This window comes from Pinus tabuliformis, chromosome 6, assembly GCF_031772625.1.
Source record: "Pinus tabuliformis cultivar Carrire ecotype Pingquan chromosome 6, CPIR1, whole genome shotgun sequence".
NCBI classification, from domain to species: Eukaryota; Viridiplantae; Streptophyta; class Pinopsida; order Pinales; family Pinaceae; genus Pinus; species Pinus tabuliformis.
In genome coordinates this window covers 138,382,642-138,454,730 of record NC_142292.1, presented here as the reverse complement: position 1 = coordinate 138,454,730, position 72,089 = coordinate 138,382,642, and positions in this window count along the sequence as shown.

Genomic DNA, 72,089 nt, shown 5'->3' with positions numbered 1-72,089 from the left:
GCATATCCCTTCACTGATGGGTTCTCTGGGTACCATTAGATCAAAATAGAACCGGAGGATAGAAGTAAGACAACCTTCGCGACTACGTGGGGATTTTTTTAGTACATTGTATTGTCATTTAGATTGAATAATGCGCTTGTGATTTTTTTGCGCATAGTCATTGCAGCGTTCAAGGAATTTATTCGTAAGTTCTTGGAACAGTACTTTGATGACTGAATTGTGTTTGGGCTGGTGAAATTCCATGTGGAAAGTTTGCGCCTGATGCTAGATACCCGTCGAAGATACCAGATTGTGCTCAATCTATAGAAATGCCTATTTTGTGTTCCTTTTGGGACCCTGTTGGTTCATGAGATTTGTAGACAGGGACTGATGGTAGATCCCGTGAATATCGTGGTGATACTTAACTTGGAAGCACCGAGGAGTGTGAAACAATTGCGTGCTACCCTAGGAAATAGTGGATATTATAGAAAGTTTATCAAAGGCTATGCCTAGATCACAATGCCTATGGAGAAGTTGTTGAACAAGGATGTCACATTCTGCTGGAACAAGGACTATAAGAAAATCTTGGATGTATTGAAATAAAATATGATCACCACGCTAATTATAGTCTTCCTAGATTGGAAGAAGAAGGATACGAATGGCATGGGGATGGCGTGAACAAGCTTTCAGGGGCGCAGACAAGGCCGAGGTGGAGGAGGACCTGGCAGAGGTTGGGGACAGCTAATCTGCTACAATTGCGAGGGACCAGGACACTATGCCTGGGATTGCACTAACCCAATGTGTCCATTGTGCAAATATTGCACTCTGTTTGATAATGAAACGAAGGACTGTTCTACACTGATAGCAAGGATACGCAACAAAGGGGCACTACCACCTCAGCTGACTCACAACCTGCAAATGATGAGGTTTGAACCTCGTGAAGAGGATCTGAATGTGAATATAGTTCTCTAAAGTGGAATTGCAATAGGAGATGTTAATGGGAAATAGCCTGAAGACAACACATGGGTTCAAAAATCTCCAGTAAAGGAGGCTATATTTGATTTGGAGCATGCATGCGAAATGTTCATTGAAGCAAAGAAGAGCTTCGTTGAGGGCTCCACTTGAGGGAGCAAGGATAAGCCTAATCATGAAATGGACCATTCTATGCTTACAACCTTCCTAGAGACCTGCATGATGTTGCTTCCCAATAACAAGGCTGTGAAGGGGTTACAGGAGCTATTAAACAAATGTGCCGGAAACACTCCGGGTGAATTGCACATGGTACAAAAGATTACTAAGCATAAAACAAGGACAGGATGAGAGATGAGACTGATTGCACAGATAGGAGAGTATGAAATGGACCAGGTTATTTTGGATCTAGGGTTAGATGTGAACATCCTACCAAAAAATAATTGGGAACGGATGGGAAGACCCATGCTGTAGTGGCCTTCGATTTAGTTAAGGATGGCAAATCAGCAAAAGATCATCCCCATGGGGCGACTGCAATGGGTGACTGTAGTTATTGAAGGAGTAAGTGGGCTGGATGAATTTGAGGTAATAGAAATTATGGATGACAACAACCCCTACTCTGCGCTCCTTGGAATTGATTGGGCTACTCATATGGACAGGGTAATCAACCTATAGAAGCAAAAGATGATATTTGAAAATAAATCACTATGTATAATAGTACCCCTAGATTCTGTTGAAGGATCACGCTATACTGAACCAGTATGCGATTATGAGAGCAATGATGATTTGGACTGTATCTATAACATAACAACGTGAGACCAAGATTGGGTGAATCCAACAGTGGATGGATGAATTAGATGGGATCGTGGGAGTTCCTGTACCTTAGACCCTAATGAAGAATTACAGCGTTGGCTGAACCGATTACACGAAGTAACCACACTGAGTTATAACATGATGATCTAGTTGCTATGTTGTGTGTCATTAGAGGTAAGAAATCTGCCCACTTATGATGGCCTGAATGATGTAGATATCTTTTTGGATGCATTTGACAGGGAGGTACCAGAAAAGCGATGCTTCCAAGCTTTGTACTGGGCAATGCACGTTATACCTGCAAGGTGGTGGGGTACGCACAAGGGTAGCTTTGATGATTGGCGTGAATGTAGGGGGATGATGAGAACACACTTTGGGAAGTCGAAGGTAGGAATTACAGACAAATATGATGCAAAGGATGATCCATGCACGCACTTGGCAAAATGGGCCCATGCTTATGGAGTGAAGAGACAACCTAAATGGGTGCACTTGTTCTGTCACACCCTGGATGTCATCCCAGTGAAACGGTAATTAGAAACAGAGCTCCACCATGGTACAAGTGAATGGGATATTCTACATGAAGGATTAATAATGACATTCAGCTTTGAAGACGGGTTTGACTGTATTAACGAGGCACTACAAGAAGTAAAAGCTGCAATCTTTAGGATACTGCAGGATCATTTGGACTTGACTCAACTCGATTGGACTACTCAACTGAGTCACGCGCTAGAATGCTATAACGTAACCACTGAAGAAGAAGATGAGGATTCATGAAAGATTAACATCCCTGAAAGCAAATGTCACCGCGAAGCTGAGGGATCGCAGATTGAGAATGCAAATATGACCACGCCACTAAAAACGAAACAGGTAAATATTGGTATGGAGGTAGAACCCAAATTCATGAAGATTGGAGATTACTGGGATGACATGATGGTGGATAAGGTCATTGAAGTGCTCCATGAATACCAGGATTTGTTCCCTACCAAGTTTACAGATATAAAATGTACAATAGGACACTCGGGTGTTATGAAGATCACGTTGAAGCCCGACGTGAATCCAGTTAAGCAAAGACCTTACCATCTCAATCTAAAGGATAAGGAGAAGGTCATCTTAGATCTAGAAAATATGCTCACAGCAGGAATCATTGAGCTCATAGAAGAATCTGATTGGGTAAACCCAATGGTGGTACAAGAAAAGAAGCAGAAGAATGAAATAAGGATATGCGTAGATCTCAGGAAGTTGAATGAAGCTTGTGTACATGATCCTTTCCTGACTCCATTCATTAATGAAGTGTTGGAAAATGTAGGTGGCTAGGAAGCATATTCCTTCACTGATTGGTTCTCTGGGTACCATAAGATCAAAATAGTGCTGGAGGATAGAAGTAAGACAACCTTCGTGACTAAGTGGGGATGTTTTTAGTACACTGTATTGTCATTCGGATTGAATAATGCGCTTGCAATTTTTCACGCATAGTCATTGCGACATTCAAGGAATTTATTCATAAGTTCCTGGAACTGTACTTTGATCACTGGACTATGTTTGGGCTGGTGAAATGCCATGTGGAAAGTTTGCGCTTGATGCTAGATACCTGTCAAAGATACTAGATTGTGCTCAATCTAAAGAAATGCCTATTTTTTTTTCCTTTTGGGTCATGTGGTTTGTTGACAGGGACTGATGGTAGATCTCGTGAAGATCTTTGTGATACTTAACTTGGAAGCGCCAAGGAGTGTGAAACAACTGCGTGCTAACCTAGGAAATATTGGATATTATAGAAAGTTTATCAAAGGCTATTCCTAGATCACCGCGCCTATGGAGAAGTTGTTGAAACAAGATGTCATATTCTGCTGAAACGAGGACTTTAAGAAAAGCTTGGATATATTGAAATAAAAGATGGTCACCACGCTGATTATAGGCTTCCCGGATTGGAAGAAGGAGTTTCACGTACATGTTGATGTGGCATGTATAGCACTGGAGGCAGTACTGACACAGGACGATGAAGGAGACATTGACCATCTTATCGCGTTCACAAGCAGAAGGTTCTCCAAGGAGGAGAAGAACTATTCCACCACCGAGAGCGAAGGGTTAGCCATTGTATACGCACTCTAGAAGTTTAGACACTATTTTTTGGGTGGCCATTTTAAGATGTATACAGATCATTCCCTATTGAAATACTTGGTTAATAAGCCTGTGTTGGGGGGGGATAATCTACAGGTGGTTGTTACTGTTCCAGGAGTATGATTTTGAAGTTATTGTGAAACTGTGACGACTAAACACGGGACTGGACCATCTGTCGCACATCGAAATAGGGGAAGAGCCCACTAATTTGGAGGAGGGATTGTCTCATGTGCAACTATTTGCATTGCGCTTCATGGATGGTCATATGGAAGATGTCATACACTGCCTAACAATAGGAACTGCCTCGGAAGGATACATCGTCCAGCAGAAGGAGTTACTGGTGCGAGCGACAGATTTTTCTATCATTGTTGGGAATTTGTACAAAATTGGGTTTGAGGAAATAGTGCGACGATATGTACTCGAGTTTGAAAGGAGTAGTATCCTCATGGATGCTCATGGGGGTGCCATGGGAGGACATTATACAGGGAGAGCGACCACACAGAACATTCTACGTGTAGGGTTGTGGTGGCCAACCCTCCATCAGGATTCAAAATCTTGCTGCAAAGCGTGTGATGTGTGTCAAAGGACTAGTAGGCCATCATGGAGGGATGAGCTACCTCTGAATCCACAGATGACGTTACAACCCTTTGAAAAAGGGGTGATAGAATTTGTGGGACCCATTCATCCCCTAGGGAGGAAAATATGAGTGTGGTACATTATCACCACGACAGAGTATTTGACTCGATGGGTAGAGGCACAGCCTGTGAAGGATTGCACAGGCATGACTACTGTAAAGTTCCTCTTTGAACACGTACTGATGCGATTTGGGTGTCCAAAGATTTTGATGAGTGATCATGTATGCACTTTTTGAATGACATGATCAGCATGCTGACAGAGGAATTTTAGGTATATCACTAGAAGAGCATGCCTTATCACCCACAGGCTAACGGGATGGTGGAAGCATTCAATAGAGTGTTGGAGAATACGTTGACCAAGGTTTGCAATGCTCAGTGAAGTGATTACGGCCTATGCATACCCGCAGTACTATGGGCCTATCGGACGACATGCAAGAATTTGACTAGACAAACACCCTTTAGGTGTGTCTATGGTGTTGAAGCGGTGATGCCCATGGAATACATTGTGCCTAGTCTGCCCATAGCAAAATTCACGATTATGACTGATCGTGGAGTCCTAGAAGATAGGCTCATGCAACTGGCTGAGCTTGAGGAAGAGAGATCTCTAGCTGGATTTCACCAACAGGTCCAGAAGTAGCGCAAAAAAGCATGGCATGATCGATGCATTAAGTTGCGCACCTTTAAGGTAGGTAATACTCATGGGTATGACAGATCGTGGAGACCTCGAATAGAGGCTCGTGTCGCTGGGTGAGCTTGAGGAAGAGAGATTTCTAGCTAGATTTCACCAACAAGTCTAGAAGAAACACAAAAATGCATGGCATGATCGGCACATTAAGTTGCACACCTTTAAGGAAAATGACCTAGTTTTGTTATATGATAGCAAGTTTGATAAATTTCCAAGGAAATTCAGAATTCATTGGTTAGGGCCTTATGTCATTAAGGAGATTACTGATGGAAGAGTTGTTCAGTTTCTTAAAATGAATGGAGATCCCTTCCTAGGAAAGGTGGATGGCAGTCGATTGAATCCATACACCAATGGTTTGGCCATGTGACTATATGAAGGTAGCAGAGTCATAGCACTCCAGGCAGCTAAAATGAGGCGCAAGACTATAAAATACACTACCCGAGTTGGGGAGATGCGCGATTGGAGGATTGTATGAAGCAGGGAAGTGTCGCAGGGTTCACGGTAGCGCAAAGGGAGCTACGCTACCTAGGTAGAAATTGTGCAGATTGGCTGGAAAGTGTCCGTTAAAGTCACTGTTTAGGATTTGACGATATAAATGCGACCAAAGGGAGTGGGCGGCCAGAATTTAAGATGAAATTTATGGGTTAGATCCTTGAAAATCTACCACCAATCTAGAATTAATTAACTGAGTGTGGGGGGAACAGTCGGATTTGAATTCAAAATAACCTTTAAATTACAGGTGGTTGTTAGGTAGTAGAAGCCCCACGTAATGGTCATGGGGTACAAAGCCCGAAATTTTGGGTAAAGATAAGGTAAAGACTCCACGGGATAAGCGGAGCGTGATTTGTAATAAGTTGAATTCAAAGTGTAGTCCACCCAAAAATAATGTAAAGAAATGTAAGTTCAGTCAGCCTGCCCATGGATCATGGTCCGTGGAAATGTATAAATATAGCAAGGCTCTATGGGTAGAGGTAGCTAGTTTGTGGTATGATTTGGATTTGAAATGTAATGGGTTTTTGAGGAGAAAAGTATTGAAGCGTCTATAAGTCTGAGTTAAGGGATTGGGTAGTAGATAGAGGCTCTGCAGCTGTGTGTGCAAGGGCTTGGAAGAGTACACAACTGTGTGCGCAGACCCCTGCAGCTGAGTGCGCAGGGTGGATCTGGATGTAGTGGTGAAGAAAGTGAATAAAGATAAGTTGCTTCTGAAATTCTGTGTTAAATCTGTATTATCGCGGATCTGGCTATTGTATGGTTAATATAACTATTTGAATCTATGCACATATGCTTATGTTATGAATATATGTGAATCTGCATCTATTCCAAGTGCACGAAATGGTTAATTCTGATAAATGTTTGCTTAAATACCCTTCTAAGTAGATCTGATTCATAATACATCATTAAGTAATTAATCTTAAGAAGTAGTCCGGGTCCGAATCTGCGCGGAAGCAAAGTAGCGCAAGACTTCAGAATGACGTGTGAAGCCTCTAGACCACATCTAGACATCCAAAGGGTACGAAAACCTGGTTCCAGCACCCTCCCCTGCTACCTCAGGTGAGACCTCAATCTGTGCTCCACAGGCTATTGCCGAAAGGGCTGGTAGCTGCGGGATTTGTTTGGATAAATAATTCTTCTGAACCTAGGTCAAGCTCATATAAGCCAACAAATGGTTCTGTTGCCGGGAAGTCGAGAACTCACACCAAAGGTGCGAGCACTTGACTAGCAGTAGAAACTATAGTCTCGGCACCCCAAGTAGTTGAAAGAAGGCGTGGGACTATAAAAAAGTCTGCAGAAAGCCAGCACAGCAAAAGGATTCTTTACCAAGTAAGATAGTCCACAAGATTGCAGCTGCGCCCCAAGGATTGCGCTCCCAGGGGGAAAAGTAAAAAAATGACCGTTAGCAACATTAGTCCTGACAAGAAGGACAAGCTATGTCAGAGAGGAGTGGGCGGCAAGACATTAAGATGAGAGGTCCGGACTAGATATGCAAAGATCTGCCGACTCGATGCCACTAATAAACTGGAAAAGGGGGGAAGGAATTTTTTCAAAGCTCATAAGTTGTGGCCGGTACTGGAATATTGGTGCTTCAAACTAGAAAAGAGCAGTGCGTACTCGGCTACCAGGCACCCCATGAGTACTATGGCCAAAACTTTCACACGATTCGCAGAGGAAATGCAACTGAATTAGGAAGAGCCCGAGGATGTGACTCAAGTTCATGAAGTTCCTATGTCTCTACGCACACCGTGACCCAGGAAGAACAAATAGACGGTAGGAGCAGTCTGAGCCTCACCAAGATTCAACAAATGGTCGACAGTTAACAAAGGCAAAGCAGTCAGTACTGAACTTGTTGAGGATGATGACGATCTGCAAGCCTTGATTGATCAGATCGACGCATAGGCTGAGGAAGAAGATGTTGCATTCCAACTTCCATCACTACCTTCATATAGTTCTTCATGGATTGGGATGACCAAGATACCCAAGGACGTGGACACTACAAAGACTATGCTCTAGAGCCCGCTTTTTCCAGACGACATAAGGTTCGAAGGGTTATCGATGGGGCATGTCCCAACAGCTACCAAAATCCAGCGCATGGTAAGTGGATTTCGTACGACCTAAGAAGAGACCGCAAGAGCTGAGGGGGAACTAGCATTACAAATTGTAGAGCTTCACCTCAAGGCATGACCATCCACACCTCCAGCAGAACAAGAATAGTGCCACAATGAAATTCAAGGCAGAGTAGAAACAATGACGAGTGTTGTTCACAAATGCTCAGGACTATTATGTCAACCTCTGGGGATACTCACATCCCTCTAGGAGGACGCAACAATATAGCAAGTGGAAACCTAGGCGCGCAAGTTGTAGTAGGCCTATGACACCGCTCATGGGGCTGCACAGATGGTCACTATCACACAGCGGTTGGCCAAAATTCAGGAGGGCCAGGCTCAAAAGGCCCAAGTTGACATGGTGCAGCAACAAGAGGTAGTGCTTAAAGAATGTATCCAGTCCTGACCTGATGAAGCATTTAGCATCTCTACAACTATTGAAGGAAAGTCATCACATATGCAGGCAATGTGTGATAACGAACAAGCCACTGCAACTGATAGAGATGCATCAGCGGCTCACTTGGAGAAGGTACACAGGGTCACAGCCAAATTTATTGCAAGGATAGTCGATATGCAGAATTTACTGACAAACCTCTGTGTGAAGATTCCCACACCAGCCAAATGACTCAGGATGAGTCATGATGATTGTGTTGGGGGACTATTGAGTAGCAAAAGCCCCGCGCAACGGTCATGGGGTACAAAGCCTGAAATTTTAGGTAAAGATAAGGTAAAGACTCCGCGGGATGCACGGAGCGCGATTTGTAATAAGTTGAAGTCAAAGGGTAGTCCACCCAAAAATAATGTAAAGAAATGTAAGTTGAGTTGGCCCGCTCATGGATTGTGGTCCATGGAAATGTATAAATAGAGAGAGGCTCTATGGGTAGAGTTAGCTAGTTTGTGGTATGATTTGGATCTGAAATGTAATGGGTTTTTGAGGAGGAAAGTCTTGAAGACTTTGTAAGTCTGAATCGAGGGATTAGGTAGTAGATGGAGGCTTTGCAGCTATGTGCGCAGGGGCTTGGTAGAGTCCACAGTTGTGTGCGCGGACCCTTGTAGCTGAGTGCGTAGGGCGGATCTGGATGTAGTGGTCAAGAAAGTCAATAGAGATAAGTTGCTTTTGAAATTTTGTGTTAAATCTGTATTATCACGAATTTGGCTATTGTATGGTTAATATAACTATTTGAATCTATGCCCATATACTTATGTTATGAATATATGTGAATCTGCGTCTATTCCAAGTGCACGAACTGGTTAATTATGATAAATGTTTGCATAAAGACCCTTTTAAGTAGATCTGATTCATAAGACATCATTAAGTAATTCATCTTAAGAAGTAGTCTAGGTCCGGATCTACATAGAAGTAGAGTAGCATAAGACTACAGAACGACACATGAAGCCTCCAAACCATATCTAGACATCTCAGGGGTGCAGAAACCTGGTTCTAGCACCCTCCCCTACTACCTCAGGTGAGACCTTAGTCTGTGCTCTGCGGGCTGTTGCTGAAAGGGCCGGTAGCTACAGGATTTGTTTGGCTAAATAATTCTTCTGAACCTGGGTAGGCCCATATAAGCCAACAGTGGCTGTCCAGCGAAAAATGCTTGGCATTTTGAGAATTGAGTTGTTGAGCTCTCAAGCATACATGAACCTAGAATTATTCGAGGCTTTGGTAGTGAGTTCAGTGTTTGAGAACTTTCCAGAGATGACAAGAGCATTGTTGAGTAGCTTTATGTCAACACCTGCAACAGCTATGGACATCGAAGCAGTGAAAACAGAGGATTCGGTGCCATAAATTGCTATGGAGGCAAAAGAAGTTGCTCCAGAGATTCCCGAAGTATTAGCAGAAGTGTCCAAATCACCAAGGATGTAGAGACCAAAGCCCACCAGAACCAAAGAGAGCGTGAAGGATAAGAAGGGAAAGCAGCCTGCAATATCGATGCGTGCATTGTCGAAAAGAAACCCACCAAAGGACAAGCCCACCGCACAGGAAAAGGGCAAAGCCATCAATCTAGAGATGGAGGAGGAAGAAATCAAAGAGATCTCGATGCATGATGAGGATGTGGGGATAGACGTGGAGGAAGTTGAAGTCCATGGTGCTGACCGTATCACTCGATTTCCTGAGTACGTCCCTCAGCACAAGGGCAAGACGAAGGTGCCAAAAGATATCGATGAGAGCAAGGTCCCCATGCAAACCTCTCTGCTACTAGATGAGATTGTCTTTGAAGGACCATGCTTGGGGCAGGTTCCTCTGCTAAAACTTGAAGACTAGGACTTGGCTGACCATGAGAAGTTCCCACACTTGGCGACTGAGCAACTGATGCACCTTATTATGGACACAACCATCGAAATGACCACATTGGAGCCATGGAGGTGGCTCAGAAGAGTAGAAAAGGCAGGTTTTCTCAACCTACTATGGCTACCACACTACAACTGCACTCCATTACAGTATTGGTCATCAAGAAGCTAATATGCTTGGTGCATGATGGGTGTCTGCGGCTGGAGGAGCCAATATCCATCACTGACAGATTGATCCATAGGATCAGATGGTTTCCCTACAAAGGAGAAAATCCAGCCATGATGTTTGGTAAAAAGGGTGGTGAGCAGGCCCTTATGGAGGCCATGATGGAGAAGTTTAAGCTGGTGAATAATTTGCACAGATATGCCATATCAATCATCAGTGACCCTACTATAAAGGTGTCTATGCAAATTTTGGAAGGGCAGGTGATGAGGAAGTGTCATGTTGATGAGGAGTCGATGCTTGTCATCGTGCTAGCAACCCAATGTGCCAAAGGAATCCAATCCAACTGGGTAGACTATCTCCGCGGTGAGTTACTTGCGAACTGTCATGAGGCACAGGAGCTCAGCAAGACATTCCACTATGCATGGCTCTTGTTGTCTATCTCGTTGGTAGTATGGGAGTTATCGGAGGACAGTCAATTCCCTTTGGTCATGCCAGACCTACCAGAAGCAGCGAATTACGCTTCACTGTGGGTGACCAAGGATGAAAAACGCATTAAGGACAATAAGATCTTCTATATCTTGATGGAGATGAACATCCACATGCCCATCAATCGCAAACCGCAGTTTTCGCCTACAGTGTTTGCCAACATATAGGGCTATGCGATGTTTCAGGCCGATTTTTACCATGTGTCTATCAGGGCGGAGAAGGACCCTTCACAGACATGGTGTGACTTGCCTTACCTGGAAACGAATGATACCATTGATGTAGTACTTGATCGTTGGCTGGCTGAATGGCACACTACAATAGACTTGGCAGTTGGAGGGAGCAAGTCTGTTGCACAACACGGGAAGGAGGAGGCGAAGCTCAAGATGACGTAGATGACTGAAAAGAGAAAGAAGGAGGCCACTGACAAGGCCTAGGCGGAGTGCAATTTCACTCAGAAAACGGAGAAGCAAATAGGTGGAACAGAGTGGGGCTCTAACAAAGGTGCGATTTCACCTTCACCCGAGAGAGAGGAAGAGATGGACAAGGAAATAGAGTAGCATGACACTAACCCATAGGCGACGTCAGCCTGTATCAAGCATCCAAGGGAACAAGAGAAAGGAGGGTCGAGGAAGAAGGCCAAGGCCACTAAGACGTCGTTGGATCCAATTACCCTCACGTAAGGTGACTTGCACGAATTTGGAGACACGATGTGAGATGTCACCACGGAGACCCTACAACAGTTTGAGTAGCAACAAAAACTAATATTGGGGGCTATCCATACAGGTTTGCAGGAGCTGCAGACCCATGAATGACAAGAAGGCACAGTGTTCACCAGCCTTGCTATCGGCACTTCATAAATTGCCAAGATGTTGCACGCGAAGGCCTCCAGCACAATAAAGCTGCCTAACAGAGCACTGACCATGGAGAATGTAGCTGACAAGTCCACTACCAGTGCCCACAAGGGAGTAGGATTGAATCTGGAAGTGCTCCTTGGCGAGGCACTCCACCTATTACAGCATGGAGTAATTGCGAAGATGAGGGCGTGTGAGCACTGCACTCTACAGGTGATCATCGAGCAGTGGATTAACAATGAGCACATGGAACTACAATGAGACTCTGCCATTGCCGCCATGACTGAGGCAATCAACCAAAACAAGCGTATACATGTTGGAAATAATACTGAGAGGGGGGGTGAATCAGTATTATCTAGCAATTTAATAAATCTTCCTTATTTGATCTTTGAATTATTTTTGCATGTCAGTACCATAAAATAATGAGCATGAACAAAGAAAATAGATAGTCACACCAAAGAACACAAGATGTAAGTTGGAAACCCAATGTGGGTGAAAACCACCTACTGCAATATGTCTCTATCTTCTTTCAAATTAGAAACTCCTTTTACAATGATTTTGTACTGGTGCAGTCTTTTACCAGTACGCAGGCTGCAACCTGCAGAGAGCTACAACTCTCTCTTTCTCTCTCGTTTTCCAGTCTACTCCTGGAAGGGAGCTACAACCCCCTACTTCTTTTCATAAAGCATCAAATGATCAACAAGTACATAACAGTTACAGTCCACTATAGATATCAGATCAGCAATAACAGAACTAACCCTGAACACCTTATCAACAGAGAGATTCAATCAACAGAACATCTTAAGACAGAGACGCAGCTTTCCCTTCTGTGGCCTGCGTCGCGACGCAATTCACCTTCTGCTTTCCTGCGTACACCCGCAGGCATCCTTCATCTGTACTGCGTGCCCACACACTGTTCCTTCAACTGTACTGCGTCCTTTTGCTGCAGGGACGCACCCAAAAACACTATCGCGCCGCGTCCTGTTGCTGCAAAGACGCACCCAGAGATACTATCGCGCCGCGTCTTTTTGCTGAGAGACGCACCTGATCCTTATTATGCTCTGCGTCCCCACGCAGTGCGCCTGTTACTGTACTGCGTCCCGGACGCACCTGAATCTTACTCTGCCCTGCGTCCCCACGCAGGTCTCTTCCTACTGCACTGCGTCCCGGCGCACTTGCCTTTCACTGTACCTGCGTACCTTTGGGTATGAATGATTTCAAGACTTTAAGTGTAACCCAAACAGTCAGATCTACATATCTGATCGTGTGCCAAAGAGATCTCAATCTTTCAGAAGATTCGCCTTCTTTAGATCTAGACCAGATCTAACCCCATAAGATATTCAACCAAAGACAGACATAAGCCAAATGATCTCCTTTGCTTTATATAGGCAAGCTCCTCCTCAAATCATGGAACAATACCACGAGCCGACACCTTAATAACACAATACTGTCGGCTAGATACCAAGAGTAAATCACAAGAAACCCCCACGTGTGCTTTTCTCTGCCTTGAAAAGTGTGCGCTGGGTGGACGCACCTCCTGAACGGCTGGCCTGCGTCTCTGGACGCGGCTTCTGCATGGTGTACCTGCGGGTACGCATCTTCTGAACTGATTTCCTGCGTCCTTCTTAATTTTCTGTCATGGGAGTTGCCATCAAGTACAACATCTGTAACATATAGCCATACCAGAAACATAATGCCAACAATCTCCCCCTTTGGACTTGATGGCAACCTCACAAACTTCAGCTTCATTCTCCCCCTTTGACATCAAGGGCAAAGGGGTATGCTCCCCCTGAATATGAACCAGATCTGCAACAAGGAACCATAATCCACCATGAAAGAGATAGAGACATATTGCATCTATTTCCAAGATCTCCTTCTGACCATCCTCCATAATGCCAACAATGCATTATATGCTCCCCCTGAACTTGTACCATCAATCAGAAAAGATTCGACAAGATGATGCATCAACAACCCCCAGCGTTTTCCTGAGGTATTCAAAAGTGTCCCTGGGCAATGGTTTGGTGAGAATATCAGCAACTTGTTCCTTAGAAGGAACATACTCCAACTTGACCTTTTGTTCAAGCACTTGTTCCCGGAGAAAATGATACTTGATTGGTATGTGCTTGGTTTTTGAATGCATAACCGGATTCTTTGAGATGCTGATTGCACTTGTGTTATCACATAAGATGGGGATAGGTGGTGTACAAGTGATTTGAAAATCCTGCAAAGTCTGCATCATCCAAAGAAGTTGGGTGCAACAAGATGCAGCAGCAACATATTCCGCTTCAGCTGTAGACAAGGCAATCGAACTCTGTTTCTTGCTGAACCAAGCTACCAGTCTGGAACCCATAAAGAACGCACCACCACTTGTGCTTTTCCTGTCATCCACGCTTCCGGCCCAGTCTGCATCTGTATAAGCATGAAGAGTAAGATCTGTATCTCTAGGATACCATAAGCCATAATTTTGAGTCCCTTGAAGATATTTGAAAATTCTCTTCACTGCCTGAAGATGAGTCTCCTTCGGATTTGCCTGAAATCTTGCAACTATTCCAACTGCATGCATGATGTCCGGTCGGGTACCTGTCAAATAAAGTAAACTTCCAATCATAGATCTGTAGGTTGGTTGATGTACTGCTGCAGATTCATCATTTTCACTAAGGCTACATCCTGTGACCATGGGTGTACATACTGGTTTTGCATCTTCCATGCCATATTTTTTCAAAATCTGTTTGAGATACTTGGTTTGAGATAAAAAGATTCCTCCTTCTTTTTGTTGGATTTGCAAACCAAGGAAATATGTCAGTTCTCCTAGCAAGGACATTTCAAATTCTTTCTGCATGCCCGAGGCAAAGCTTTGACTCATAGCTTCTTCATTGCTCCCAAAAATAATGTCATCTACATACACAACAAGTATTAGCAATTTGTCATTTTCAACTTTTATATATAGATTGCTATCTGCTGATCCTTTTGAGAAACCTTGTTGATGAAGATATTTGTCCAAACGGTAGTACCAAGCCCTTGGAGCTTGTTTGAGACCATAGAGAGCCTTTTTCAATCTGCATACAAGATTTGGATCATTTCCAAGAATGAACCCATCTGGCTGTTCAATGTACACTTCTTCTTCTAAGTCTCCATTTAGAAAGGCTGATTTTACGTCCATTTGAAATACTTTGAAATTTTGAAAACTTGAGAGAGCAAGGAACATTCAGATGGCCTCAAGTCTTGCAACAGGAGCAAAGGTTTCTTCAAAGTCTATTCCTTCTTGCTGCACATACCCTTTACAAACAAGTCTGGCTTTGTTTCTAATTACTTCTCCATTTTCATTCAATTTCTTTTCGAAGACCCATTTTGTCCCGATAACATTCTTATCTTTTGGTCTAGGAACCAGCTCCCAAGTGTTGTTCTTTTCGATCTGCTCAAGTTCTTCATCCATTGCTTTCACCCAACATTCATCTTTGCATGCCTCTTTCACATTTTGTGGTTTAGTTGAGGAGAGTAATGCCAAATAGCTTGAAGCTTCTGCAACTGTTCTTCTAGTTTGTACACCTGCTTCTTTCTGCCCCATAATCTGAGATTCTGGATGATTCTTCTGAACATATCTGGATGGAGTCTTTTCTTCTATTCTTGTTTGCTCCTCTGGCTCTTCTTGAGGTTCTTCTTGAGGTTCTTCTTCTTCATCATTCTGTCTTTGAGGGTAGCCTTCATCTTCTTCGATGTCTTCATGATGGACTTGCCTAGGAATGTATCCCTTCTCATCAACCACTACATCAATGCTGTCAACAATTCTGCCAAGTCTTTTATTGTAGCACTTGTATGCTTTGCTATATGGAGAGTAACCAATAAGAATGCCTTCATCTGCCCTAGGTTCAAGTTTGCCAAGATGCTCATCAGTATTCTTGATATAGCATTTGCTCCCAAAGATTTTGAAGTGCTTTAACGAAGGAGTCCTGCCACTCCAAAGCTCATGAGGAGTTTGAGTGCTGTTCACCCGGACATTTGTTTTGTTGAGAATAACAACCGTAGCATGTGCAGCTTCACCCCAGAAAGTTGCGGGAGTTCCTGATTCATCAAGCATAGCACGAGCCATTTGTTGGATTGTTCTGTTCATTCTTTCAACAACTCCATTTTGCTGAGGAGTTCTAGCTGTAGAGAATTCTCTCCTTATCCCATGTTCATCACAGAAATCGAAAAATTCATTTGAAGTAAATTCCCCACCTCTGTCGGATCTGAGGCACTTAATTTTGTGACCTGATTCATTTTCAACCAAGGCTTTGAAGGATTTGAATTTTTCGAATGCTTCATCTTTGTGCTTCATAAGTCCTAACCAGACAAACCTGGAGAAATCGTCAATAAATAATATCAAGTATTCCTCTCCTCTAGGTGTTCTTTTCCTGAATGGACCGCATGTATCTGTATGTACTAGCTCGAGAGGCATGCTAGCTGATCCTTCCTTCTCTGGAAAGTTAGTTCTGGTTTGTTTTCCAAACTGACATGATTTGCATATGGTGTTGTTAGGAATTTTGATATCTGGAAGATCGCAAACTGCCTGATATTTGCATGCTTTCCTTATTTGCGAAAAGCTTAGATGCCCCAACTTTCGATGCCATAACCAGTGCTCATCATCCTTGCTCAGATAGCATTGTTGTTTTCCTTCTTCAAATATGTACAGATTATTTGGAGTTCTTTTGCCTTTGATCACTGTTTTACCTGTATCAAGATCACGAACAAGACATCCATTTGATCTGAATATAACCTCGGTTCTTTGATCACACATCTGGATGACACTTAGAAGATTATGCTTCAATCCATCAACATACAAAACATTTCCAGCCTTGACCTTTTCTTTTAACTGAGCAATGCCCTTTCCTTTTATAGTTGCAGGAGTATCATTTCCAAAAGAGACTTTCTTTCCCTTTTCTAGAGCAGAATAAGATTCAAGTTTCTCTTTATCACCTGTCATATGCTTCGAACATCCACTGTCAATGTACCATAGATTTTCCTGTCCCTCTGCATAAAATTCTATCCCACATCTTTATGTTTGAGGTTCCTTTATTCTCCATGTTTTGGTGTTTGAGGCTTGTTCCTTTTTCTGTTGAAACCTGCTCCTGCATTCAGATTCTTCATGACCAAAGTTATAGCAAATAGAACATTCAACTTCATTTTCAAGAACCGAAAAGTTGTTATAGGTCCTTTTTGTAATCCCTGTCATACTTCTTTGTTTTTGAGCTTCCCTAGTCATGATTGTTTTATATGCAACACATTGAGCTGCTTTTTGACCAAAGTTATGACAAGAAAAGCATTGTCCATTGAAGAAACTTCTGCGGTTATCGAATCTACCAGCCAACTGATTGTAATTTCTATTTTCATCTATTCTTGAACCAAATTGAGAAGATTTTAGCTGTGGCTGGTTCACCCTTAAGATGGATTGCCCCTGATAGTTTATGTTTGTAATTCGTCCCTGCTTTACCTGATGATCTTCATTGTTCTTTTGCTCATTTCTTCTTGCTGCATCAAGATAACTCTTTGAGGTGGATGCTTGAGAGGTTTCTCCATTATAGCCCAGACCTGTCTTGTTTAGAGGAGACCGCTGCACATTGATAATCTTATCCAAAGTTTCAGATCCTTTGACAAACTTAAGATTAATAGCTTTTGTTTTCTCAATCTCTTTTCTAAGACCAACAATTTCTCCTTCTAGTTTTTCAAGATGTTTTCCCTTTTCATCAATTTGAAATTGTAGAGTACCAATGATCACATTCTTTTCTTCTATACATCTCTTGAGTCTAGTAATTTCATCATAAAGGTTATCCACATCTATAGCATCCATATAATCATCATCTTCAAATGCCATTAACAACTTATATTCATTACCTCGTTCATCTTCATCACTGTTCGATAGACCATCACTATCTTCATGGGTGTAGTAGCTTTTCTTATTTGCACTTTGTTTCTTGTTCCATCTAGCAGGTTCCTTTCCTTTATCCTTATAAGGACATTTTGCAGCATAATGACCTACTCTTCCACAAGCAAAGCATTTAAAAGGTAACTTACCTCTGAACCTTCCAGAACCTCTTTGAAGATTTCTGACAAAATTTGATTCTTCTTACTCTTCTTCTGGGACGTCGCTTGCTCCATAATAATCTTCTTTACCTGATGCCTTGAAAGTAGCTTCTCTTCTGTCTGATGGACCTCCCTTTCTCATTTCATAAGTAGTTAGAATTCCATGTAGCTGAGACATAGTGAGAATTCGTAGATTTTCCTTTTCTTCTATAGCAGATACTTTAGATTCAAACTTGGGGGACAATGATCTTAGAACCTTTTCAACCACTATAGTCTCTCTTATTTCTTCACCCAAATTTTTCATACAATTAACAATCTCATCTACCTGAAGAAAATAGTTAGCCACACTTTCATCATTGTACATCTTGAGAGTCTCATACTGAATCCTCAGAGTTTGAAGTTTAGCACGCTTTACCTGTTCATCTCCTTCATAGCTTGTGACAATTTTGTCCCATATCTCTTTTGCGGATTTGTAGTGCATTACCTTCATGATTTCCGTTTGGGATATACATCCTAACAGAGTACTGACTGCTTTTGCATTTGTTTCATACTTCTTTTTCTCAGCTGGATCTGTAGGAGTAGCTGAAGGAAAAGCGTAGCCTGTTTCTACAATGTCCCAAACTTCGGTACCAAGAGATTGAAGATATGCAGTAACTCTTACCTTCCAATAATTGAAGTTTGTCCCATCAAAAACCGGTGGCCTGATTGATGCTTCTCTCTCGTAGTTGCTCATGATGAACGATCTACCTTCAAGCGATCAAGCTTCTCTGAAGGACCTGCTCTGATACCAATTGTTGGAAATAATACTGAGAGGGGGGGTGAATCAGTATTATCTAGCAATTTAATAAATCTTCCTTATTTGATCTTTGAATTATTTTTGCATGTTAGTACCATAAAATAATGAGCATGAACAAAGAAAACAGATAGTCACACCAAAGAACACAAGATGTAAGGTGGAAACCCAATGTGGGTGAAAACCACCTGCTGCAATATGTCTCTATCTTCTTTCAAATTAGAAACTCCTTTTACAATGATTTTGTACTGGTGCAGTCTTTTACCAGTACGCAGGCTGCAACCTGCAGAGAGCTACAACTCTCTCTTTCTCTCTCGTTTTCCAGTCTACTCCTGGAAGGGAGCTACAACCCCCTACTTCTTTTCATAAAGCATCAAATGATCAACAAGTACATAACAGTTACAGTCCAGTACAGATATCAGATCAGCAATAACAGAACTAACCCTGAACACCTTATCAACAGAGAGATTCAATCAACAGAACATCTTAAGACAGAGACGCAGCTTTCCCTTCTGTGGCCTGCGTCGTGACGCAATTCACCTTCTGCTTTCCTGCGTACACCCGCAGGTATCCTTCATCTGTACTGCGTGCCCACGCACTGTTCCTTCAACTGTACTGCGTCCTTTTGCTACAGGGACGCACCCAAAAACACTATCGCGCCGTGTCCTGTTGCTTCAAAGACGCACCCAGAGATACTATCGCGCCGCGTCTTTTTGCTCAGAGACGCACCTGATCCTTATTATGCTCTGCGTCCCCACGCAGTGCGCCTGTTACTGTACTGCGTCCCGGACGCACCTGAATCTTACTCTGCCCTGCATCCCCACGCAGGTCTCTTCCTACTGCACTGCGTCCCAGCGCACTTGCCTTTCACTGTACCTGCGTACCTTTGGGTATGAATGATTTCAAGACTTTAAGTGTAACCCAATCAGTCAGATCTACAGATCTGATCGTGCGCCAAAGAGATCTCAGTCTTTCAGAAGATTCGCCTTCTTTAGATCTAGACCAGATCTAACCCCATAAGATATTCAACCAAAGACAGACATAAGCCAAATGATCTCCTTTGCTTTATATAGGCAAGCTCATCCTCAAATCATGGAACAATACCACGAGCCGACACCTTAATAACACAATACCGTTGGCTAGATACCAAGAGTAAATCACAAGAAACCCCCACGTGTGCTTTTCTCTGCCTTGAAAAGTGTGCACTGGGTGGACGCACCTCCTGAACGGCTGGCCTGCGTCTCTGGACGCGGCTTCTGCATGGTGTACCTGCGGGTACGCATCTTCTGAACTGATTTCCTGCGTCCTTCTTAATTTTCTATCATGGGAGTTGCCATCAAGTACAACATCTGTAACATATAGCCATACCAGAAACATAATGCCAACAATACATGAGGTCATGGAGGAGGCATGCCGAATGGTCCCAAAGTTGGCCATTCCTGTGGAAGAACCAGTCGAGGTGCACATCCACAAATTGGCTATAGGGGTGCGTAATCCTCGTATAGAAATGGCAAGGGTTCAGTTGGAGTTGAACCTGCAAATTAGTGAAATACAGTTGAGGGCCCAGCCTTCAACTCCACCAGAAGTAAAGGAGTAGCATGCAACCACTATCATAGAGGCAATAGCGGTGGTTGACAATGTAGTAGTAGATTGCACACAACTCTTTGAATAGTCATTCGATGTCCTCGCGAGCTTGCAGAAGGACCGTAATGTACAATGATTGGAGACAGAAGCACGAGAACTACAACATCACTATGATGAGGTCAACAGCATAGCACGAACCATCTCACTCACATAGAGACTGGCAATGTTGCAGGAGGCCAAGCAACTAAAAGAGAAGGTAGATGCAGCATAGAACAAGGAAGCATTGTTGAAGGCATGACTGAAGCCTTGGCTGGATGAGGCTTACATGGTCATAGCCTCTATTGAAGGAAAACTTGTGACTCTGCAAGAAGCTCAGCAAAGGCTTCAGACCAACAGTTCAGGAGTAGAGACTGAGCAGATGGCTGAAGACGTGAAGCAAGCGGCCACATAGTGCACTGCTGAGGTTGTGGTCATATAGGTCAAGCTGGGAGGCCTTCACGCTAAGATATCCATGCCTGTAGAGTGACTCAAGGGCGAGTCACGATGTTTGTGTTGGGGGCCTGTTGGGAATGGGATCCCCGAAGGATAGATTTGGGGCTAAGATCCCATGTTTTAGGTCAATTTTTATAATAAATTTTTAAAGTATCTACATTTTGTGGTCGCGGAGCACGAAGGTGTCATGAGTCATAAAGGGTTGTCTGCCCTTCTTTTGTAAAGTGTAAAGTTGGCTTTAAAGATCTACCCATGGTCCGCAGACCATGAGATTATATAAAAAGAGCTAAGTAAGCTCGCTCTAAGTAGTTTTCTGGAAGTCAGAAGTCTTGAGCAATAAGGAGGAAATCTTTAGAGAAGTCTAAGTTTCGGGTCTTAGCATAGGTATAGGCTTTGCAGCTGAATGCGCAGAGGCCTAGGGTGGAAGTTCGCAACTGAGTGCCCAGACCCCTGCAGCTATGTGCATAGGTTAGATAGAGTCTGTAATCATCTGCAGATATCAATAAAGAGAAGAATTCTATAAATTCTATGTCTTTGTTTCCTGTTAATGCATCTTGTCATGTTGTGTATGAATTTAATTTACAATGCTTATGTGATCCATGAATGTATATAATTACGTTGGTTAATTGAACGCAAGTAGGGATATCTGTTTATGCATTGATAACAGTGATTGTTTAATAATATAAGTATTACACTTAAGATAATTTGGGAATCTACACAATATGTTGCCCTAGCAGAACGAAAGTACCTAAACCGTAGGTTAGGGCTATGTGAAGGTCAATCGTACCCCTTTGCGGAGCTACTAAAGGGCAGAATAAAGGGCTAGACTAACAGACCCTAGAACTTAGCGACCTGCATGAAAGTAGGAACAGAAAGAATAAACCAACATCACGACCATCTCAGGGTATAGAAAGTTGCTTCCAGCCTCCCCCCATACTGCTTCGGGTGAGACTTCGGTCCGCGCCCCGTGGGTAGATGCTGAAAGGGCCAGTAGTGTAGGGATTTGTTTGGCTAACTAACGCTGAACTTGGATCAGGCCCCATGCAGCCAACGTGAATAGAACTAATAGGATGACTTTTTGTCTTCTAGCTTGTCCTTCAAATCGCATATATCGGTCATCGGTTGAATTTGAGGAGGTGCCCTGAAACATGTCTTGAGCTGTCCTGTGAAGATCGCATCGGTGAGGGGTGGAAGCATCCATTGAGTCATATGAAGGGAACAATTGAGAGTCATAATCTGGTTATGTGGCTTAACAAGATACTACCAATACGACTCCTAGTTGGTCCTGGTCAATTTTGTTATTGCTTCTCTTTGAGTCCCCACCTTTTCTTGCCAACTTTTATAGAGAGCATTTAGATCAGGCATTTCTTTCAGATTGCCTTCTTTAATGAGATTGGTGGCAAAGAGGATGTGATTCACTGCCTTAATGATATTATTTGATACCCCGACTACCCTTGTGACTGCTAGTTCCACCTATTTGATTCTCACATCCCAATCCATGAAGAGAATATCTTTATGCGTTTCCTTAATCTCGGGTAGATTGGATTTCATTCCTTATTTTGTTTCCTACCATTCGATGAACTCAAAGATTCTCATGTTTAAATTGTTAAACTCTGTTCTCTGGTCGATTTCCTTATCTATTAGCTGGTCACTAGTAGTTAGATAGGGAGTAATGTGTGACATCTTTTGGCAAAAATACTCCTGTTGTTTCACCAGAAGGGAATTTAATTCCAGTGCATCTTTAATAAACTCCTAAGTAGTGGGAAAATCCTTGTATCTTTCAATGGATTGCTACATTTCTTGGAGTTGCATTTTTTTGGCTGATATATCGGCATCATGGCTTATTTTTAGGACCTCCATGTCTTGCTGCAATTGTGCGAGCTGCTCAGCCACTTGTCTGTTTACGCTTTCATTGTCTGCTTCGAGCCCCTATTCGAGCTGTGCAATCCTCTCCTTTTTTTCCCTTAACAAAGTAGAGACTTCAATAGCCTTTTCCATAGTGGTCGATGCATATACTCCTGTGAACTATGATAGTCTAGTCATGTTCTTAGTTGGACTGAAAGGAATTTCCTTCCAAACAACGTCCATCGGCCCATTTCCAGGTGGGAATTCAGGTGTGTCTACCCTTCTCCTTTTTCTCTGCCTTCTTACTACAACCTTGTGGAGGGGCTATAGAACACATCAAGTGGAGGTATTTCAGTTACTTTCAAAACAATTTCTGATGCCGTAGACTAGGGATAATTTCAGTATGTTGGGATATTGTTGCCTGTTCCTCCATAATCTTTGACTATTCGCTGATAGACATGGGCTCTGTCTCGTTATGAACATGCATATGAGTCTTACATTCCACTGTTTCTTGGGTATTTATCGCTTTTGGAGTGCCTTGCAATTTTTGATTGAACTTATCCCACTCTTGCTACAAACTACTACCTTTGACCTCTCAACTGATCTCTGTAGTAGTGGTACTCACCACTTGTTTCTCAGTTGACTTCCTGCAGGACTCAGCTGTGTTATCTGTGTCTTGGGGTTTCCCTGTGTCTAGTGTCTTCTGAGTGTTTACCTGAGAGTCTGATGCAGCAAAAATGCATCTTTACCAAATTCTTGTGTGTGCATGTGGGTTATGCGCCCATGTATACATCTTCAATGAAGTGAAGCCGCACCAATTACGCAAATCTAGAAATTAAATAATTAAAACCTTGTTTAATTAAACTATCAGACCCGACCTCTTGCGTGGATCCCAAATGAATTAAACTCCAGTTTAAACTTTATCGCGTCCATTTTCTAAATTAACTAGCATGCATATTCTAGAGCAATATCCTTTGGATCTTGTCCCTTCTTAAGGAATGGATTTGATCGATCCAGAACTCAACTAGATTAAATCACAATCCATAAAATATCACGTCCGACATCTGGATTAAACTCTGTGCATTTTCCGACGTGATTACCCTCAGATCTGACCCCTTAAAATAGGAAGTCATGATTAACTGAGCTATTAACTTTGTTCTATAATTTATCACGTCTGGTTTTGGAATTAACCTCTGTGCTTATTAGCGCACAATCACTGTTAGATCTATTGGATCTGTCTGATCGAACGATTCATGGTGGTCTCACATTCTCCATCGGGAAATTGCATTCTGCGCTTCTGATATGTTTATACTATCACTATTATACCTTTGTAGCTTAATCAATAAACAGTCTACTTCTACTCACTGTTAACTGATGCCAGAACTCAAGAGATCACCCGATATAATTAAGGGTTCACAATAGACTTGCGGTCCAATTCTAAGGAAAAATATGGTGCATGAAAGTTTTAGTCTTCCACAGTTAATTGCCTAGAGTATTCCAATACTTCAAGCTCATTATACCAAAGAAACTAAGCTTTCAACTTGTAAATCAATTAACTTCAATTATTTCGAAGGGAGAATAAAACCATCGAGAGTTTGACCATCCTTGTGCATAAATTAGAGAGGTATAGAAAGGTACCAAAGTTTACATTCAATTCTTCAATAATTCGAAAATCTACATAAACACACATACAAGATTTTCTTGGCAAACTCTGCCAAATTTTAATTTATAATAACACAAAAACGTACACAATTCATAGGCCTAATATGCAATCAAATGGCCTTCATCATATCCCTCTTACACACACCTCTACTCTCTATCCTCTAGCTCCCTTCTAACCTCTAGTTATCTCTAACCTTTAATTATTCAAAAGATCACAATTTATATAAATACGGATTCATGAACCAATTTAGTTCAGATACAACAATCTCTCACTTTATCCTAAATTATTTGTTCAGCTCCACTCTGTTCTCAAACAAAATCCTAAATGAAGCTTTTAAATCCCTCAAATCCTCACTCTTCCTAGGATTACTCAACTGTGTCTAAAATATCTTCATTCACTACATATTCTCCACAATTTAAAATTTACTCAAACTCCACTAAACTGAGGAAAATAAATAAAATGATTAAGGGAACCCACTCCCTTTAGTAAATGTGAAATAAGACTCATGGGTCTTATAAGCTTTGAAGGATGCTCCTGCATCAGACTCCCTGAGTTGAAATAATTCATGGACTCCTGTTCATGAGTCACCCAACTCCCTCTTCTTGATAACTTCATCATATTTCATCTTCCAACTGGATGTCTAACCTCTTTCAATTGTAGGTGCATTTACTACCTTCTCTCTTTCTCCTAGATGCCAAACCTTACTTTGTAACTTGCCATCTCTTTCATCATGCTACTGGTCCATTTTTTCTGCCACTATTGCTTTAGTCCTACCAAATTTCCAAATCTTATGTTCTTGTTGTCCTCTCTCTTTACTGATGCAGATTTCTTTTGTTAATTTCCCTTCTTTGTTGGTTCTCTTCTTGACTGACTTCTTCATCCACAATTTCTCGATTTTCTCTTTACACTTTACAACCTTTCTAAAACACATGGACCTTAGTTGAACTCCACTGTCAACCAGCTTCCGTTCATTCTCTTTTTCCATAGAAATTATGAAATTTCTATCCAATTTTAATTCACTTCTTTCATTTACAGCCTATTGGTTGCACTTTACAGCATCCCCTTCATTGCTATGAAAGGCAATCATTTCCTGTATATCATCAGGTTCACTTAATAACTTTTCCAGCAAATTAAATCTTCCTTCATATTCAGTAAGCATGTCATTTACATACGGCTCCTCTTTCCTGTATAAAACATAATTTCCATCACCATTGTTAGATTTAAAATTACTATGCTTTCCCTTCTCCACAAATAATTATGTCATAAAGTCTTTATGTTGATTTTCTACAAAATTTATGAAACTGTCAACAAATTTTATTTCATTGATTTCCTCTGCATTACATAGTGTTCCCTGTTCTAATACAAGGCTATCATTCAAAAATTCAATACCTAGAATTTCTTGGAGCATATCATTATGAAGTATCCTTTCATCTTCTGTACTTATACCATTGCAACAAAATGATGTTGTTTCATCTTCATATATAACAGGAACAAAACTCTGTTTTTCGAAAGCTTCTTCATGGTTTAAAAGCTCATCAGTTTCAAAATCACATATTTCCTAAACTTTTGTATCTGTCAACATCATCATACATTCTTTCACATTTTCTATAATAATTATATCTTGATTCTTTACTGGAAATGCTTCATTTTGGTTACAAACTCTCATTTTCTTGTCTTCAACATCTTGAATTATGACAAATTCCCTGCCAATGCCATTATTCTCAAAGTTATTAAGTACATGCTCAAAATACTTTTCTAATTCAACCATTTCTTCCAGTAATCTCACTTCTTCGTCAACATGCATAAGCACATTGTCCAATTGTTGTTCATTACCTGTCAAACCTAAAAACATACACAACATATTAGTTTCAAAGATACAAGGCTCTTCATTTGAAGACTTAGTGATCAGATCTTCATGCTTCTCTAAAATATTCTGATAGTTCACTAAGTTATTGAGAAATTCTTCCTCAACATCTTTGATTTCTTTTTCATCAAAGAATACTTGTTGGACTGTAGCTTCTTGACTATGCTTGGCAACTTCATCATAGGTTTGTATAATACCTTTCTATTCTACACAATTCTCTCCATCACTCAGTTTACCAAGTAAGACAATAATGCCTTTCGCTCTTATATGATAAGACTTTGATCCTTCAAAGTTTTCCTTGACTTAACTTTTTGAGCTGAGTTCTCTATGTCAGCTTCTCTTCTCTTCACTTCACAAATCTGCAATGCATTTATTTCCTTTTCTGTGTCCATTTTCCATTGGGTTTCTATCCATGTGAATATTCCTTCAAACACGATCCAATAATTTCTTAATAAGAGAAGACACAACCATTCACTTATACCTTTTAATTTTCTCCACCAATTGAAGTCTTGAAATTATTTATGAATCTCCTTTTCTGTTTTTCTTGTCTTTGCCTCTTTCACTTTTTCATGCACAAGCTCAAATTAATGCCTGTAAATTTACATTCACACAAATAATTAATTCCAAAAATATGAGAATCCATTATTTCTGAAGATGCTACCAGTACCTTTCTCTTATGTTGATCTATATAGATCATCTCTTCATCACTGTCTCCTTCTCCAAGGATAGGTCCTTTCTTTGGTTCACAAATGGATTCTATTCTCTCTTTCTCAACTGTCCGGAATATTAATTTCTCAGAAAATAATTCCTTAACAGGCCACTAAACTCTTTTTCCCACATAAAATCCTTGTTTCCATCCTTCTCTGATTCTTTTTTGTATCAGTTTCTCTAAATGACTAAGTTTTGTCTTTATCTCAACCACCTCTATGTCAATTTATTCCTTACTCATTCCTTTGAGTCTAACTGGTTTGCACTCTTTTCTCTCGATCTATGACTTTCTTCTATACCCCTGTTATGACTAACAATAGTCAAATTCATTGTTTCCTTTAGTGAAATTTCCTTGTTCACTGGTGAGCTACATGTAGCCCTTCTCTCCTCTGTAACAATTTTTTTAAGTTTTACTCATACCAAATCATCCTTTTGGTATCCTTTCTTTTCCAGGTTCTCTACACTAGAACCCTTTCTTCTCCTTGAGCACTCCAGCTTAGCTTCCAAATATTTTCGGTGTTGCATCTTCAATTGCTCACTTCCCTTTACCTTCAGTAATTTCATTTTACTGTTGGGTACTGCCACCTTTTATTCATCTAAGATTTCTTCTTGCTTCATCTTCTTTAACATAGCTCATGTGCTATGATGTTGCTATAGCTCATTCTATCTTTCAACAATTTTACTGCTTCCCTTGGCCTACATAATCTTACCTCAAGATTCATCAAATATCCTTCCAAACCTGCCAATTTTCTTCAAAGATATCTTAAAACTATTTCCTATCTTACTTTTCATAATGAACACTTCAGCTTTCAAGATCAATTAAGATTCTATCTGAACTTCAACAATATTTATAAAATTCATGACAGACACTACAAATTCCTTATGACAATGTTTTTGTCAGTAAATATTGTCTTGCTTCTACAAATTTCAAATTTCAATCCTTGTAGTGTCTCTTCTTTCATATCTATCGAATCCAGTATTTAGTCCAACTGCTCCTTCAACCATCAATATCATTGTCTTTAACAATACTTAAACAATCTTCATTCATTCTTCAATTTTCCACAAAATTCTTCAAATCATTTAAATGACTTTAGTGCCACAACAAACCACTCTTCTATTTGACTTTGATTTCAAAACCAATAATTCAATCAAATTACATTTAAACGTTACTAAGCACTGATTCATCAAATATCCTTCCAAACCTACCATGTTTCTTCAAAGATATCTTAAAACTATTTCCTATCTCACTTTTCCTAATGAACACTTCATCTTTTAAGATCAATTAAGATTCTATCTGTACTTCAACAATATTTATAAAATTCATGACAGACACTACAAATTCCCTTTGACAATGTTTTTGTAACCAAATATTGTCTTGCTTCTACCAGTTTCAAATTTCAATCCTTGTAGTGGCTCTTCTTTCAAATCCATCGAATCCAGTATTCAGTCCAATTGTTTCTTCAACCATGAATATCATTATCTTTAACAATACTTAAACAATCTTCGTTCATTCTTCAATTTTCCACAAAATTCTTTAAATAATTTCAATAACTTTAGTGCCACAGTAAACCACTCTTCTATTTGACTTTGATTTCATAACCAATAATTCAATCAAATTACATTTAAACATTACTAAGCACTGACTTCAAATCTAGAAATTTCAACTGTGCGTAAGGAAAACATCTTCTCCTATGAAATTCCACTCCCTTGTTATTCTTTAGATATTCAAAACAAGCCTCTGCAAAAATCACCAAAATAAATATTCTTACGAGACCTTCACCAGAGGATTCACTGTTTCCCCATTCTGATCTGTGTATCCTTTTTTCTCTAATTTTTCTGTAATTCTTCTAACATGTTGGTATCTCAAATGTCTTTCTGATCATTCGAAAGACTTTTTTGGCTTTGATACCACTTTGATGCAGAAAAACAACATCTTTACCAAATTCTTGCATGTGCCTGTGGGTTATGGGCCCATGTATACATCCTTGATGAAGTGAAGCTACACCAATTATGAAAATCTGAAAATTAAATAATTAAACCCTTGTTTAATTAAACTATCAGACCTAACATCTTGCATGGCTCCCAAATGAGTTAAACTCCAGTTCAAAACTTATCGCGTCTATTTTCTAAATTAACTAGTATGCATCTTCTAGAGTGATATCCATCAGATCTCGTCCCTTCTTAATAAACAACTTTGATTGATATGAAACTCAACTAGATTAAATCACAATTCATAAATACCACGTCCAAAATCTGGATTAAACTCTGTGCATTTTCCAACGTGATTACCATCAGATCTGACCACTTCAAACAAACAGTCATGATTAAATGAGTTATTAACTCTGTTCTATAATTTATCGTGTCCAGTTTTGGAATTAACCTTTGCGCTTATTGGCGCGCGATAACTATTAGATCTATTGGATCTGTCTGATCGAATGATTTACAACAATCTCACGTTCTCTATCGGGAAACTGCATTCTGCACTTCTGCTATGTTTAGACTGTCACTATTATCCCTTTGTAGCTTAATCAATAAACAATATACTTCTACTCACTGTTAAACAATGTCGTAACTCAATATATCACTCGATACAATTAAGGGTTCACAATAGACTTGCAATCCAATTCTAAGGAAAAATATGGTGTAGGAAGCTTTTAGTCTTCCACAGTTAATTGCCCAGAGTACTCCAATACTTCAAGATCATTATACCAAAGAAACCGAGATTTCAACTTCTAAATCAATTAACTTCAATTATTTCGAAGGGAGAATAAAACCATTCGGAGTTTGACCATCTGTGCACATAAATTAGAGAGGTATAGAAAGATACCAAATTTTGCATTCAATCCTTCAATAATTCAGAAATCTACATAAACAGGCATACAAGCTTTTCTTGGCAAACACTGCCAATTTTTAATTTATAACAACACAAGAAACTTACATAATTCACAAGCATGATATGTAATCAAACGGCCTTAATCATATCCCTCTTACACACACCTCTACTCTCTAACCTCTAGCTCTCTCTAACCTTTAATTATTCAAAAGATCACAATTTATACAAATATGAGTTCATGAATCAATTTTGTTCAGATCCAACAATCTCTCACTTTCTCCTAAAGTATTTCTTTAGCTCCACTCTTTTCTCAAACAAAATCCTAAATGAAGCTTTTAAATCCCTCAAATCCTCACTCTTCCTAGGATTACTCAACTGTCTCTAAAATCTCTTCATTCACGACATATTCTCCACAATTTAAATTTACAATTTAAAATTTACTCAAACTCCACTAAACTTATGAAAATAGGTAAAATGATTAAGGGAACCCACTCCCTTTAGTAAGTGTTAAATAATACTCATGGGTCTTATAAGCTTTGACGGATGTTCCTGCATCAGAGTCTACTCGAGAGCTAGGACCTTCACTATCCACAGTGAAACCTAGTGTAGGCTTATCCTCGGGCTTTGATAAATGCATTGGGATCACTTGGAGCCTCTCATTTCTGAATTCCTGAAAGCTTTGAAAATATTCATGTTTGAGATTCACCTTTTCCCATTCAAAGGATTGTTCAAAGGATACGGTCGATTGTAACAAGTCATCAAAATAATTATCTTCATGGTTTTATGGCTTAAGCTTTACTCTTGTCGTGACATTATATGCCACTTTGTTTGGATCAAATTGCCTCTTAGGAAATGTATGAAGCCTGAGGGCTTCCATATGTGCTAATTCTTTAGTAGCATGAACAAAATGATAGGGAAAGAGTGACATAATGACTTCTTGCCATCCTTGAGAACTTTAGTCAGGCCCTTTCCCACGGTCCGGTAGAAAATCTCTCTTTTGCTAATAATTTCTCAGAAACATATAAAGGAAGGACATGTGGATCAGTTGTGCTACGAAAAACCCTAATGTAGGTGAACCATTCTTTAATGAAATATTTTCCGATAGTAGACAAGTCTGTTGTGGCTTCTTGGGAAAACCAGGAGGCTTCCTTAATCAAAATTATTTGATGTAGGGGCAACACAATAGCATGAAATATCTTATAGAAGTGGAGTATGTAATGCAATTCCCATATTTGTTTTTTACTGAGATGGATTGGGTAGGGGTCATGTAATTTCCATTTTCAACCCATGGTTGGAAATGTCGTGCAAAAATATATAGCATCCATAATGTAGGCACTAAAATAGAATGGAGGGAGGTTATCTGAAGAGGAGGCTTTCTTTTTTCGATATTCGGTAATGATGGTGGCTAGGTTATCAGATAGGATGGAGGGCCAATGCATGATGTGGGAGTTAACATAGGCATCAATGAGAGGATTCCATTTTATGGAAAACTTAGTATTATTGGGTAGCCCATATAATCTACATAACATAGCTACTGCATAGTTGTAGGGGTTTTCCAAATAGGCTATAGCATACATGCCTGATCTTTCATATTTTAATTTATTGTCCAGCATTCTCCAACCATGAATCATCTTGAAGGGGTTTGGGTTATTCTTTGCAAAGTTAGACACAAATGCATTTTCGTAGATATCCTGCGGGTTAGGTATGTGGTACATTTTCTTCAAGTCCTCTGCTCTGAATGACCCTATGAGCTCCATTCTTGAATTCTTGAATTGCCTATCTTCAATGATCAGGTTTTCGATCACCCACTTGATCATGTTTGTGTATGGGAGGATTTTAGCTCTTGCTCCTATCCTATGAAGGAAAGCACAGGAAGCATCTCTACATTGCTGTCTTGAAGGCCTTGTTGAGTCAGTTGTTGCTCTTGTGACAGTGATTTCAAGACATTCATCGTCAAGCCTATTGTATATAACCTCCCAATTTGTTGTGCCTCCGGCAGCGTCACAAACTGTATCATCGAAGATAGGAGCCATCTCTGTAAGCTTAGATTCAACAATGGTTTTCTTGCTCTATTCCTGCATCACCTTTCTTAGTGATATGTATTTTGTAGCTTTCCTGAAATAGATAAGATATATCAGTGCAGATGGTATCAAGTAATTAAGACTGAAAGCTTCTCTGAAATGACTTTGGATCAAGAGAAAGGTTTAATGAGATACTCGATGCTAACTACCCATAACTTGGAAAAGGATTATCCTTCTTCGGGCCGCTAAATATTTATTAACCTGTCAATTCCTTCGTTTTAGTATTTAAAATGTAATTATTTCACACGTTTTACTTCACTTAATCATGCATCGCAATCTTTAAAGGGATACATCATAGCACTACCAGATGCATCAAGGGAAATGCGATTGCGAATATCGCAATATCGCATTTCGCAAATCGCGCATGGTCATTCTAATGGCATGGCTAAGTTTCTTGCAAAGTTTGTGAAGTGCAAAATGTGATTGCGAAATGACAAGGTGCTACTTATCAGGTTATCGCAGTGGGAGATTTAATCGCAGATCACAATTTTTTGAAGATGTTTTAAGATAGTCATGTGAAAAAATTATGATTTGTGATTTGCAATGTGGATTCATCCTTAGTTTGTTTTGCAAGGTTTTGCTAGGTATTTTCTTAGAGTTAGTTATTATTATCCTAAGCCTAAAAATTTAAAAGGGTCCCCATTTATAACTCTAACCTTAGCTATTGTTCTTTATAAATGGGGGGGTTGTTTCGTAGTACAATAATTGGTGATTCACTTGGGAGAACCAGTTACCTCTGAGTAGTTTTCTGAAATTTCTAAAAATTTCCAAAATAGTTAGAGTTATAATAATAATGATTACATGAGTTATAAGGTAAACGACATTTCTCTGGAATCACCATTACTCTCTCACTTCACTTGTTTAATTACTTTACTCTTGTAATGATAAAAATATAAACGTTCACATCATCCAATAATAATATTTAAAGTAATAGAGTAGGTGTCTTATGCAGATTAGTTTTTGGTGTTTACTCATTTATCACAGATAAAGCCTTTGCTGCTAGCAGGTGTTCATAGCCTTGATAGGGTTAGCTTTTAACCAAAAATGATTCATTATCCAATCTGTATGAACTTTCAAATTTCAAAATGATATTCACCTGCTTTGAATCTCACTTGGACCTTGTCCCTTTTTCCTTTTTAAATGTAATATTTTTCTTTTTTGGTTTCTTAAAAGACATTGTCTAGGTGTGGTAACCTAGTAATGACAATGCCATTCATTAGTTGTAACTAAACTAAACAAGCTAGCTCTTGATGAGACCCCTTGTCTTCTGATCGAGGAGATCATTAGCTATTACCCTGTTTGATATGTAGTATTGGTAATATCAATTTAATCACTTCCCTATGAACATGGTAAACAAGCTCATAATGAGACTTTTTATCTTCTAATCTTATATATTTTAGAATTACACTTTGCAAAGGAAAATTTTAACAGATGGGGTGAATCATTGGTTCTTTTGAGAATTGTGGGTGATAATAATAGAGCTTTTAAGATACTCATCTGCAGAAACCTTACTAGGTTAAAGATTCTTTTCTTGACTGATAACAAAACCCTCATATTCTATAAAGATAACAGTTTGTTCGTAGAATAAATGTTTTAAGCAAGATTAAGATTTTCCAAAGAAATCAAGTTTACTTTAGTACTTAAATTCCCTAATTATTTCTTTAAACTCTTTCTTACTTATAAAAGCGAAAAACAAAAATATTATCAAAGTTTTTATTTTGAAAAGCCAAAAAAAATACTAGTTAACCATCATTTTCCTAAAAAGCAATATGTTACAAAATTTGAAGAGGTTATCTCCTAGGAAAAGTATTTTTTCAAAATTTTCCCATTAACGGGCAAAGAATCCTTCTTACCTGACAAGTCTTGTAAAAGAAACGTTGGTTGTCCCATTTTTTTAATGATTTGAAAAGGGTCAAGCCATAGCCTTTGGAATTTGGTATGTCTACCTTTTTCCTCATGTGCTTTGTCCCATTTTAAAACCAAGTCATCTGCTTCAAGAGTTTTTTGACTCGTAGAAGTTGTGTCAAAAGAAGTTTTGACTAATTGTTGATGATGGAAGTGGGTTGCTTTAGCATTTTCCCATTCTTCTTCAAGCTTGAGAATTTGAAACTGTCTAGCCTTGAGAGAAGAAGAAGGGTTTTCAGCAATGAATTGTAATAGGCCAAGAGATGGGATTGCTATGTTTTTGGGAAGAACAACTTCTTTTCCATAAACTAAAGAAAAAGGAGAAGAACCAACAGAGGTTTTTTGAGTAATTCTACCTGCCCATAGAGCAAATGTTAATGCTTTGTGCCAATTCCTGTGATTTCGATCAATAGTCCTTTTGATAATTCTTATGAGGTTCTTGTTTGTTGATTTTGCTAATGCATTACCTTGCAGATAATAATTGGCTGAATATTTCAACCTGAAGCCTCACTTTAGAGCAAATTCTACCATTGTATTTCTAGAAACGTAAGATGCATTGTCAAACATTAAAGTTGAGGGTAAGCCAAACATGGTAATTATGTACTGATCAATGAAGTCTGTGATGCTTTCTGTATTAGCTATCTTTAATGGAATGACTTCTACCCACTTTGTAAAATAATCAGTAGTTGTAAGGATGTACCTATGTTGTTTGGAAGAGTAAGGAACAATCTCATTGATTATGTCTAAACCCCATTGTTTGAATGGTTGTTGGATGTTAACCAGTTGTAAAGGGAATGCTGGCTTTCTTTCTCTTCCAGCTGTGGTTTGACAAGTTTTACACTTCCTTGCATATTCATGTGCATCTTTAAATATTGTTGGCCAATAATATCCTACATGCAAGATTTTGTGAGATGTGGTATTTCCCCCGGAATGTCCTCCAGCTGGTTCCTCATGTAATTCCTGCATGACCTTTTTGGCTTCAGGTTTCTCCAAGCATCTTAGAAATACTAAATCATAATTTTTCCTAAATAATATATCATTGACTAGTTCATACTGATTTGATTTCTATTATAGACATTTTTGTGCCTTACAGCTATAAGCATGAAATGTCCATAATCTAAGGGATCCAAAGTCCCTAAACATGTTGTTCCTACCCCTAGAGGAACAAGGCTAACAAACCACAACAATTCACACTAGAAACTGCTCAAGAACAAGTCAATTCAGGATCAATTCAGAGGCTCCACTAGCTGTCTGTGTTGAAATGCAGAGATTGCACTGGCTAGGTGCACTGCAACGCAGGTAGAAGAACTACCAGGGTGCGTTGAGCGGGAAGTGACAAATGGCAAGTTCATTCAACGAGGTGGAAAGACCCTGGAAGCTTCCAGAATCTTCTCCAATGACACTTGCCTCAATGAATTCGACTAGTGATGAGTAAGAGGCTCTTAGTCTCCAAGTGGAAGCAAGAACTGACAGAGGGAGAGGACACTAGTTAGATCTCAAGCTAACTCATCCTCTCTCCAAAAATCTATATATGGATCTCTCCTCTATGAGATCTGGGGGGCTGGAATTTTGTTATTGCAAAGAATTGCTGTTGGTTTGAGATTGGAATCATTGGGTGCTTAATGCTTTGAAAGGAGGTGAAGATAGGAATTTCATTTGTTGGGAAGGAGATGCTGGATTGGAACTCTCATGGTTGTATCTCCTCCTGAACCTTGTTATTCATCAATAAAGCTATCTTGGTTTCTCCTATATGCTGATGTGTCTTTGATGTATGATTGAATTAGTGTATTTGGTTTATTTCTAATCCTGAACTAGTTATGAATATGAATCTATGTCTTTGTATAGTGTTCCCTTCTTGTGATCTTGCAGGAACCTGTTGAAGCTAGGCGAGCGAGAAGGCAAGTAGCTGGGAACTCTCAAAGAGAAGAGAAACCGGATCGAAGGACAAACGGAAGACATCGGTTAGTCCATCCATCTCTCTTCATTCTTAATTCATAAAGGAAGAATACTAGAATAGTTGTGTCTGTTTGTTGCTAAGGCACTGTCACACCTTAGGTGGATAGGATCGTCCTACATAGGAATTTTTCCCCACAACAAATTGGCGACTCCACTGGGGATCGAACCCAGAATCTCCACTGGGGAGATCTGTTTAGTCATTTTATTTTTGTCTCTATCATTGTTTGTTTCATAGACTCAACAGCAACAATCGAACTGCATCTGCTATTTTCAGATGCAAAGTAGACAGCTGCTGCTTTGATCCAATCACTAGATTTGTCTATGATCTGAACAATGGACTCACAAATGATTTGATGATCCTTTGTGATAGATCTTAGCCCTCCCTCAAATCATCCCTTTGATTGTACCTTGCTTGTTGCTTTGATTTGGCCTGAAACCGTAGATTAATCAGCAAACTGTGACCCAGAACCCAGTGAGGAACTCTCGTTTCTCCTTCAGCGCAGACCTTGTGAAGAGGTTCTGCATTTCAACGCAGGTCCCGTGAAGGCTACCTGCGCTGAATGTCAAAACCTCTGTGTTGAGGGTGCGTTGATCCAGTTTAGGCCTTGTGCAGCTGGGGTTCTCTGCTCTGTTTTGCCTTGTTTTGATCTTTGATTTCTACAGCCTGTAACTAGCATAGGTACCTGTCTGATAACTCCTTTTCTCTACTTTAATTCCGCCTCCTTTTGTACAAAAAGACTGTGAGTGTTTTTATGTGTTTGTGGCATCATTTACAGTTTTCCTTTGCAAGAGTGAAATAGTCGACCTGTAGCCCTTGATTCAGATCTATTGATTTTGAACTTAGGAGAGAGTTAATTGGCTGATTAACAGTTGATTAAACGTTTACTTTTGCTTTTGGTTTGAGTTTGTCTCTTTTAAGTGTCGAAACAAGTGTTCATTTCGAAAGTTGTAAAAGTGTTGTATTCTCTTCTACCCTTTCTGATTTCGAAAAAGTAAACTTGTTTGTATTTGTCATTTAAAAGCAAATTCAAAGTTGTACAAAAAGCTTTCTTTTTAGGCATCAATATTAAGAGAGTGGAAAACAAACACCTGCATTGTGCATTTGCATCTTGATAGTTTGCATGCTTGATTTAGGAAAAGTGCATTTAGAGTGTGCTGATTGCTCTTTGAGAAAAGATGGTGTCTTTCTTTTCCCTTTGTAGCTAGCATTTTCATTGTTGAAAAAGAGATAAAATTTGCTTATCATCTTTTAGATTGCATTTAGGAGTTGTATCTACATCTCGTGGTGAACCTCAAAAGGCAAACTTCTAAGAAAGATCAACCTAAATAAATTGAATGGACTTAACAACGCTTTGTAACTTAACGCACAACATAGAGGTCTAGGCTAGAGACGTGTTCCGGCGTCGTAAAACCTGGTGACTGTCGATCTCGCTGATGGTTGGGTGATTCCTCCTGTGGGACGATAGCGCCAGTACGGATTGTGCTCCCACGTACCGTCGAGTATATATTGGGAGACCCCTATAGGCATAAAACCTTTGTCCTTAGGAAGCCATGTCGGCCGCCCTACTGATCGCAATGCACTGAACACAACATTCAGGAAGATTGACCGCCCGTACCTTAAAAAGTATTCTGCGGTTTTGCGAAAAGTTTGGCACACCCTCTACCTAGAACTCCAGATCAGTTCCTTTTGGCCTTTTTCAGACTCTATAACGGAAAAAGTCCATCCGAGCATTTGTCACTTCGGGCTCGTTAAAACATCGAAGGAGACTAGAGTCATCTTTTGCTTTTTCTCAACTCTTTAAAATTGAAAAAGCAAGTTGTGTCCAAGCGTCGTTAAAATTTATTTTAAACGGAATAATCATCACCATTCCCTCGTTGATCTTTGAAGTTAGTCTCTTTTCATCGTAAGTTCTTGTAGAATCGCTAGAAAATCTTTTGGATAGACTAAATATGTCTGAACAACCGTCGACATCCAGGACTGTGTCATCCGACGCAACAACGGCAGATCCTCCTGCTGCTACTCCAACGATGTTCGCTGGTATACCATCTGTCCCGGAAAATTGTCAAAAACAAGCTGGAGTCCAACCAGAGACTGTTTCGACGACATGGTTAGTTCCTATTTCTTCATCCGGATTATCATCTGGTATTTCTTATGTTGAAACTCAACAAATTGATCCAATGTGTCCTCAAAGGCCAATCTACCCTTTAAGTACTGGATTGCCACCATATGGAGGACAGTATGCCTTTTCATTGTCCCCCCCCAGAGAACAACCATATGGGAGTTTACAACAAAGTTCAGGTCAAACTGGAATTACATCCAGCGGATGGGTACCAATACTGCCTCAGCAACCAAGGGTTGCATATTCAATGCAACCAGTCCACCCTGTGTCGAGTGTTGCCACTATACCTGGTATGGTGATTGCGTCGCAAGTACAAACGCTACCTGTTGCATGTCAACCCCAAGTTTCTCAGGTTGCCATACAACAACCACTTGTCTCGACAACTCAATCACAACCTCCGGTTAGTGCCTCCTTATCTGGAGCGACTCAGGCTCAAACAAGTACTATGACTCCTCATCTTGGTCAATCATCCAGTATTGGACAACAGCAAATGGTCCAACAACTAGAGCTGGTTCAAACTCAACAACCCCCATTCCAGCAATCATACCGAGGACCTGAGCAACAAGTCTTTGTAAGTAATGGGCAATTGCATTTACAAAGCGGTTACCAACAACCATATTATAATGGTTATGCGCATCAACCTTGTCAAAGTTGCCAGCATCAAATACATTATGTTGGTATGCAAAGACCCACTGCTCAGGCGATTCCATCTTATCCTAGGTATGCTTCGCCTAACCTGAATCAACAGTTGCCCTTTGTAGCAACTCAAGAATTACCAGATCTAAACCGGCTGACGAATGATCCAATTGCTTATGCCCCTTGGTGGCCAGCGATTCCGCATAAACTTCCGTCAAATATTCCTAACTTTAATGGAAATCCGGGTGAAGATCCGTCGAATCATGTGATGACATTTCATCTGTGGTGTTCATCAAACACCCTAAACGATGATTCGATTAGGCTTCGCCTTTTTCAGAGGACATTAACTGGTCCAGCGGCAAAATGGTATATTGAATTGCCTAGAGCTTCGTTCGACAACTTCAGTACCTTAGCCACGACTTTCTTAACCCATTTTCAATTACCGATAAGGTATGAAACAAGAACGGAACTCCTAACCAACTTCAAACAGACAATGGCCACTCACATATCTGATCATATACATGACTGGCGACGTCGTCGTAGGATGGTAAAAACGTACGTTCCCGATCAGCTATTAGCTAAATGGTTTATCAAATCCTTACTTCCTACAATCACGGAAGATGTGGCAAAGGGGGGAGTCGTAATGGAAGAGCAAGTCATCGCTCGTGCACAATATCTAGACTTGGTCTATACTCAGCCTGGCACGCTCTACGACAAAATACCTGATGCCCCTAGACCGGAATTCTCAACTCCTCCTCCTCCTAAATCAAACAATGACTCTCATGCCATCGATGGTGTGATTGGCGCGACAGACACGAAATCGACAAAGGCTACATCTAAAAAGGCCCGTAAGATTTCCAGTCAAAATGCAAATGAGGAACTTCTTGCCTCGGAAGTAAATGCCGTGTCGACCGACAAGGGCAAACAACTGAAGCAACCAGGGGGCAAGAAGAAAAAGAAAGGGAGAAAAAGGAAACCCCCTGCGGGGTGTCATATATGCGATGAGGATCATTGGACGAGAGATTGTCCACATATAGCTGAAGTAAAGAAAGTCTTTAAGAGTTCAAAAACCTTAGCAGTATTGACTGATCCGTTTCCAAGCCCGGGAACCCAACTGGTTGCTAATCAAAATGCTTCCCGATCCCAAGTGATTATGTTGTCTATCTCAAAGCAGCAAAATGATGCTTTGGCAAGGAGTAAAGATTACGGGAATCCACAGGTGTCGAATAACAAGGCTAATGAATAACCTAGTAGTTCGACGACAACTTTGACCAAAGTTGTGCCACCCATCATTCCTGAACAAATGATAAAGTCGCCAAAGGGAGTAGTACACAAATCGACATTTAATCCTCGTGCAAAGATAGCACAGAATTATAATATAATAGAGGACCTGGCCCAACCGCCGTCCGCTATGTCGACGCTTGAGGTACCGCAAAATTGCCTCTCCCAAGAGCAAGCTTTATTATCAGCAATAGGTGAAATTGACCCAATGGATTCCAATCTTGTGGCCTTTGATCATAAAGGATATGACCCTCAGTTACCAGCTCAACTAGCTTTCCTTATTCAAGTGAAAGCCCTCAACAAAACTGTTCATCGAACAATTATTGATGAGGGGGCATCTACATGCATTATGTCGATGAGTTGCTGGAAAACTTTAGGATCTCCAACCTTGTCGCAATCTTCAACGACATTAAAAGCATTTGATGGACGGACATATACCCCATATGGTATTCTAAATAACTTGAAAGTTGAACTAGGAGGTAAAACAGTAGAAATTGATGTTGAAGTAATCGATGGAAACCTTAATTACAACATCCTATTGGGAAGACCATGGATATATGCCATGGCAGCTGTTGTGTCAACCTATTTCAGAAAGATTGCATTTCCTTTTCAAGGAAAGATTACAATCGTCGATCAGCAAAACTTCCTCCCCAATGGTTCTCAAGTTACGGGAAGCATTCCAATGATCCATGGAAGTAATCATTCACTCCAAAATATCGGAGTAGGTCTCCTAAAAGACCCTGCCTTAATGGGTACTATTTCCCTACCACCTCCGAGTAATCTGGCGGAAGTGGCCGCAGTGGAATATGAAACCTTCTATATCTAATGGATTTGGACTCCGAGGACAGTTCTTATCTCGTGTCAACCTCGTTAAAAAATGAAACAAGGAGTCATGAGGATAGTTATTTTACTATGTCAACCTCATTAAAAAATGAAACAACTCCCCTATCCAAATCTCAAAGGTAAACCTTCATTCCAACCACCGAGTTGAATGCAATGAAGCTTGGGGGGCATGCACCTCGATTTGCGTTATTATGCTGGGGGCATGCAAACTTATCATGAGCAGTCTTACCGCAGGGTTCAAGCTCGTTAAAAAATAAACCCGCCACGAGCAGTGTTACTACAGGGTTCAAGCTCATTTAAAAAAAAAATAAACCCACATCGAGCAGTTTTAGCACACAGTTCATGCTCGTTAAAAAATAAACGCAAGATCCGAGCAGTTTTAGCACATAGTTCATGCTCGTTAAAAAATAAACATAAGACTGAGCAGTGTTTTTCCGCGTTTAAGCTCGTTAAAAAATGAACTATCTTCCGGTAAATAACCACCGTGAATGTAACATTATCAGCCATTAAAGCCTTGGTCGTGTTTGCACCGTCACCTCCACTTTTCCATTGGCCGATCGTTCACCTCCATATGATTGTTTACCCATTTTGAGGAACAGCTGCGAAGAGTGATTTCACTGGCCATCCTTGTGACACTGCCGTGATTGGAAAATTCCAAACCGTACCTGGAATTAGCTGCTAGCCCGTTTTATCACTCGTTCCTCAAAAGACGAGTCTTCTTTAAGCTCTTTTCATCTGACTCGTAAAATATGAAAAGATTGCCGAGTTTTGGCCTTCCAGCTCGTTAAAGCGACCGAAAGTGCTATCCCTCCACAGATTTTAATCTTTTTGGACCTGACGGATTATTGCACAAAAAGATGGAGCGCTTGTTTTGTTCGGCTCGTTAAAACTATCAAAAACTCATCCCTTCTGTATTGTTTTATACTTTTTCGGACTTAAGGGATTAGATGATGAAAAAGAACTTTCGGAGTTGACTTTACGTACCTTTTCAGACTCTCTAAAAATGAAAAGGACCGAGTTATATTTGTCGTTAGACTCGTTAAAAGCATTAAATAGCGACAAACTTGTCTTTAGACGAGAACGAGTTTCACTATCGCTAGGCTCGTTAAAACATAGCGATGGGCTTGCCCGAAGGGCAAGTTATAGAACAAGCATATGTTATCCTCCTCAAGCTTGACAAAAATAAAGAGGTACTGGCCAGCAATGACTGGGGAAAAATTGAGAGAAACTCAAGAAAACTTTGATGGTAGCAAGTCGCTCTTGAACATGACACTTCCACTCCGTGCCTAAGTCGGGTTGGGTTGTTTCATTCACCGGTCACATCACCATGGTCTCGCCATACCATCCATATATGGGGTAATTCTACCGATCCATCGCATAAGTGTTGCCATATGTTCAAGAGAAGTCCTTCAGAGAAGTCAACCGTGTCCCATCCACTGCCATACATTATCCTTCATCCTTTCATGACCGCCACCCTGAATCATATGTCATCAGATCGTTTTCACCTCCATCAAAATCATTTGCTCTGTTCCGTGTCACTGATGTGGGATACATTAAGGCCCTCCTTTGATGGATCGCTTCTTGTCGACATCAGCTCATTATCCAAGAAGTTGATCTAGGAACAACCCCTTCAGTACTTTGAAGCTTGCATACCTCAATGGCAAGTTTCTCACTTCCGGCGACAGGTATACATCAATGACCTTCGACCGAAAGATTTTGCGTGGTGTTCGACACCAAGTCCTTTATTCACACCACGTGAATTGTACTGCAGTACCTTGAGGGTCATTATCATTATCGGTGATTCCTCTCGCGCTTGTTAACGGTTTACCTCATTGACCGGTAATCAAGCGATGTCTTTCCATGTTCGACTTCAGAACAATTCTCACATGGATCAACTTGTACTTAGAGTGAAGATCGGGCGAGATTGAAGACCCCGGATCTAGTTTCATCCATTCGGGCTGCGATATATATTTAGGAAAGATAAATACATTGACATGTACATCATTGCAGCAGATAATCATCCTACACAAAGGATGATAATTTCATCAAAATTATCAGTCTACCATCAGACGATTGTCTGTTCTATGTACAGAAAAATGAATTTACAAAGTTGAGCATGGGAATGCCCGCCTCAGCTAGATCATGAAAGCAGTATGAAAAATAATGTATTGTATTGTATCTTATTACAGGTCTCCTCCCAGCATTGGATGAACTTCGGATCCTCCTAATAAAGCATTTCACCCGATAAACGGCCTCATACTTTAGGGGGCAACTGTTATAGACATTTTTGTGCCTTACAGCTATAAGCATGAAATGTCCATAATCTAAGGGATCCAAAGTCCCTAAACATGTCGTTCCTACCCCTAGAGGAACAAGGATAACAAACCACAGCAATTCACACCAGAAACTGCTCAAGAACAAGTCAATTCAGGATCAATTCAGAGGCTCCACTAGCTGTCTGCGCTGAAATGCAGAGATTACACTGGCTAGGTGCACTGCAACGCAGGTAGAAGCACTACCAGGGTGCGCTGAGCGGGAACTAACAAATGGAAAGTTCATTCAACGAGGTGGAAAGACCCTGGAAGCTTCCAGAATCTTCTCCAATGACACTTGCCTCAATGAATTCGACCTGTGATGAGTAAGAGGCTCTTAGTCCCCAAGTGGAAGCAAGAACTAACAGAGGGAGAGGACACTAGTCAGATCTCAAGCTGACTCATCCTCTCTCCAAACATCTATATATGGATCTCTCCTCTATGAGATCTGGGGGGTTGGAATTTTGTTATTGCAAAGAATTGTTGTTGGTTTGAGATTGGAATCATTGGGTGCTTAATGCTTTGAAAGGAGGTGAAGATAGGAATTTCATTTGCTGGGAAGGAGATGCTGGATTGGAACTCTCTTGGTTGTATCTCCTCCTGAACCTTGTTATTCATCAATAAAGCTATCTTGGTTTCTCCTATATGCTGATGTGTCTTTGATGTATGATTACATTAGTGTATTTGGTTTATTTCTAATCCTGAACTAGTTATGAATATGAATCTATGTCTTTGTGTAGTGTTCCCTTCTTGTGATCTTGCAGGAACCTGTTGAAGCTGGGCGAGCGAGAAGGCAAGTAGCTGGGAACTCTCAAAGAGAAGAGAAACTGGATCGAAGGACAAACGGAAGACATCGGTTAGTCCATCCAACTCTCTTCATTCTTAATTCATAAAGGAAGAATACTAGAATAGCTGTGTCTGTTTGTTGCTAAGGCACTGTCACACCTTAGGTGGATAGGATCGTCCTGCATAGGCATTTTTCCCCACAACAATTTCAACCATAAAGCTTCCTTTGTTCTATAATTAAGATGCATAGGAGCATATCCATTTCTTAGATAAAATTTCAAATTAGCATATTGTGATTGCATATCATTGAGGCTTACCTCTGACATTTGCACTTCATTACCTTGATCTTCTTCTGGTGGTAACTACGAAGCTCCTGTTAACCTCCTGCAAAAACCTTGGCCCCTGACAATTTGAGCTGGATGGATTTCTACATCATATTCTTGAAGTGTAGTCACGCAATTAGCTCTTTTCTCCCCTACTTCTCTTCGGATCAATAATTTTCTTATTGCAGGGTAGGGTACAACTATCTTTATATGGGCTTGAAGAAGAAAAGGTCTGAAATGTTTCAAAGTTTTAAAAACAACAAATGCTTGTTTGTCGACAACTAAATAATTTAATTCGGTGCCTTGCAAGTTATAACTGAAAAAAGAGACGGGTGCCTCGATATTTTCATCATTCAGCTGTGTCAAAACTGTTGCATATGATGTATCGGATGAAAAAGTATATAATACAAAAGGTTTGAGAAAGTGAGGGGTTGTTAATGAAGGAGCATTAGTAATGGTTTTTTAATCAACTCAAATGACTCTCTTTCATCCTTATACCATCTGAAAAATACGTTTTTTCTTATCGTTGGTTGAAGGGGTAGGACAATCTGTGAAAAATCTGGAACAAATCTTTTTTACAAAATTTATTTGGCCTTGGAATGATTGCATGTTTTTTTTGTTGTGTGGGAGGGGAATCTTTTAGATCTCTTGGACTCTATCAGGATCAATGTAAATTCATTTCTTGGACAATATAAAACCAAGGAGTTTGCCCTTTGGTAAAGAAAAATAAGATTTTTTGGGATTTAAGGACATGCCATATATCTTGCATCTTTCGAAAATATTCTTTAGGTCACTTAAATGATTGTTCCTATCCTTAGAATAGACTGTGATGTCATCCAGGTAAATAACAAATGATTTATTAATTAGACCTCTGAAGGCAATGTCCATAGCACGTTGAAATGTGGCACCAACATTAATGAGTCTGAAAGGCATCTTCTGATAAGCATATGTTCCCTACTTGGTCTTGAATGTTGTCTTTAAATTGTCATCTATATGCACAAGAATTTGATTATATCCTAAGAATCCATCTAGAAAAGACATTAATTTGGAACCTGCAACTGATTGCAATATATGTTCCACAGTAGGCAAGGGAAAATTATCTTTTTGACAAGCTTTATTCAAGTTTCTAAAATAAATACAAATCCTAATATCACTGTTCTTTCTCCTTACGGGTACCATATTCAATATCCACTTAGAATGTCTAACAGGGAAGATTATTTTGGCCTTCATAAGCTTGTTCAATTCAGATTTGATTTGACTCTCAAGGTTTGGGTGAATTTTGTGAAGCTTCTGTTGAACTGGCTTTTCATTCAAAGTCATAGATATGGTAAGTTGAATTACAGAGCTATTGTAGGTCTTGAGATCTACGTAATCCCTGGAAAAGATAGCTTTGTATGTTTTCAACAACCTAATGAATGATATTCTTTCTTCAGATGATAGGCCAATACCTAGGTCGACATTTTGAGTTTTTTCAGTTGACCCTAGGGTTACTACAAATCTCAGAGTAGAACTTTGAGTTTTGGAGTTAGTAATTTTCTTGAAACTATCCTTTAGATCATAGAGATATTCCTCTAGGGTTTTGATCATGATTATGTTTGATTTCTAGATCACGCTCATGTTAATCTATGTTTTGTTCTTCATATGACCCTTCTGATGTAAGGAAATTAACTATATCCGAATCGTTGTTGAATACTCTCCAATTTGTTACATTTTCAGGATTAGATGGCCTAAATATTAACTCTATTGAAAATCTGTCTGGACTAAAGTCTTGTGAAGGTATAAGCCTGGATGCTACATTAGCAATTAAGTCAGCACGTGTGTTTTGCAGTCTAGGGACTGAAGATATGTTAAAAGCAGAAAAATGAGAAGTCAATTTCTAGGCTAATGATTGGTAGTGTTTAAGATGCCCAAAGACACAATGAATTGTATTTCTCACCTGTTTCAAAATTATTTCAGAATCACCATAGACTTGCAGGTATTTGACATTAAGACCGACAGCTTTATATAGTCCTTGGATCAGTGCTTCATAATCAGGGATATTATTAGTGCACTGGAATTCAAGTCTGCAAGCTAGCATGGTTTTCTCTCCTTGCATATTGATCAAAATGCATCCTGCACCTGCGCCTTCTTTAGATTTAGAACTGTCAAAATAGAGAGTCCATAATAGAGATTTATTTGAAACTTTATCTACTAAATTTAGAGATTTGGAAGCATCTGTTTGTGAAAAAATTTCAATTTGAGAAACTACAATGTTATCTAAAAAGGGATACCTCTGAGCATTAAAGGATCCCAAAAAGGACTCCGCTGAGTAATTTCCAATGATATTATTGGTGAAGGAAATAGGTTTGTTTCTTCCCTCGAGGTCAGTGAATGTATATTTCATGAATTTCTCTTGCTCTACCTTGATTTGGTTTGGTTTACTGTTATGTCACAACCACATCCGAGACCAATCAGTTGCGAAATAACCGTGAAACTTTTCAAACCAATCCCTACTGAGAATTAAACCATAAAATTCAGGGATATCAGCCACCAAAATATCAATTATTTGTGAAACTTTCGGATTAGAGGAAAGCCTAATTGAAATTGATGTTATCTCTCAAAGCACCTCTACTTTTTTCCTATCTAACTGGACTATGTGTACTATAGATTTTTGAGGTGTAATGTTCAATTTGGTACACACAACTCTTGGCATTATATTGGAGGAGGCTCCTAAATCAACAAGGTAGTTATGAACATTCCTATTGAAAAAATCATAAGTGAGCAAAAATGCAGGAACATGAGAAATAGACCTATTTCCTATTAGAACTAGATCTGAAGGATCTACCTTGTTTGAGGATGAGGGAGGTTTTCCCATATCGTAAGCAGTTTGAGTAACTACAGTAGATGGTAGAGGAGACACTGGAACTGCTTTCAATTCTCTTAATAGAATTTTATGTTGCTGCTTGAGTTTAGTGAGCTCATGTAATGAGATGTTAGCTCTAGTCCTTTTCATGTATTCAACTATATTGTATTCCACTGTATCTAAGATTACCAATGTTTTTGAAGCATTTGGGGAATCTAGAGGAATAATATTGGTTTGGCTAGTCTTTGATTTCTTAGCTGTTGTTTTCTCCTTTGCAGGAGTAGCAGTTTTTTGTTTCTGATTTGTGATAGACATGTCAGGAGAGTTTTTACTTCTTGTAGTCACTGGCATTGCTTGTGCCTCTTCTTTAATTGGGAGGATGAAATCCCACATTCCATTTAATTCAATTTCTTCTTCCGTTTTAGCTTCCTCTTCATTTGGTGAATCTTCTTCTGCTTCTTGATCAGACTCAACATTTGAAATGGTGTTTGGGTGTTGCGATGCAGAAGAAGGGTTCGCTTTGAATGATCGAAAAGATTTCTTGGGAGCAAAGGTTCTACAGCCTGTTTTCTGATTTCAACCATTTCATTAGACATTTTTTTAATACTTTCTAAAGGCCTTCAAGATTGAAAGGGTCCTTTGAAGCTTTCTGCTTAGAGTCATCCTTAAAATGTTACTTTCTTTGACTTCCTTTCGTCTATTTGTGATCTCTTTTCCAAAACTATGATTCAAACATGGCTTCCTTCATGTTTTATACAAGGTAGCCTTATCGGCTCTATCTACAAAAATTGAAATATTATAAGGAATAGATGATATATACCATTCTATTTGTAAATCTACAGTAGGTTTAGAGGAAGTTGGGATTTTATTTAGTAATTTGATAAATCTGGAGTTGAAATCTTTGATCTTTTCATTTGTATTAGCTTTCAAATTAGAAAGATCATTGATAAAGGAAGCTATTGTCCTATTATCACCAAAATTTACAAGAAATACTTCTTGAAAAGTATCACAGTCTCTAATTAAACCCGATGGAAGGGAAAATTACCAAGAGCCAACAGATCCTTGGAAACTATAAGGAAAGAGTCTAATTACAACATCTTCATGTGCAACCCCATTGAGATTCGTGGCTAACATAAGATTATTTAGATGTTCTTCGGCTAAGAGAGCATCATCAGGATTGTACTTAGGCGACCATTTTTCTTGGTTTTGTTGGGAGCGCATTTGGATTTGCAACTAGGATAGCACCAGGATTTCTCTAACATTGATTGGCCATAACTTGAGTTGGGAACTGAGAAGATGGGAAGGTTAGTCCAGAAGTAGGTATAGATGGCGAATAAATTACTATTGGGTTAGTACTACTAATGGTAGTACTTATTAGAGAAGTGGATAGTTGAGAAGTCATGGATTGCGTAGAAGTGGATGGGGAAGTGAATGGATGGAAAGGTGATGTGATCTCATTGGTATTTGATTCAAATATTGATGAAGTAACTTTCCTATGTTATGGAGGGATGGGGAACTCAAAAGGGGTGACCCAAAGTCTTTCACTTTGCTATCTAGTCAATACACTAGTTTGTTGTAATAAGGAGGTAACACTCTCTTTAGAAACTTCAAGTCTCTCTGGTTTCTCAGCAGAAATGGATATCTATTCCAGTTTATGTATCAAAGAATGAACTTCGGGACACTTGGGAGTGTAATCTGGAGAGGGTGGTTTCCTTACTACCTCAGAAGACAAGGGAGATGTTTCTACAACTTCAGACTTCTGATCAGAACATTCTGGATGAGATCTAGAAGGTGTAGAAATGGTGGAGGGGTTTTGACTCATATGAATTCTTTTCAAATGATCTTTAGGTTTATATGCCATCCACAGTCAAATTCCCTCCTTCTAGCACCAAAATGTTGCGGCCTTAAAATTCTTCTGCCGAAACATGGGGGATAACCACCTGGTCCATACCTTAAGACAACTCCTTTTCCATTTAAAGTGGTGGCTCCGACTGGGGATAATGGGGCTAGTTTCCCAGTGAGGGTTTTAAGATGAGAGTGGGTGCTTCATGAGTGTTTGCAATAGAATAATGATAATCTAAATTAGCTTATTCTATGATGCAATTCTCTAACTAACTTATTCTAATATAAACCCAGGTATTCCTATGTGGTATACAATCTACAAGGATATCTGTTTAACATGTGATAGTAAATATTGAACACAACTAAACATAGACGATAACATATAAAGATAATTCCTTTGACTAAATATTTAGTCAAAGAAATTTATAAAATATATTGTATATATGATGAGTTATATTTGAAAATCACAATTTCAGCTAGGACTCATACAAAAGTGTAATTAACGCTTAACAGAAACAATAAATCTCACATAGAGTTCATGAAAGTAATGTTTTTCCACTAATTAAATGGAAACAGAATCAATCATACAAGAGAATAGTACCATATGTGTGAAGTGTTTCTCATTTGACAAATGACATAGACCAACTTCTTTCTTCAAATCAAATTGTCTCAAAAGAATACAAAAGTGCATCAACAAAGGAAAGTAATCTGATATCTAAAAGAAATGATCATGTTCCATAATTTCACCAAAGCATTCACAAAATTACAATAGGGCATTCTTCACAAATGTTTTTGATAAAATTCCAGACCTTTCTCTAAATGCATGAGAAGAGTATAAATATTATTCTATCTAATGTGAAAAAATAGATTATACAAAATTTGAGGAGGTTTCAAACAACCTTCCTCCTAACTAGGTAACTAACTCCAAAAATAAATAGAGGCTAAATGAATAGAACTTAGAGGATGACTTGTTTTCTGCCAGCTTTTCCTTCAAATTGCATATATCAGTCATCATTTGAATTTGAGGAGGTGTCCCAAAATGTGTTATGAGCTATCCTGTGAAGATCGCATCGGTGAGAGGTGGAAGCATCCATTGAGTCATATGAAGGGAATAATTGAGAGTCATAATCTAGCTGTTTGGCTTAACAAGATACTGCCAATACAACTCCCAGTTGGTCCTGGTCAATTTTGTAATTGCCTCTCTTTGAGTCCCTGCCTTTTCTTCCCAGCTTTTATACAGAGCATTTAAATCAGGCATTTCTTTTAGATTTCCTTCTTTAATGATATTGGTGGCAAATAGGATGTGATTCACTGCCTTAATGATATTCTTTGATACCACGGCTTCCCTTGTGACTGCTAGCTCGGGCTGTTTGATTCTCACATCCCAATCCATGAAGAGAATTTCTTTATGAGTTTCCTCAATCTTGGGTAGATTGGCTTTCCTTCCGTCTTCTGTTTCCTTCCATTCAATGAACTTAGAGATTCTGGTGTTTAAATCGTCAAACTATGTTCTCTAGTCGATTGCATTATCTTTCAGTTGGTCGCTAGTAGTCAGATAGGGAGTAATGTGTGACATATTTTGGCAGAAATACTCCTATTGTTTCATGAGAAGGGTATTTAATTCTAGTGCCTCTTTAATAGACTCCTCAGTAGTGGAAACATCCTTGTATCTTTCCATGGATTGCTGCATTTCCTGGAGTTGCATGTTTTTGGCTGATATATCGACTTCATGGCTTATTTTCAGGACCTCCATGTCTTGCTGCAATTGTGCAAGATGCTCAGCCGCTTGCCTATTTACGCTCGCTTTATCTACTTTTAGCTCCTATTCGATCTGTGCAATCCTCTTCCCTTTCCACTTAACAAAGTAGAGACTTTAGTAGCCTTGTCCATAGTGGTTGATGCATATGCTCTTGTGAACTGTGATAGTCTAGTCAAGCTCTCGGATGGATTGAAAGGAATGTCCTTCCAAAAAATGTCCATCGGCTTGTTTCTAGGTGGTAATTCAGGTGTGTCTACCCTTCTCCTTTTTCTCTGCCTTCTTACTACAGCCTTGTGGAGGGGGCTATAGAACACATTGAGTGGAGGTATTTCAATTACTTTCAAAATAGGATTTGATGTGGGCAGAGGAGGGATAATTTCAATATGTTGGGATGTTGTCGCTTGTTTTTTGATAAGCTTGGACTATTCGCAAGTAGACTTGGGATCTGTATCCTTATGAACATGAAGAGAAGTCTTACATTCCACTGTTTCTTGGGTATTTGTCACTTTGGGATTGCCTTGCAATTTCTGATTGAACTGATCCCACTCCTACTCCAAACTACTGCCTTTGACCTTTGAACTGATCTATGTAGTAGGGTTTCTCATCACTTGTTTCTCAAATTACTTCTTTCTAGACTCAGCTGTGTTACCTATGTATTGGGGTTTCCCTGTGTCTGGTGTCTTCTCAGTGTTTACCTGGGAGTCTACTCGAGAACTAGGACATTCACTATCCATAGTGACACCTAGTGTAGGATTATTCTTGAGCTTTAACAAATGCATTGGGATCACTTGGAGCCTCTCATTTCTGAATTCCTGAAAGCTTTGAAAATATTCAGGTTTGAGATTCGCCTTTGCCCATTCGAATGCTTGTTCGAAGGATACGACTGACTATAAAAAGTATTCAAAATAATTATCTTCGTGGTTGTATGTCTTGAGCTTTACTCTAGTAGTGACATTATACACCACTTTGATCGGATCAAATTGCCTCTTAGGAAATGTATGAAGCCTGAGGCCTTCCATATGTGCTGACTCTTTAGTAGCATGAACAAAATTTGCTAAAGTAAAAGAACCACGCTTGATAGGGAAAGAGGGCCATAATGACTTGTTGTCATCTTTGAGAACTTTAGTCAGGCCCTTTTCCACGGTCTGGTAGGAAATCTCTCTTGCTAATAATTTATCAGAAACATATAAAGTAAGGACACGTGGATCAACTTTGCTACCAAAAACCCTAATGTAGGTGAACCCTTCTTCAATGAAATATTTTCCGATCGTAAACAAGTCTATTGCAGCTTCTTGGGAAAACCCGAGTGCTTTCTTATTGAAAATTATTTAATGTAGAGGAAACAAAACAACATGAAATATCTTATAGAAGTGAGGTATGTAATGTGATTCCCATATTTTTTTATGACTGAGATGGACTACGTAGGGTTCCTGTAAGGTCCATTTCCAACCCATGGTTGGAAATGTCACGCAAAAATAGATAGCACCCATAATGTAGGCACTAAAATAGAACAAAGGGAGGTTATCTGAAAAGGAGGCTTTCTTTTGTCGATATTTGGTAATCGTGGTGGCTTGGTTATCAGAGAGGATGGTGGGTCAATTCATGATGTGGGACTTAACACAGACATCAATTAAAGGAATCCATTCTATGAGAAACTTAGTATTATTGGGTAGCCCATATATTCTACATAACATGGCTACTCCATAGTTGTAGGGGTTTTCCAAAGACGCTATAGCATACATACCCAACTTGTCATATTTGAATTTGTTGTCCAACACTCTCCAACCCTAAATCAGCTTGAAGGGGTCTAGGTTCTTCTTTGCAAAGTTAGCCACAAATGTTTTGTCGTAGGCATCCTATGGGTTAGGTATGTGGTACATTTTCTTCAAGTCCTCTGCTCTGAACTACCCTATGAGCTCCATTCTTGAACTCTTGAATTTCCTATCTTCAATGATAAGGTTTTCGATCACCCAGTTGATCATATCTATGTATGGGATGATTTTAGCTCTTGCTCCTATCCTATGAAGGAAAGAATAGGAAGCATCTCTAAATTGAAGTCCTAAAGGCCTTGTTGAGTCAGTTATTGCTCTCGTGATAATGATTTTAGGACGTTCGTCCTCAAGCCTATTGTATATAACCTCCCAAGATGCTGTGCCTCTGGTAGCGTCACAAACTATATCAGTGAAGATAGGAGCCATCTCTGTAAGCTTGGATTCAACAATGGTCTACTTGCTATGTTTCTGCATCACCTTTCTTAGTGACATGTCTTTTGTAGCTTGCCTGAAATAGACAAGATATATTAGTGCAGACGGTATCAAGTAATTAAGACTGAATGCTTCTCTGAAATGACTTTGGATCATGTGAAAGGTTTAATGAGATACTCAATGTTAACTACCAATAACATGGAAAATGATTATCCTTCCTCGAGCCGCTAAATATTTAGTAACCTGTCAATTCGTTCATTTTGGTATTTAAAATGCAATTATTTCACACATTTTTTCACCCTTAATCACGCATCACAATATTTAAATGGATACAATATAGTGCTATGAGATGCATCAAGTGAAATGTGATTTCGAATATTGCAATATCACATTTCACAAATCGCTAATGGTCATTCTAATGGCATAGCTAAGTTTCTTGTTAAGTTTGCGAAGTGCGAAATGCGATTGTGAAATGACAAGGTGCTATTTATCGGGTTATCATAGCGGGAGATTTAATCACAAATCGCAATTTTTGGAATATGTTTTAAGATAGTCACGCAAAAAAAAGTGTGATTTTTGATTTGTGATGTGGATTTCATCCTTAGTTCATTTTGCAAGGTTTTGCTAGTTATTTTCTTAGAGTTAGGTACTATTATCCTAAGCCTAAAAATTTAAAAGGGTCCCCATTTATAACTCTAACCTTAGCTATTGTTCTTTATAAATGGGGAGTTTGTTTTGTAGTACAATAGCTACACAATATTTATACAATATATACCTCAACATCAACAATATTGTTAATGCCATTTTTCACCATAAAACCAAGAAACTCGAACAAGTTTTCTTGAGTTGGAAAATAGTGGCTACTATGTGACCAGATGAATTGTATAAACAAAGAAAATAAAATATCACCATAGAATAAATTTTCTACCTACTGTGTTTTTCGTGTACAACATTTTTTGATGAAGTGTTACCTTGAACTAAACTAATAAATGTGAATAGACGCACACATTTCTATCTCAATATTTTGTATTTCCATGCTTATGGTACACTGAAATTTTTATTTTATCCAACACAATAAAACAAAACAGAGCTAGCAATTTATACTAAGAATGTCTCATACTCCACTTTTGTAGTTGTATCGTTTCCTCTAGTTATATTTAACAAGAAGTGACACTTCAACAATAAATCTGGTTAGTAAAAATCGAATGGGTGGAACAAAGTATTTTTGACACAAGATTCAACAAGAAACTAAAAAAGAATAAGACAAGACTATAAATTTCGATACTAGCTGCGAATATAGCTTCAATATACTAATCTTCAATTGTCAGCATACTATTCCCAAGGAAAAGGAATCCAATTCCCAAAAGAAAACAAATTATCTATGCCCCTTGTTTTCCCTGTAATTAATTGAACAAGATTATCACATGTAATTTCCATTTAGAACCTCTAAAATCATTCTATACATATACAAATAAAGCTTAATGTTACTCATTCGTTTTTCTTTGATGTAGACAAAACTAAATATGTTAACCTCTTTTCGCATTGGAGAGTTATGTAATTGATAGTGTCCAAAATCATTGCTTATTGTCATGACTAATTTTTTTTAATGATCAGTTAACGGGCCTATATTTGATCAGAAAACATATTTTCCAGAATATATTCCATTTCTTTAATTTAAATCTAAATTTCCTTCCAGTTTATGATGTTCAAACAAATGAGAACCATTTTCCCTTAACAAGTTACTGTTGTAATATACTATTAAATGAACAACTAGGTAATGAGGTTATTAGTGGTGCAATACTAATAAATCACAAATATAGGCAAGAAATAACACCACTATGTCCTAAGCATGCCAAGTCTTTATCTTATTGGTTTGAAATATTACTTCATGAAAGCAACATATTTGACAAAGAGAACTTTTTTAAAACTAGCAAATGCCAATGTACCAAAAAATATTAACATTTGTATTAGCATGCCCTCAAAATGTTTAGAAGTATCAAACAAGTGTAGTGCACTTCCCTATACACACTCCTCTTTCTTCACGTGTCTTCATAGGAAGCCCTCAAGTTCGATACTCCTACAAGTACTTCTACAAAGTTCTAGCTCTAAAGGCACTCAGATTTCAAATAGATGAATGTATTGTATCTTGGTTTAAATAATAGACAATGATAATATATCTTATATGACCTTAATATGAAGAGAGTCTACGTCCTTTCCAAAAATGCCAATTCTAGATGTAATCTAGGTTGGAAACTCTGATCTAAAAGCTTAGATTTCACCAAATGAAAGGAGAAAGCATCCCCATTAAACATTGCAGAACTTCTCCTTTTCCATTAAAAAAAGATGTATGTCAATATTGATATGTTCCATAAACATCTGCAAGACTATATGATAATCCATCCATTCCCAAGATATATGTTTTCCTCTGAAGAGGGTTGACAAAGATGTGCATTTTATTTTCTATGTTATTGCTCGAACTTGATCATTAATATGCTCTTTGACTGAAAATGTTATTTGATATGTAAGAATGGTTTTAGGAATGCTTCATGTTGCAGTGGACAAAATGTAGTTACTCGAAGGCATTACAAGAGGTAACTTCATCATACTTGGTTTTATCTTCTGTAGGGTCAGGGTGTTTATCTCATACTTTAGAAGGTCGAAAGCATTTCCTATTGTGCTCATTTAATTGGAAATTTCTGCACTTATCTTTGTCTAATGTGGATACTAACTTTAATCCCTAGTTCTTGATTGCAATATATCTGCATATTGAAAAGGTAAAAACCAGTCATTTTTATAATGCTCTCATGTACTAGAAAATTTGATAGCATGTTGCATACCATTGTATTCTTGCATAGTATTGTATTTGCTAGTTGAGATTTGAAAATGAAAATTGTGGTTATATTGTATATTTCAATTAGGAATAATAGAGTACATCAAGAAGTATACATATTACCTTTCCTACATAGTTAAGGAGTGAGAATATATCTTCAATTTCCCTAATCTGAAGAGAGTTTACATCCTTTCCAAAAATTCCAATTCTAGATGTAATCTAGGTTGGCAACTCTGATCTAAAAGCTTAGATCTCACCAAATGAAAGGAGAAAGCATCCCCATTAAAGGTTGCACAACTTCTCCTTTTCCATACAAAAAAAGATGTCTGTTAATATTTCTCTGTTCCATAAACCTCTTCAAGATTGTATGATAATCCATCCATTCCCAAAATAGAATTTTTCCTTTGAAGAGGGTTGACAAAGATGTGCATGCATTTTTCTATGTTATTGCTCAAACTTGATCATTTCTATGCTTTCTTTGACTGAAAATGTTATTTGAGATGTAAGAATGGTTTTAGGAATGCTTCATGTTGCAGTGGAAAAAATGTAGTTACTCGGAGCCATTACAAGAGGTAACTTCAGCATACTGGGTTTTATCTTTTGTAGGTTCAGGTTGTTTCTCTCATAGTTTAAAAGGTCGAAATAATTTACTCTTGTGATCATTTATTTGGAAATTTTTGCACTTATCCTTGTCCAATATGGACACTAACTTTAATATCTAGTTCGTGATTGCTAACTTTAATCTCTAGTTCATGATTACAATATATATGCATATTGAAAGGGTGAAAACCAATCATTTTTATAATGCTCTCATGTACCAGAAAAATTGATAGCATGTTGCATACCATTTTATTCTTGTGTAGTATTGTATTTGTTGGTTGAGCTTTGAAAATGAGAATTGTGGTTATATTGTATATTTCAATAAGGAATGATAGAGTACATCAAGAAGCATATAGACTGCCTTTCCTACATAATTAAGGAGTGGGAATATATCTTCCATGGCCATAATCTAAAGAGAGTCTACATCCTTTCCAAAAATACCAATTTTGGATGTAATATAGGCTGGGAACTTGGATCTAAAAGCTTAGATATCACCAAATGAAAGGAGAAAGCATCCCCATTAAAGGATGCACAACTTCTCATTTTCCATACAAAAAAAGATGCCTATCAATATTACTTTGTTCCATAAACCTCTACAAGACTGTATGATAATCCATCCATCCCCAAGATAGATGTTTTCCTCTGAAGAGGGTTGACAGAGATGTGCATGTATTTTTCTATGTTATTTCTTGAACTTGACCATTTCTATGCTTCTTTGACTTAAAATTCTATTTGAGATGTAAGAATATTTTTAGGAATGCTTCATGTAAGAATAATTTTAGGAATGCTTCATGTTGCAGTGGAAAAATTTCATTTCCAAAATAATAGCTTGAGACTTTTGCTGAACCGACTATTCAGTATTCAATCCATCACTTCAAGGTGTTTGAAATTTCCCTGCAGTATTTCCAGGAACTACAACATGCATACCAAACTGAGAAAACATGACTAAATGTAGTTGTAAGCCTAGGTTATGTTAACATGCCATACCCAAGTTCACTTTTAATAGATCACAACAACCAAAAAACATTAACCAAACAAATAAATATTCTTGTAGTGAATGGTACAACTAAAAAAAATCCGATAAACATTTACTAACTTTGAAGAAATCAAAATATAATTGCATCTACTCATAAACTTGTATTTACAAGACTTGAATACAATATGAAATGAGAGTGTGAGTTTCAATCATAGATATATTTTCAAAAAAGTATAGTAAAAATTAAAAATAGCCGAGTTATGCTTTGAAGGCATTCCACTAAATGCAACTGAACATTATGTAGTAGTTTCACTTCAGCTCTAGTGTTATATTTTTTGGAGGGTCTACGTTGTATCACTAAGTGCTTAAGTGTGTGATCATAGTCAATTCCTATCACTATTCACATCAGTTCCAATGATCCCACAATTAGCCAAATTCTAGAGTTCCCCAGGAACCTAGCCTCATCCAACTTCCCTAAACTGTGCACTTCGTATCTGTAAACCTCAAGTTTTTCACTTTCCTACTAGAATTGCACAATGCATAGAAATCCTGGCCTCCCTTAGCATTCAAAATTATGCAGTGGTTTCCTCTAGTGTCCTTCCCTCAGTGGGAACCCACTATCTCCAGAAACTACACAATTTTGTACCTCAGTTGTCCTTTTTTCCTTGCATCCTAAAACTACGTAGAAGTGTCCTCCCAAGGCCTCATCTAGTAGTAGTGTCTTGCATCCTAGAACTGCACAGTATTGTCCCTCAATTGCCCAATATTCCTTGCATTATGAAACTATGAAAATGTGTCCTCCTAGGGCCTCATCCTAGTAGTAGTCACTACCCACTGAAATTTTCCATATGTATCTCTTAGTGACCATAAGTAAGGATGACATGCCAAATTACTCTCAAGGAGCTGAGGAAGAATATAACTAGACCAAGGAACCCAGGGCGTGATAGGAGATCGAGACCACATGAGGACTCCATCTGATACACAACCCTTTGGAGGGCAGGTATGGAAAATGAAGCACACTATTTTTAAATAGCCCTCTTAGTATATCTTGAAGGACTACTTATCGTTGTCATATGATTCTATCTTCAATGACATGCATGGTTGCAAGTGCTAAAATTCATTCCATGTGTTTACTCTATGTGTCTTGCCCCCTTTCACTTATTGGATAAATTATCGTATTTTTACATGTCTGGTTGTTATGTCATGTTTTTGAACTATTCTGGTGACCATGAAGGATTTTCTTTATGTATACAAGTTTTCCTAACCATGTGAACACCTATTGCACTCATACACAAAGTTGTAAGCATTGTCGTGCAAGTGTCGCCATGATCGTCCAAAGGTCTATCCCAAGTGTCGCACTTGTCGTTGTTAGCACTAGACAATACCACAGCTAGTCATTATTTGCTATGTTGTCCCAGTGTTTAGTGTTTCCATGTTGCCAAATTATGCTAAGTGTGTGATCACAATGTCGAGTCTTTACAGATACACTTGCTCCCACACTTAGCCATTTTCTTGAAAATCATTCTAATGAGACAACCCCCCTTTCACTGGACCCCGACTGAGTTGCACTGCGAAGTATCAACCTCAATGGTTCTGCTCTACTTTCTGGAACTACATAGTGCTGGCAGTTGTCCTCCGGGTCAGCTAAATTATGCTGTCCCAGAGGTGAGCAGCCTATCTTCCTACCAAGAATTATGAAGAAACTGCCTCAAAGCCTGACCTGAATTGTGCACTTCGCAAGATTAGTTATCAAGCTTCCTTCCCACTTGCAGGAACCTTTTATCATGCAAAGACCTGAGCCTGAGCTTCTCCCATAAACTGTGTAGCAGTGTCCTCCCAGTGATGTCCCTCAGTCGGGACTCATTGCTCTCAAAAATTGCACAGAACTATCCTCTGGTCCCTCTATTGTCTGACCTTGTCTTCCCTCTCGAAATTGCACAAAGATGTCCATCAGGGTCCCACCTTGAAAGCTACCACTGATGTCCCTAACTATGCAATCCTGCCTCCTAGTTGCCTTTTACGCAGTTTTCCTCGACAGTGAAGATTGTACCCCAAAGTTCCCAACCAAGCCTGAGCTATGCTCTACACAGTCTTAGCAACCAATCCACTTCCCTGTCACCTAGAACTATGCATTGCGCAGCTGCTAGGCCCTCTTCCCAACCTGTCATTTGTCCCAAGCCTGGAACATGGAAAATAATGCATGCATCTTAGTCTAGGAGATTTTGGATTTGATGTCATCCTCTCACGAGTGAATTGAAAGAAAATCTACACTGATGGATCATGGTGAGATGGCGAATGAGATGATGAAGGAGCACACATAGCAAAAGACTTACTTGTGTCTAGATAGATAAGGGAAGCACATCCAAGAGCAAGTGAAGGGAGCATATGCATGCAACCATCTTGCAAGACCAAGACCATTGAAGACCCCACAACATCAAGCAATGCGAAGGAGACATCAAAGTGCCTTTGAGGTTACATCCATCACTTAGCACCGCAACAAATTGACATGGACACCATAGCCAACCAGTACATGTTAGCAGTGTCATGTCAAGTTATCTCATGAGTTTTCATGGCCACATCATTACTATGGGCCATATCTATTGTAAATGAATCTAATGTGAAGTGGACATCCAATCGACACACACATGAGGATGAAGAGCCATGTCAGTTGAAAAGTCATAGGAAGTTTAATGGTCATGAGGGTAGTCTAAGAGTCACAAGGGTCTAGCATCATCCTTGGCTATGTATGTCCCTCCCATTGTATCAACAACAACTTTTCACCTTGGCTCCTCCCACATAGCCTTGAGAGTAGATAGTCAGTTCTTTGAGGAGCGAGGAGTGGCTCCAATGTTTCACTACTGGGACTAGTGATGTATGGTGTACATATCTATCTTGGAACTTTTGCTTAAGTTAGAATCCTGTTAAGGCCAACATAAATTCATGCATGTTTTGTAGTTGTTTGTAAAACTATTCTTTCGGCATTTGTAATGTATGTTTGTTTCACTAGTACTAATATAGTTGAACTACTTAGATTATTTTAGTGCTTACATTATTGGGAATGCGTTGTGTTGGTCATCGCTGCTGCCTTATCCCTGTGGAATACTCTGTGAGATACTAGACATACCACCTTTATGTATTGGTTATCACCATTGTCACATCCTTGTGGACTACTCCGCGGGATACCCCAGAGACCATCTTTGTTTTCTAGTTATAATGATTGTCACATCCATGTGGACTACTCTGTTGGGTGGTGTACATGTTGTCCCCCCTTACTTCAGTTCTAATGACCATCACATCCATGTGGACTACTCCGCTAGGTGGTGTACGTTTTGTCCCTTTCACCTTAGCTTTAACGATTGTTGCATCACTGTGGACTATTCTGCTAGATGTCGGACATACCTTTCTAATTCACATGTGTTTCTTCCTAGGTGGTACTATCACCTATCACCTAGAGGCTCACTTTAGTCTCCCCCTTTATAGTAAGAGAACCGAGACACAAGTTACATTACACACTCACCAGGCACACATACCTTGTTGTTTGAATATACCAACATAGCACATTCATGTGCTGACAACTAGAGCTAAGGCATATCTCAAAGTATATAGAAACTAAGCCTTTATACCAAATGGGACTCCCACACTGAACGGTGTGAGGTCTAGTTAAGACTTCATACTAAGGAGATCCCCTGAATGTTTGCGGGTCCAACACTGTCAACAAATACATAATAGGAACTACAAATTATGACATATTTTATGCAACCACAAAGAAGAAATATTTGGTTGGATACAGTAATAGTGATTTTGCATTTAGCTTGGATGATAGGAAGAACACTTTTGGTTACATGTTTCATCTTGGTTCAAGTGTGATATCATGGACATCCAAGAAGTAACCTACTGTGACATTTTCATTAGTAGAATAAGAATACATAGTAGAAACATCAGCAATAAACCAAGCAATATGGTTATGAAGAGTTTTAGAAGAACTTCGACAAAAACAACAAGGATCAATAACAATCTATTATGACAACACCTCAACCATTGTATTATCCAATCATAGTGTGTTTCATCAGAAGAGAAAGCATATTGACAAAAGATACCATTTCATTAGAGAATTTGTGAGCAATGGAGAAGTCTACTTGAAGCCTTGTAAATTGAGTGATTAATTGGCCGGTTTATTCACTAGCACAAGATGTTTTTGAGTTTCATAGAAGAAACTTGGGTGTTGTAATCCTAGCTAAGACTTAGACCAACATGTGTGTTTGAGTTTTCATCAGTCATGTCTTAGTTTAGCTATCATAATTAAGCGGGAGTGTTAAATATAACTAATTACTCCTGCATGTAGAGTTGTCCAAATTTAGAAAGTGATTTAGCTAAGTCAAGTGTGAGTGATTTTGAGTTAAGTCTTATTTTAGGTAAAGTCGAATTTAGTGTACGATTGCATTCAAAGTTATTTTGAGTGGGTCACTAGTTGAAAAGATTAGATACTCTATATCAAGTTCATTGTAATCATCAAGTTTTTATGATCGATAGAAGAGTCACAACTCGTGTTATTGTGTGTGTGTAAATTTTGTGCCTCTCCTCCTTTGCCTTTCAAACAAAATCAATGTCACAAAGCAAGGGGAATGAAATTACAAAATAAAAATCTTCTTTTTCATCTTCTATATGCGTGGTTACAAGAAGAGTAGAGGTTGTAAGGGTGAAGCCACAGCCACAACAAAACGTGAACGGACAGATGAAGCATTGTTGACTCAAATTATAGCCTTATAATGTTATTAACATAAATCATCAACCTAGGGTAGGTAAGCTTGTGAGATGCTACACAAAATATATGTAGGCTTAACATAGTGATTACTGATTAATCTAACTAGTCAATCATACAAAACTAATGACTCTTTCTTGCATCAATCACTTAGCAACAAAGGCTATAGAGTGGATCAAACATCCCTCTACAACTCTCTGGTATTGCTGATGATGATTAGGAAAAGATACAAAAATCAAACTTACAACAAACTCAGAAATTAACTCAACATTATAAATCAAATCTTAATTAAATGAATTCCACACATTAACATGAAACTAGTTCATTCAATCATTTGTTGCTGATATATATTAGAAAGAGTACATTAACTGTAAGAACAAATTATTATTACATAACAAAAATAAAATGCATAAACACTAAACTACAGGAGTTAAAAGGGCCCTCCCTTACTCACAACTCCTCAAAATTAGAAGGGCTTGCTCAATGAAATAGACAAAACATATAATATTGTATTAATCGGAGAAGATATAGTCGAGTACAATATGATATACAGTGTCAGTTGAAACCAACCTAGCAACCCCCTATCATATAAACTAGAATAGAATTTATACAATTACAAAAGCCCATATATGGCTCAACGTAAGGAAGACTACTAATCTAAGCCATCGGCTAACGGTCCTGTTACAAAATATCAAATTTAGCCATACTAGGTCTAATCCATGACTGAAAGCATGGATTAGACGAAATTTGTTACATGGATATAACTTTCCTCCAAATGGCCAATGAGAGAAGGTTTATGAATCTCGGTGGTATCATTGGAAGATCTGAAACAACCAATAAGACAACGACCATATGTGATACATTCCCCACAAAACACATTTTACCATTTGACTTAGAAATTTGTGGAACATAGATAACCGCCAATTTTGCTACATGAAATCTGGGCAGTTATAGGAAATCCGTGGCTGCAGGAATTCTAGAGCGTTTGTAGGAAATAGGATCACATTGTCTGCAAGAAATGCGGGCTTGTTTTTGAATCAAAACAAATCTGCACAAGAACTCTAGATTAGTTGGTATGATAATTAAATAAAGAACAACTAGCTGTAAGGATACTTAAGGTTAAGATAAAAGATTTTTTTTTCATGTTAATTTGCATACCTTCAGCCTACGACACCCTTTTGGGAAAAATCTAAGTATTATAACCGAAATAGGCATAATAGGGGTTAAATATAGTTCAAAATGGGAGAGGTAAAGTCTAGAAAAGGGTGTCAAAGTTGGGCAAAACCAAGCCCTAACAGGCATAGCTAAGCCAGAAAATACAGAGGAGTCAAGAAGTGCCCATGAGGAAGGTTCATTGTAGAAATCAGAGACCCCACTAGGGAGGGCTCTTGAGTTTGTATGGGAACTTTAAATATTTCTGAAGAATCACCTCTCGCATATGACCACACTGGTTTCAACATCTGAGGCACTAGGGCTCTTGTTAATTTTCCCCTTTTCCTCGCTTCAAATTCACAAAATGGATCGAGTGAAGGTTGCATAGGAGATATGAGGAAAAGATGAATGAAAGAAGAGGTAGGGGATCAGTGTGGAGGAGTTCAAGGCTTATGATCAGAGGAGCTTCCTTGACATTTCATAACAAAATATAACAAGATTCGTAAAATAGTTAGTTATATTGTCTTCCCTTTTCCTAGGATGATTTTTAAAGGCAATTTAATGACCTTACACTACGACATTGTTTGAAACTCAAGTTTCTCTTGAAACCTAGGTTGAAAAGAAACAAACTCACACATCGTTATTTGGAATACAAGTTGCTCTTGGAATCTCGCTTGAAAGATACAAGATAACAATGAAGATTTGCTCTAGTGAAGTTTTTTAACGGTATTATTTCACGGAAAATTTAACTCTATGAGTTTTGAAAATTTATCATATGTAATAAATTAAGTAAATCTATACATATGTATTAATTTAGCATATATCAAAAGTGTAGAGGTATAGATATGCTATTACAAAGTTTATAAAAATTGATTTATCTTGACACTTGACAAATCTCTTGTGTGGGGTGAAGATAAATTCTCTATCTCCCACACACATATAAAAATTACACGTCTTTTTTATTTTTTACAACACATTAATAATTATTCTTGCGATACAATTGTTTTATACTTTTTCATTATTTAAACTACATTTTTAATGAATAAATAATATTGTGATTATCAACTCTACATAATTTAAAATTTCGACAGTTTTACACAATATTAATAAAAAATAATTTTTTTATTTTATTTTATTTTTTCAATTACTTTATATAGCATATCAATAATTTAAGTTAAAATAATATATCTAAATATTTATTTTATATAATACATAGATAGTTTACACTCAAATAGTTTATTAATTGAAATTATATATATATATATATATATATATATATATATATATATATATATATATATATATATATATATATATATAATCTTTTTCTGTGTTAATATTTTTGAATTTTATACATCAAATTCATATATTTTTTTTTGTATTTGAGAGGCACCGAATAGCCCACTTGAGTAAACCTATGGGGAAATCTACAACTTGTACTCCTCTCTGTCACTATTATTTAGTTTCAATTCCTTTTTCTCTATATATCAAATTTCTATAAAATCACTTTATTGAAACTGAGCATCCCACTATTTTTTTTTTTTTTATCGCTACTAAAGTTTTTTATCTCTATTTGTATTTGATAAATATTTTTATATTCCATGTTTTGGCCTTTGAGTGATTTTTTACTCTCAAATTCAAAATTCTCAAAACGTTATATGAAATCTCATCATTTCATTTGTAGGTGTATAACAATCATTACTTATAACCACCCAACATAAATCCAATTGACAATCTTTATCTCTTTACATAAGTAAATGGAATATAAATTAATATAAAAATACATAAATAACTATAAATGTTCAAATATTCTTGTAATGTTATTTGTGTGTCACATATGCATTATAATATTAGGTAGAGATGATACTCGGAGCGCGCGGTCCAGCGAACCAGGGTTTCTATGATTTCTGCAACGGCAGACCGCTTCAGACAACTGCTCGCCTGCAAGCATTGTCAGCAATACGTCAATACGATATCAAAAAAGCAGTCTCGCTCTTCATGGTTCCCCCTCAGGGGGAGGACGCGGTGCCCCCCCAAATGAAAATGAAGTGCGGCGGAAGAGCAAGGAAAATGACAAACCAGAGGATCAACAAGAGGATAGCACGGATCTGAACTCATAGGCAAAAATGGAGGACAAAGAACAACCCAAAGTTACCTCGACCACTTGCAAACTAGTGTCAACTGAACGTCCAAAGGTAGAACTTCCAGGTCATCGAATCAATGCACAGATACAGTTTATGAGAGACCATGCATTGATAGGCAAATTCATAGGACTCTGGCCAACTGAAAAAGCATTGCGTGGTTGGATAGCAGCTAAATGGAACCCAAAAGGAAACATCACTCTGCAGCTGGGGCCTAAAGGATTCTTTATGACCATTTTTAACTGTCTTGAGGACTGGAACAAGGTTTTAGATGGAGGGCCATATTTTTTTAATGCAGCGGACTATTTCTCAGAAGTTGGGTAGAGCGCTTCAACCCTGATAAAGAGGACCTCAGCTGGGCTCCAGTCTGGATAAGATTGTACTCTCTTCCCGTGGAATATTGGGAAGAAGCCTCCTTACAAGCAATAGGAAATGTTCTGGGTGAATTTATCAAAGTAGCAGAGGAAACAAAACTCCAAAGATACACCTCTTATGCACGAATCTGCGTCTACATGCACCTTAACAAGGCTCTTCCGGATGCGGTAAGTATATTCCATGATGATGTTGAATGGGTTCAGTTGATTGACTATGAACATGTGCCGTTTAGATGCAGAAGATGTCACGCCCTGGGCCACCTATATAGGGACTGTCCTTTAACTCAAAAGCCCTCTTCCCCTTCTGCACCTGAGAAGCCTGAGTCTGATGGCTTCACCAAAGTGACCAACCGTAGGAAAAGCCACAAGAAAACAACTTCACATCCTAAGCCAGCTTCACATCCTAAGATGCCTCAAGCCAGCTCCTCCCAGCCTTCCATAAGCAATAGCTTTGAAGCTTTAGCCCGACAAAAGGATAGCAACTCTGAAAATCCTGCCTTCACAGAGAAGGAGGCATCGAAGGACAAGATTTCTGCTCATTCAAATGCCAAGTCAATCCAAGAAGATACTCTGCCCATAGATCCTTTATCCTCAGCTAAGTGCAATGTCCTAGCATGGAATATTCAAGGAATGGAGGTAGAAAACTTACAATCTGACTCCAAAATAGCTACAGAATCTACTGAAGAACTAAATGAATCTCAGCAAATGGATGAGGAACTGGAAAGTATAGATATTGGGGATCTAGATATTTTAGGTCTAGAGCAAGCATGTAAAACAAAAAACTACAACAAAATTCCAGATAGACAACTAGAGAACCTGAGGTGATCCTCTCAAGGGCACAAAGGAAAAAATCTCTAGGCATTCAAACAGGTAGTCTCTGGGATGGGAGACACATTACCAAAGACAACAAAAAGCGTGGGAGGAAAACAGACCTCCAACGAACGATCCGAATAGGAGAAATGTTAGTAGAGTCAGGCAGGTACTCTAAGCTAACAAAGTACTACAACTCCCTCCACAACATTTCCCAATGAAGTTAATATCATGGAATATCAGAGGGCTCAATGGCCCTGGGAAAGGAAGATTACTCAAAAAACTGATAATGCAAGAAAGACCACAAATCCTATTCTTGCAAGAAACCAAATGCAATTCAACAGCTTTGGAAAAAATTGCAGCAAAAGCATGGCCAAGAGGTCTCTCAGTTGCAGTGGATGCTGATGGAGCATCTGGAGGCTTAGCAATCTTATGGGACGCTCGTACCATTATGCTCAACAACTTCCACGCTACTAAGAATTTCATACAAGCAATTTTTCACATAACAGGGACCAATATACATGGGCTTCTAACCAATGTGTATTTTCCCCAGGATGCCCTGCACAAGATAGAAATCCTAAACACCCTCTCAGCAATCAACACTGATAGGATGCACCCACTGTGGATCACCGAGGGTGATTTCAACATGATTACTAGGCTGGAAGAAAAAAGGGGAGGTAGGAACAGAGGAAATAAGGAAGGGAACAACCTAAAAGATTTCATTCAGAACAATTGGCTTATAGACATACCCTTCAATAATGGACTTTTCACCTGGAACAACAAAAGAATAGGGATACATCAGATAGCCTCTCATCTGGACAGATTCTTACTTTCAGACAACGCAATTCATATAGGCAGAGATTTTGCAACCTCCATCTTGCCGATCTCAGGGTCAGATCACTAGCCAATCTCCCTTCAATGGTCTCGTCCTGGTAAGACAACCCGCAGACCATTTCTCTTTGAAGCTTTCTGGATGTCTCATCCGGATTTCATCAATCTGATAAACACAGAATGGAATAATTTCTCTCCACCAAATGGTACAAAAATGCTTCAATTTCAGCAGAAGCTTAAGCATCTAAAGGGCAAGATCAAACAATGGAATCATACCTCTTTTGGCAATATATTCAAGGCTCAGAGTGACCTCGATAAGGATATGAAATAGTTGCAGCAGAGGATTATAACCGAAGGCCGATCAGAGGACCTGTCAGAACAGGAAAAACATCTAGAATCACAAATCTCAGAGAGGGCAAAACAGGAAGAAACACTATGGAGGAAAAAATCGAGAATAAGATGGCTCAAGGATGGAGAAAAAAATACAAATTTTTTTCATAGTACCACAATCCAACACAGAATGAATAATAACATTACTCATCTTCAGAATGAGCAGGGCGTTAAGGTGGAAGCACATGAAGAAATTGAAAGTGAACTTCTAAACTATTTCAAGCAAGCGCATCAGGAGCCCCACATAGACAGATCACAGGCCATAGAAAAAATTACAAGGAACATTCCTAAAGTTATTACAGAGGAGCATAACCAACTCCTTCTCAGGCCTATAGACTTACAGGAGGTGGAAGCGGCAGTTCGTCAATTGAAAGATGGGAAAGCGCCTGGACTGGACGGGTTTACCTCAAATTTTTTCCACACTTTCTGGGAGTTGATCAAAATGGAAGTTTGGCAGGTTGTTGAGGAATCGAGAACCTTGAGATGGATGCTTCCAGGAATGAATGCTACATTCATAGCCCTTATTCCCAAGGAAGCTCAACCTAGCACTCCTGACAAATTCAGGCCTATTTCCCTGTGCAACATAATCTACAAGATTGTCTCCAAAATAATCGCCTCCAGACTCAAACTGTTGCTCCCTCTAATTATCTCACCTGAGCAATCTGGGTATGTCGAAGGTAGGCAGATTATGGACGGCATCATCTTAACCCATGAAATTATCCACTCTTTGAAGCAATCCAAAAAGTTAGGTATGCTCCTTAAAATTGATCTTTCTAAAGCATTTGATAGCTTAAGCTGGTTGTACATCAAAAAAATTCTTACTGCTTTTAGTTTTGTGCCTCCCTGGGTTAGGTGGGTCATGAGCCTTATCTCCTCCTCCTTCTTTTCGATTCTGATAAATGACATTCCCTCCTCCCCCTTTCATCCTTCTCGGGGAATCAGATAGGGAGACCCTCTTTCTCCCTTCCTTTTTGTTATTATGGCAGAAGGACTGGGCTGAAGCATTAAAACAGCTCAACATTCATAGCTTCTAAGAGGTTTGTCTTTTCATAACTCTTCCACTTTCACCCACCAGCAATTTGTTGATGACAACATGCTTTTTGGTCATCCTTCAGTCCAGGAAGCTCGTCAGCTCAAAATTTTATTGACGGATTTCTCGGATGCCTCAGGAGCCAATATCAACAAAGTCAAATCCCAAATCTTCTTTTTTCATACTCCTGTAATTACCCAAGCAGCTATAGCTCGCATTCTTGGTTTCTCAATTGTTGTCCTCCCTTCTAATTATTTAGGAGCTCCCATGATTGCCTCGGCCTTGAAGCACTCTTCTTGTAAGATCCTCTTAGAAAAACTGGAAACCCACCTCTCCTCATGGACTCACAAGGCCCTCAATATGGCAAGTAGGCTTGTCCTTATAAAATTTGTTCTTCAATCCATGCCGCTCTATCTCTTCTCAATCCTATCGGCTCCCAAATGGGTTATGAAAAAAATCAAATGTCTCCAACGATCTTTCTTACGGGGCAATTCAGGTCAAGGAAGAAAATGTGCCCTAGTCAAATGGGACACGGTTTGCCTTCCAAAGTGCGCTGGGGGAACTAGACTAAGGGATCCCTATCACAGCAATGTGGTCATGGGGGCTCGAATTTGGTGGAAATGGCTTACTGTGCCATTCACCCCATGGGCCACTTTATGGACAGCAAAATATGCTAGCAATCGCCCAACATAAGATCTAATATGAATATCAAAAGTCAGCATGGGTTCCCTAATCTGGAATTCGGCCAAGCAACATAGAAGTCTAATTCAACAACATAGTTTTTGGGAAGTTAAGGATGGCTACACAGCAAGGTTTTGGGAAGATTCTTGGCAGCAGCAGCCCAAGCTAAAGGATCTAATCTCTCATATGCAAATCCCGGAGCAGGATATATAGGCCTATGACAAAGTCAAAATATTCTGGAATCCCTCTCCAACACATGGTTACAGGCAATGGATTAAGGCGGATCAAATCTTAAGACATGGAACAGAACAAGCTCAACAAACTCTTGATACAGAATTAATGAAGAGGAAAATACAACACTCAGATGACAAGGATATTCTCAGATGGGGTTATGAAGAAAAAGGTACCTACTCCACTAGGGAAGCATATAATTTAATAATTAAGGATCATATGGTTAAAAACCCACTCTGGAGCAAAGTCTGGGACCCTAATAATTGGCCAAAAATTTCCACCTTTCTCTGGCTTTTATGTCAAAACAAGATCCTCACTTGGGACAATCTCAGGAAGAGGAACTTTCATGGGCCCTCAATGTGCCCGATCTATAGACAAGAAGAGGAATCCATAAAGAATCTTATGCACTCTTGTCCTATTGCGCGCAAGCTCTGGGAAAAAGTTAGTTTTCAGTGCCAAAAGGAAGGTAGAATACATGGAGACATCATAGCTACTGTCAGCAACTGGGATCGGAATCCTTATCAAAGAAAGATCTTAAACTTCTTATGGAAGCTTATACCAGGCTTCCTCATGTGGACCATTTGGAAGGAGAGAAATTGGAGAATCTTCAAGGATCTCTCTATGCCCCAGGAGAATCTATGGAAAATTATCTGCCAAAATATCAAGGAAACCTTACTTCTCCATACCTGGTACTAGGAGGACTTTCCCTCTATTCCCCAAGAACAAAATATTTGGAACAATTGGAACCTTCAATGGAATCAAGAACCTATTTCCAAAGGAACAACTTCTTCTTCGAGTCGTTCTCCTGAAAAGTGGATCCCTCCTCCCAAGCATATGTTCCAGTTAAACTTTGATGGGGCCTCGAAAGGTAACCTAGGTGAATCAGGCTTCAGAGGAATTTTCAGAGACTACAAGGGGGTTCCTCTTCTTACCTTTTTAGGATCAAGAGGCTGGGATACCAATAATTCAGTGGAACTGGAAGGCCTTTGGCAAGGTCTTACTCTAGCTCAAAATAAGGGATTCTTTCTGCTCATTATAGAAGCATATTCTCAGATCATCATAAATATGGTTACCAAAATTATGCAAGGCACTACTTCAAGAAAAGTAAGTAGCAACTGGAGAATGGAAAAGCGGCTCAAACTCATCGAAATCTGGCTCTCTTCTCACAGGGCGATCACTCTCAAGCACATTCGCAGGGAAGGTAACAAAGTGGCTGATTTACTAGCTAATATTGGAGTTGAAAGTGGCTTAGAACTTCATACAGGCTCAATATCCAGATTGGCCTCAGAATCTCAACTCATGGATTACCAAAATATGGTGAAGAATGAAATGAAACAGGGAGAAGAAGAGCACCTGGATGCGGGTGATTTTAATTTGCATTCATGCCATTCATGAGTGACGGCGCTTGGCCATGCCACCTGCTGGCCAACACTATTCTCCAAGTCTTCACATGGATCCTTATGGCTCACATAGGGTGATGGCAGGTCCATCTGCAAGTTGATTTTAATGCACACATTGGCCGAGACAAAGAAGGTGTTGGTTTTATCATGGAGTATTTGGCCTTCAAGCCCATTGTATGCTCCTCGTCCTGTAACCTCTTCCTGCCTAATGTAGGATTCCTGTGCAGTAGTTTGGTCTCAGGTGTCCACTGCCGGCTCCTGGTTGCTCTCATAGCTGATTCTGGGTCGTCCATATCCCATTCTCTTTCCTTCTCTCTCATCCCTCCCCAGGTTCCTTCTGTGCAGTCTGAGCTCTCCCCTAAAGTTTCCTGTGCTTCTGTGTTGTCCCCTAGCCGCTTAGCCATGGTCCGTCATTGTATGCGAAGCCGACATGGCGGGAGCCAAGGTGGTCGTGCGCGGCCTCAAATTGCTCATTCTGTGGATCAGCCTCTGTCCCCTGTCTCTCCGTCTTCATCCTAAGCAAATTCTCCTCCGCCCAGCCCTACACGCAGACCTTTCCCGCATAATGTTTTCCAAACGACTCACTTTGGATTTCATAGTAGCTTGAATAAGCCCATCATCACAGCTAACATTACCATAATTTTCTCTGAGGAAGAGGCTCAAAGTCAGGCTCCTGCGAATACTGTGGCAGAGCATCCTTTGGTGTTCTCAGAACTGCAGGCAGCCTTGGCACTAGGTAGCCTTTGGGAAATGAAGGTAAGGAGGATAGGTGTGGCAATATGCATGGTGAGGAGGTCAATCCAGATGCTTCTCGGCCACCAGGTGGTTGCTCACATGATGCCACTATCTCGCTTGCCATTGCTGGCAGCTCTAGTGGCGTTCGTCCTGTTTTGGTTCCTCTAGGTGGCAGCGGAGAGGGTGATGCGGATCGTGATGGAGATTTCTGGTATGGCAATGCCTGCCCGGTCATCGAGGAGCCACTGGAACAGGATGTCCCCATGTGATGCTTCCTTCTCAGAGTTTTCTCCTTGGTCACTGGTCAGGTTATGTCTCTTCTAGTTTTATTGTTCTATCTCTATTTCAACGGCTCAACATTTTGGTACCATGTCTTTGTGGCTCGGAAGTCTATTGTTCTGGTTCTGTTCCTACGGTTCGGCGGTCTGGTTCTATGTCTCTTTGGCTCGGCAGTATGTGGTTTTCAGGCTGACATGTACAGTTTTGCAATCTTCAGGTGTTTGTTTCCACTGTTTCAAAGGGGTTATCCCAAATCCGCACTATGGCTTGCTAGCAATTTACAGGCTTCTATGTATGGTTTTTGCATCACTGTAACTAGTTTTGCTCAATTGTGGGACAGCTCTGTTCTCCTGAAAGCATTCTTATGCTCTCGTCTGAGGCTTTTGCCTCTTTGTAACCTTATTTTTATTTCCTTTTAATAGAATTAATTTTAACATAGAAAAAAAAAACTATAAATGTTCAAATATCTATAAAAGATTTACATTAATATATTTAAAAAAAAAATTAAAAAATTACACATCTCATTCACATTCCAAATTAAAATGTTAATTAT